Source organism: Oryx dammah, unplaced genomic scaffold, assembly GCF_014754425.2.
Source record: "Oryx dammah isolate SB20612 unplaced genomic scaffold, SCBI_Odam_1.1 HiC_scaffold_15, whole genome shotgun sequence".
Classification (NCBI taxonomy): Eukaryota; Metazoa; Chordata; class Mammalia; order Artiodactyla; family Bovidae; genus Oryx; species Oryx dammah.
In genome coordinates this window covers 26,268,352-26,340,440 of record NW_024070199.1, presented here as the reverse complement: position 1 = coordinate 26,340,440, position 72,089 = coordinate 26,268,352, and the positions used below count along the sequence as shown (strand labels likewise).

Below are 72,089 nucleotides of genomic sequence, written 5' to 3'. Positions count from 1 at the left end.
CATTGTGTATATGTAACTGGAAATAGAACTGCCTTATGACCCAGCAATCCCACTGCTGGGCATACACAATGAGGAAACCAGAATTGAAAGAGACACGTGAACCCGGATGTTCATCACAGCACTGTTTATAACAGCCAGGACATGGAAGCGACCTAGATGTCCATCAGCAGGTGAATGGATAAGAAAGCGGTGGTACATATACACAATGGAGTATTACTCAGCCGTTAAAATGGCATAGTATTTTTATTTCACTCAGAATATGTGAGTAGTGTGTGCTTTCTCTAGTAAATTAACATATAATTAATAAATATGAAAAGTTTATTAATTTCATATATTTTCTGTACTAGAATCATAACTCAAAATATCTGAAGGACTGGGCAACTATCTGTGTCATTTCACCTGAGGTCTACTTCTTTAATGTCCCAACGTCCTTCTCCCTGGACTATGACCCCAGGGAGCAGAAACATAACTGCATGGCAGACATCATCCTTATACCTCAATAGGTTTTCCAGACTCAAGAACCTTCCTCCTTTATGCTAATTTTGATAACTGGGAGTCAGAATATAATGACCTCAATATAGGTCATGTATTCCACCACTGTGACCAGGGGATCAGTGTACAAAGTTTAGTTCATGGAATTTGCACTTCATAGTTGATGGAAAAGATGAGAAAACTATAATCCCATTCCCTCCCTGCCCCCCACTAATATGAGAAGGATTTTTGAACACAAATACTAGGTCCTGTTTATTCTGGTCTTTTTTATTAATATAATCCTGTATTTTGCAGATGCTCTCTATGGAATTCAAGGATGATAGAGATGTGGATTAGTAGAGCACATGCAAAATACAATTAGAAATTTTAATTTAAACTCAGTATTTGTCAACTGTGGGATGTGTTCTTTGTTTAAAGACCAATTCACTTTTAGTTTACATTTGTATAGATAAGGAGTAGATTCTAGAAAATGGAAATTCATAATCTTACTTAAAACTCAAGCAATAGTTGGATTAATGTGTTCATTTAAGATGCAATATTTTATGTGATAGAGAAAAACTGGAAAACCAGTAAACTAGTAAAATGATCTAAACTCTGCCATATTAGAATGGTTAGAATAACTAAGGATGTATTTCTAGCAAAATTAAAACCCGTGTGACACCTGGCAGCTATAGTTCAACATGTTGGTTTGTTTAAGAGTTATTGGGCTCATTTTATATGTCACCAATAGAATGAAGTAAAAATAACTGCTTAAAACTATTGGAGAAATATTTGGTTTCACAACAAAACAAACACTCCAACTATCAAAATACCCAGGTCTTTCAGGCAAAATGTTGTTTTCATCTTAAATAACTAGTTACTTAGCAGGAATTATTAATAAGAGTAAGCATCTCATGCTTGGATTAAATAATCTTTAACATCTCAATTTCACTGTTTCATGATTTTATAATTCTTAAAAAATCTGCCTGCAATGCAGGAGACAGAGGAGAATCCCTCTGTCTCAAACCAGGAATCAAACCGGGAATCACAGGTTTGATCCCTGTGTCAGGAAGATCCCCCGGAGGAGGAAATGGCAACCCACTCCAGTATTATTGCCTGGACAATCCCATGGACAGAGGAGTCTGGTGGGCTATAGTCTATGAGGTCACAAAGAGTTGGACATGACTTAGTGACTAAACACTCACGCATAAGCCCTGGTAGCAAGTTAGAATTAGTGGATGAAAGCGTCCCTGAACTCCATACTTACCACAAGACCTTGAGATAATCAGATCTGCTCTCCAAATCTGAAAAAACAAAAATCTGCTTCATGTGAAAATTAAAATGATTCTCACAAGGAGCTTAGCCCAGTCCATGGCTCTTGGTAAGAAAATGTCAATGTTATTTTACTGTTAACCTATTCAGCTTCTCCCTATAATATGCTTCATTTGATCAACATTTTTTATTCTTTAATCATGGCCAGAATTTTAAGTTTTCTTATCCTTAGAACATCTTCTTGTTGCTCCTTTCTACATTAATACATATAGTAATTTAGAGATTTGAAATATTTTACTGAATATTAACTTCTTAAATTATGAATATTTTCTGTGGTCTCCAAATAAAGCCAAGCCAAATTATTTGTCACTCCTAGATTGACATCATCTGACAAGAAAGATTTTCTTTTTGAGGTTCCAACAGGTATCACAAGTTTTAATTATTTCACAAAAGAACATAATAGGCTCTCATTTTTGACTCATCAAATTCCTTTAGCTCGTCTCACTCTATGCCCTTTATCTTATAAGATGCATTTGATTTTGAAGATCCTTTAGTTATGGACTTTAACAGTAGAAGCCCCAGTTATTAAGAAAATTTTCTATGTGCCCATGAATATATTTTTATATTATACTTAGTACATAAATAAATCTGCATCAATTATTATGGCTTATTTATTGATTTTTCTTCAGCACTAGAGTGTTTTGTTTACTCAATACAATGTTTGGCATGGTGCCTTACATACAGCAAGCATCAATAAACATGAGCTTTTAATAAAAATCATTTGAAAGATGCTTAGCTACATGTTAATATAGACTCCACATAAGTGAAAAAAATTCTCACACTGTCTCTGTCCAAATGAGTAAAGAAGGAAGTGTTGGTCACAATTTTACTCAGCCAGGGACAGGAGAGTGTCCTTGCTCGTAAGGTAGTCTTTGCTCAATTGTTGTTGTTTAGTCACTCGGTCATGTCTGATTCTTTGCAAGGACTATAGCATGGACTGTACATGTTAGGCTTGTACAGTCCATAGACTGTAGCATGCTAGGCTTCCCTGTCCTTCGCCATCTCCCAGAGTTGCACAAACTCATGTCCATTGAATCAGTGATGCCATTCAACCATCTCATCCTCTCCTTGCTCATAATGTAGTATGAATATTAGAGTGAGGACAGATAGCTATTTAAAAAAGAAAGAAAGAAAAACTTTCTGCATTTGTAATTGTACTTGGAGGCAGCCACAGAGGGCTTCCTAGGTGGTGCAGGGGGTAAAGAACCTGCCTGCCCATGCAGGTAGATGTAAGAGATACAGGTTTTATCCCTGGGTTGGGAAAATCCCCTAGAGGAGGGCATGGAAACCCACTCCAGTATTCTTGTCTGGAGGATCCCATGGGCAGAGGAGCCAGGTGGGCTACAGTCCACGGGGTCACAAAAAATTGGACACAACTAAGTGATTTAGCACAGAGCCACAGCTGAAGATCTAAAATCATAAAAGTCAGGGCTGGGATTCAGACACACAGTCCTTGTTCCCTGAAATTTCAGAGTTATGTGTTTCTCCCCAGTTTCTCCGAAGTGGGGGGTAAAATATATGATGTTGCTGGTGGATAGCTCTGAATACTAACCTTGCTGGGCTGTTAGATGTTGAAGTGTCATAGCCTAATAGCCTCCATGATAATGATATGTCACTGGTCCTGACCTCTGATGAAAGTAACGGCTCTCGGTAAAGATTGGTTGATATGAGTGATAATTTTATACTCTGCATATTGATTCTTAGAGTCTAATTAGGAAAAATGAGAGTGAACTCCCATTAGATTCATATCCCATAAGTATCAACTCTTGGGAAAAGAATCAATTAGAATTTTGCTTTTCCCCCTTTGGTTATCACGTGTTTAATAGTGTCATGTAGCTGTGATTCAGTGTTCTTGTTGGATTCTGTATTCTAAACAAGGATGTGACAGACAGAGTTTGTTAGAGCTCCAGTGAATTTCATGTCCACTTATCGATAAAGTAATTTCCCACTAGGTGAAAATGAGAAAATCGAGGGAAACAAACTTTATAGGTAAGATGTGAAAGCTTTTTTTTTTTTTCATGTATAATACTAATTGTGCTTAAATATTGTGATGTACTCAAGAAACAAAAATACTTGTATTATTTTAGTATCCGTGAGGAACTGGAAGTGTACCTGATAATAGAGTGATCAGAAATGCATGGAGAATTAGAAAGGTGTGTAAGACTGAAAAAAGAGAATAGAGTCAAGAAGTCATTTCAGGATGGAAAAGCAGCATGCCAAGGTCATAGGGATGAACCCAGCAATGTTGAGATCTTACAGAACTACCTAGAACAACTTAAGAGCTTTGTAGTAGATACTAACAGTTATGAAAATAGTAGTATATTTTATTTATGCCCTACACATTTTATTTTAACCAATTTCATATTGTCTTCCTCCTCAGATGCACTGTTAAATTCAAATGTTGACTCTAGATGGAACAACATACAGTTGTTTAGGACTAAATGTAAATATTGAAAGAGTGTAGGAGATTGCTGGTTATTCCTAATTTTCATTCTCTCATTTTTCCTCAATAATAAATGCCTTGAATCTTATTTGGGTGCATGGCTATCTAGACACCTTGATATTTTCTTTTTTTAAAAAAATTAATTTATTTTAATTGGAGGCTAATTACTTTACAATATCGTGGTGGTTTTTGCCAAACATCGACATGAACCAGTCATGGGCACACATGTGTTCCCCATCCTGAACCCTCCCTCCCACCTCTCGCCCCATCCCATCCCTCTGGGTCATCCCAGTGCACCAGCCCTGAGCACCCTGTCTCATGCATTGAACCTGGACTGGTGATCTATTTCACATATGGTAATATACATGTTTCAATGCTATTCTCTCAAAACATCCCACCGTCGCTTTCTCCCACAGAGTCCAAAAGACTGTTTTTTATATCTGTGTCTCTTCTGTCTCGCATACAGGGTTATCGTTACCATCTTTCTAAATTCCATATATATATGTGTTCGTATACTGTATTGGTGTTTTCCTTTCTGACTTACTTCACTCTGTATAATAGGTATTTTCTTAGCCTCTCTTCCAGCTGAGTTTGATTGCCTGGCCAAATTTCACCAAAGGGAAATAGGAGGAGGTAAGGTCTGTCGCTTCAAGTGGTGATCTTCAAGTCAGGGGACAGTTCCTTTCCTTCCACATCTTTTCTTCTGATGGCAGAGGGATGAAGATGCAAGATCTGTCTGGAGCTATTGTCTGAGACCAAGAGATGGATGGAAGCTAGATGTTGTAGCAGATCACAATTTAAAAGAAGTTTATGTTCTGCAGTGAGCCACTGAACCAGTCCTGAAGATCTTTAAGGCATCATGGTGCATGTGTGTGTGGGGTGTGTGTGTGATGTACAGTGAAACCTAATTGCAACTATTTAATTGCAATTAATTTTGAAAATAAAAATAAATACAAACTAAAGATCCTGGAGCATGCTAATTGTACATCAGGAACAGGTTTTTTTTCTTATTTTTTTTTAAGAAATTAATATAGGGTTGAATCCAAGTTAATGAGAGTAAATTCTGTATGGAACATTGTTCAAGTCCATCAGAATGCCTACTTTAGAATACATTTATTCAGTCATGCTGTTTTCAACTACTAAAACATTTAAAAACATCTCCTGCTATAATAATGTTTAACAAATCTTACATATTCATTAAAATTTTTCTCATTTGTAGTAGATCTCCAAGTCCTTGATTTCTATTTTTTGTGTTTTGGAAAAACTCTGATATCTATTCTATTATGTTAACACTACATCTTCCATGAGTTCTCAGATTGAGATCCATAACCCTGCAGATCCATGGAGAATTCCTAAGGAGGCTTTAAATTTTTTCCTTTCTTAGTACTTTTAAAGTTTGTGTGTGTTAGGACTTCCCTGGTGACTCAGACAGTAAAGAATCTCCTGCAAAGCAGGAAACCCAGGTTCAATCCCTGGGTCAGGAACATCCATTGGAGAAGGAAATGGCAACCTACTCCAGTATTCTTGCCTGGAGAATTCCATGGACAGAAGACCTGGTGGGCTGCAGTCTATGGGGTCACAAAGAGTTGGACACGACTGAGCAACTAGCACACACACATTCACATTTTAAATTTTGTAACACTTTTTTAAGTTTTAAATATTTATAAATGCTTGAAAACACAAAAAATTTCATAGTCATTTTCATATATCAAACATCAATGTAAGAAATTTACTAGCTGTTTTTTGATTAATGTGTAGTGTACTAAAATAGAAATACATATGGGTGCTCTGGTTCAAAGAAATAACATACAGAATTCACATTCTCCCATGGATACAATGAATTTAGAACTACATAGAAAATAATTTCCTGTGGGGTGGTTTTTGAGGAGAGGAGGACTAGTTGATCAATTCTTACACATTGGGCAAACAAGAAAAGGCCACACTGAAGTGGATATGAGAGGCTGAGACGCAATCTTGTCATAAACCACAGCTCGCTGCAACAAACCACAGTCAGCATAACTCAGAACCCTGAGCTGCTTCTTGAGGAGCTAACAGCTTGAACCCCACATCTTGCACCACAGCTGTTAAGACCTGAACCAAATAGAGAAGTCCACAAAACATTTAGCAGGAAAGTCAGCAGGGTTTGTGATCATGAGACCCACAATGCTATAGGGAGACGAGAAACAGTTCTTAAAGAAAAACTTTTTTTTTTTTTTTTTTTTTGGTCTCCCGGGCCTTCGTTGTGGCCTGCAGGTTCAGTAGCTGTGCTGCACAGGTTTCTCTAGTTACAGCATTTGGGCTTTGTTGCCCTATGGCATGGAGAAGGCAATGGCAACCCACTCCAGTACTCCTGCCTGGAAAATCCCATGGACGGAGGAGCTGGTAGGCTGCAGTCCTTGGGGTTGCTAAGAGTCGGACACAACTCAGCAACTTCACTTTCACTTTTCACTTTCAGGCATTAGAGAAGGAAATGGCACCCCACTCCAATGTTCTTGCCTGGAGAATCCCAGGGACGGGGGAGCCTGGTGAGCTGGCATATATGGGGTCGCACAGGGTCGGACACGGCTGAAGCGACTTAGCAGCAGCAGGAGCCCTACGGCATGTGGGAATCTTAGTTCCCTGAGTAGGGATTGAATCCATGTCCCCTGCACTGGAAGGCAGATCCTGAACCACTGGACCACCAGGGACATCCCTGAGAAACCGTTCTTAAAACTCACATTCAGGTAGACTGACCCACCCCAGACCTCACCTCAAGGCAACTCCCTTTTAGAAAAGCACCTGGGCTTTGTGTGAAAGAGGATTTTTTGCTTATTTTTTTGCTTATTTTTAAGCATAGGCAAGAATAGGCATTTAAGGAGACACACATTGAGAGCTTATTGAAATACTTTCTGGGATACAGGCAACAGGGCAGCAGGTCTGCACTCTCCCTGTCCCTAACTCCAGCTTCCAGTTATCTCCTGGCAGGGAGATCATAGTCTTGTCTCGAACCCTGACTTTTGTGACTGCGGCTCAGAGGACTGTTCATTGGAAGGACTGACGTTGAAGCTGAAACTCCAATACTGTGGCCACCTGATGCAAAGAGCTGACTCATTGGAAAAAACCCTGATGCTGGGATTAAGGGCAGGAGGAGAATGGGACGACAGAGGATGAAATGGTTGGATGGCATCAGTGACTCAATGAACATGAGTTTGTGCTGCAGTTCATGGAGTTGCAAAGAGTCAGACATGTCTTAGCAACCGAATAATAACAGCTTAGAGGACACCGCTAGGTCACCTGGCTGTGGTCACCAACCAGGCTTGTACAGTTGAATCTCAGGATTAAACTGATAGAGAAAGAGCTCAGAAATGGGAAGAATTTAACCAAGTCTTTAATAAATAATTTTACAGCTATAAAAAATTACTAAGAGATCATAAGAGCCATTGTTTTAATTCTATCAGTGCATCTGTACCTGTTATATCAGATAAGATAGCACACTAGCCAAAGAACATCAGCCTGGCGAATAAGATGATTTGAATTGGGAAAAGACAGAAAACACTGAGTATTTAGAATATCATGCAAATTCATACATACAAGATGTTAAATGAAATACAATAAAACAACATAAGAGAAAAGATATTTCAAAGACACAACTGACATGAAATGGTGATTATTTATAAGTTATAGGAGGAAAGAGCATGAACCATATATATGATAGTGATACAGCTTAGCTGGGATGTTGGCTTTCATGAGCATCTGTTTTCATAAATAGCAATTTCTTATCTAAAGATAAGACAATATTGTTGAGGCTGTGTTATAAAATTATTGCTACATATTGCTTTATTATATCAAGTATAACAATTCAACCTCTGCTCAGTTGCTCAGTCGTGTCTAACTCTTTGCAGCCCCAAGGACTGTAACCTGCCAGACTCCTCTCTCCATGAAATTTTTCAAGCAAGAATACTGGAGTGGGTTGACATTTCCTACTCCAGGGGATCTTCCCCGACCAGGGATCAAAACTTTATATCTTGTGTCTCCTGCATTGGCAGGCATATTCTTTACCAATAGCATCACCTGGAAAGCCCCAAGTCTCTGAGACTCAAATAACTCTTTCTTTTGTTTTGATGAAGTCAGATTTGAATGTTTTTCATTATTTTCATGATATCAGAAGAAATAAATAGGAAAAAAGTATGAAAGAGATCTGGAGGAAAGAAACAGTCTTATAGGGAACTGAGGTTGCTTTATGTATAGAAGAAAATTCCTATGGAGGCTTTAGATCTGCTCACAATTACCTGGGGCCAAAATATAACTGAGTAAAATCATGGATTCTGGAGCCAAACCCCCCACATCCTATCATTTGTTACGTTTGGGACCATGACATTTACTCATGGTCCCAAACTAAATGCCTTCCAATTTCATTTCCCTCCTAAGAGAAACAATACTACGATGTGCTTATATAATACTGTGAATATAAAATAAAGTTATTCACTTAAATGCCGGACATTGTGTCTTATACAAAATTATATAGATTACCATGATTGACGTCAAAATCTTCATCATCTTCCTCAATATTTTTTTCTGGTTTGGATTATCACTAAAAATAAAACTAAGACCACTTTATCTTCTGGAGTTTTTTACTTTATTCATAATCACAGCCTATGACTTTACATATAAATATTACAATATAGGCTCAAGAAGTGGCCTGGATAAAATCTTGGAGATGTGTTATACAGGCAAGTATGATTGCTTTTTTCATATCCAATAAGCTTAATACATAATATACCTTAGTGAATCAAATGACTGATATGACATCATTATATTGTTTCTATTCATATACACTTTCCACTCTCTACAATTTTTTTCAGGGCGAATTTGACATCCCTATTTCGTAGACTATAGATCAGAGGGTTTAGCATGGGCACGATGATAGTATAAAACACAGAGGACACTTTCCCTCGGTCCATGGAGCTCACAGATGAAGGCTGCAGGTACATGAATGCTGCAGATCCATAGAAAACAGCAACAGCTGAGATGTGGGAACTGCAGGTGCTGAAGGCTTTGGACCTGCCCTCAGTGGAACGAATATGTAGGATGCTGGAGATGATGAAGATATATGAAGTGAGAATAGCTAAGGCGGGAGTCAAAATGTTAAATGCACTCAAGAATATAACCAATAATTCATTGATATAGATGCTGGAGCAGGATAGCTCCAACAGTGGAAAGAGATCACAGAAATAATGGTTAACCACCTTGTTTTTGCAGAAAAAGAGTCTCAACAAAAATCCTGTGTGGATTGTGGATCCAATGATTCCTAAAATATAAACTCCCATTGTGAGGAAGAAGCAGATGTGATAAGACATGGTGATGTTGTAAAGCAAGGGATTGCAGATTGCAACATAGCGGTCATATGCCATTACAGCCAACATGTGACACTCTGCAATAGCAAAAATGAGGAAGAAATAGAGCTGTGTCATACATTCAGGGTAGGAAATGATGTTCTTCTCTGTCACAAAGTTCATCAGCATTTTGGGGGTAATGACAGTGGAATGACAGAGATCGATAAAGGACAAATGGATGAGGAAATAGTACATGGGGGTGTGCAGGTGAGAACTGAGCCCAATCAGTGTGACCATGCCCAGGTTCCCCACCACCGTGACCACATAGATTCCTAGGAAGAGGAGGAAAAGGGGCAGCTGGAGTTGTGGCTGTTCTGTGAGCCCAGCAAGGATAAACTCAGTCACTGAGGAGTGATTTCCAGGGTCCATTATCCTCTCCAAGGTTCTGAGTTTAAAAATGAGAAAATGAGTGTACATGTGTGAGAAGACGTGGTCATGTGAGTGTATTCTATGAGGGGGAGGGACGAATTCTGTGGAGCTCATATTTGATCCCTCATCAGACGACATACATAAAGCAGAAATCTCTTGTGTCTCTCCTGCTACTTGGGGACAAACGATGATTCTGGTTGAACCAGAGAAGGAAATATAAATGTCACAACACTTAGAATTCAAACACTTCCTCACTTTTGAAGAGAAAACACCCATTTATGGATTTTTAAAATCAGTTCAAATGAACATTGCTATTTTTATTTCTGAGGACCTTTTCTTTCTTCCCATATTTTATATGTATATGTTATTCTGCTGCTGCTAAGTCCCTTCAGTCATGTCCGACTCTGTGGGACCCCATAGATGGCAGCCCACCAGGCTCCCCCATCCCTGGGATTCTCCAGGCAAGAACACTGGAGTGGGGTGCCATTTCCTTCTCCAATGCATGAAAGTGAAAAATGAAAGTGAAGTCATTCAGTCATGTCAGACTCTTCACGACCCCATAGACTGCAGCCTACCAGGCTCCTCTGTCCATGAGATTTTCCAGGCAAGAGAACTGGAGCGGGTTGCCATTGCCTTCTCCATATGCATATGTTATTCATAATCAACAGTTAGAACTGGACATGGAACAACAGACTGGTTCCAAATAGGAAAAGGAGTACATCAACGCTGTATATTGTCACCCTGCTTATTTAACTTCTATGCAGAGTACATCATGAGAAACGCTGGACTGGAAGAAACACAAGCTGGAATCAAGATTGCTGGGAGAAATATCAATAACCTCAGATATGCAGATGACACAACCCTTATGGCAGAAAGTGAAGAGGAGCTAAAAACTCTCTTGATGAAAGTGAAAGTGGAGAGTGAAAAAGTTGGCTTAAAGCTCAACATTCAGAAAACAAAGATCATGGCATGTGGTCCCATCACTTCATGGCAAATAGATGGGGAAACAGTGGAAACAGTGTCAGACTTTATTTTGGGGGGCTCCAAAATCACTGCAGATGGTGACTGCAGCCATGAAATTAAAAGACGCTTACTCCTTGGAAGAAAAGTTATGACCAACCTAGATAGCATATTCAAAAGCAGAGACATTACTTTGCCGACTAAGGTCCGTCTAGTGAAGGCTATGGTTTTTCCTGTGGTCATGTATGGATGTGAGAGTTGGGCTGTGAAGAAGGCTGAGCGCCGTGTGAAAATTAAGTTAAAAGATTCCCACAGGGAGTTTAGTGCAGTTACTTGCTCTTTGTAAGGAAATGTCATTTTTTTTTAACCTATTGAGTTTGTCTCTGTTATATTCATTTGACCGATATTTTCATTTCTAAATGATGACCACAGTTTTAAATTTTCTTTTCCTTAGCACATCTTCGTATTGCTCCCTTCTACATACATTAACATGTACAGTAAAAATGGAGATTTTAATTATTTTATTTGCTATTAGCTTTCTATATTTCTATATTTCTATTTATCAATTAACAGTATTTTCCATGGCCTCTAAATAAATTCAAGTCAATTTGTTTGTTATTTAAAGATGTATATCATCTGACGATAAACTTTTTTTTAAGGTCACAATAGCTGTCACGTGACTTAATTATCTAACAAAGAAACATGGTTCACTGTCACTTTGACACATTAGATTCCTTCAGTTTTTTTCTCTTTATCCCCTTTATCCTGGAACTAAGTCAATATCCTTAAGTGGAGGACTTAAATGGTGGAAGCCCCAGTTAATAAAACCATGTTCTATGTGCCCAGAAATACATTTTTTATCTGGTAAAGAATTGACTTACCAATGCAGGAGACACGAGTTCGGTCACTGAGTTGGGAAGATCCCCAGGAGAAGGAAATGGCAACCCACTTCAGTATTCTTGCCTGGGAAATCCCAAGGACAGAGGAGCCTGGAGGGCTATAGCCCATTGAATTACAGAGTCGGACACAACTGAGTGACTAGATAACAACAAGATGTTACATTTAATGTATACAAATCTGTATTAATTATTGAGAGTTATTTACTGGTTATTCTTCTGTACTAGATAATATTTGGCACCATGACTTACATACAGAGAGTATCAACAAATATGATATGTTAATAAAATTATTGAAAGAAGTTTAGTGAGAGGTTAACATAGACTCCCTGGAGAAGGAAATGGCAACCCACTCCAGTATTCTTGCCTGGAGAAACCCATGGACAGGAGTCTGGCAGGCTACAGTCCATGGGGTCACAAAAGTCAGACATGACTAAATGACGAAACCACCACCACCACCACATAAGTGAACAAGGTTCTCACAATGCCTGAGCTGAAGTGACTAAAGAAATGTTGGCCATAATTTTATCCAGCAGGGACAGGTAGATGATAAGGGAAACTTTGCTGCTCTGGGAGTGTGACTATTAGACTGAGGACAGATAGAGACAGGAAGATAACTACCTACATCTGTTGGTGCCCTGGGGGAGTGCTGTGGTAAAAGACCTACAATTTTTAAATTCAAGACTGGGATAAATCCTCCCCAGGCCTTCCCTGGTGGTTCAGTTGGCAAAGAATCCACCTGCAATGCAGGAGACTAAGGTTCAGTTCCTGGGTGGGGAACACCTCCTAGAGAAGGGAAATGGCAGCCCACTCCAGTATTCTTGCCTGGAGAATCCCATGGACAGAGGAAGCTGGCATGCTGCTGTCCATCAGTTACAAAAAGTTGGACATGATAGCGACTAACCAGCACCACCCCCTCCCTAAAACTTTAGAGCTATGGGTTTCTCCCCCAACTCTGAAGGTAAAAATGATTCTGATGATGGTGGTGGATAGTTCTGAGTACTAACCTTTCAGGATTTCTTAGTGTTGAGGGTCATAATCTAAAAGTCTCTGTTTTTGTGATTTTGTGTCACTGGTCCTGACCTCTGGTGAAGCTGATGATCCTTAGCAAAGATGGTTGATATTAACGGTGATTTTATATTCTCAGTATTGATGCCAAGAGTCTGATGTGGAATAAATAATGATTCTTACTTCCCTTTGGAACCTTATCCCACAAGTATCAACTCTTGGGAAAATTAGACAATTAGAATTTCTCTCTTTTCTCCATTGCATCTCAGGTGTTTAATATGGTCACATGGATGTGGTTCATTGCTCTTGTTAGATTATACATTGTAAGCAAGGATGTGATAGAGTTTTTAGAGTTCCAGTGAATTTCATGTCAAGTTAATTGAAAGTTCAAAATTTCAGGAAATTACAAAGACATACACTAAAGGAGTTTTCTAAAGTGATTTTCTACAAGGGGAATAATAGATAATCAGAGAGCAACATTTACCTGTAAGCTTTAAAAGTTTCTGTTTTCATTTTCTCTATTAACTGTATTTATCTATCATGATACACCCATTAAAAAAATGCTTTTAACATTTTAACTTGGGGACTGAATGAAAACATCTGTTAGATAGTGCCATAATCCCATGAGTCTTAACAAGTCTAACAAGAAAAAATAATGACTTATTTTCCTCTAATATTATAAGAAGTATGTTGAGAAACAATATAGAGACACATGTGTTATCGAGATTATTTTAGTTCTCCATAAATTCTGAATTGCATTTGCTAGGAAATAAAAATTGTATTTAATGTCTTTATTCAAAATATGTGTTAAATGTTATATCATTTTGAGGAAAAATTTACTATGGAATGTGTTGATAAAGTTTGCTTTTTTCAGTTTTGAGATATAATTGACATATAACATTGTATAAGCTTACTATATACAGTTGATTTGATACAGTTGATTTGATACAATTTAATACTACAAATTGGTTTCCACTATGGTTTTAGCTAACAACTCCATCATGTCACATAGTTACCATTTCCTTTCTATGGTAAAAATATTTAAGATTTACTCTACTAGAAACATATAAAATGGACTTCCCTGGTGATCCAGTGGTTAAGACTGCACTTCCACTTCAAGGGGCTCAGGTTCAATCCCTAGTTAGGGAACTAAGATCCCACATGCTATGTGGCCAAAAAAATTTTAAAAGAAGAATTAAATGAAAAAAAAAAAGAAACACATAATACAATATTATTAACTGTAGTCATTATTCTGTATATTAGATCCCCAGAGCTATTTATCTTACAACTGAAAGTTTGTGCTCTTTGACCTGCATCTTCTTATACTTCAATTAACCATCTTGTAAAAACCATTTTACTTTCGGTTTCTATGAGATCAGATTTGTTAGATTCCACATATAAGTGATATTATACAATATTTGTCTTTCTTTGTTTAACTTATTTCACTTAAACTAATGTCTCTAGGTCATTCTATGTTGTTCAAATGACAGAATAATATTCCATTGTGTATATATCCCACAAACCTTAGGCTGTTTCTGTATATTGGCTAATCAAAGTTTGAAAGGCTTTAAATTACTGTTGGGTATCAGATTTTAAGGTATTGTTGCAAATTTCTGTGAAAAAAAAGGTAGCATAAACATAGGATAGAATAATCCATAAACACATACAAAAATGTTGCTCATCAATAATTATCAGACCTTAGAACAATAAATATGGTACAATGTAACACAAAAAATTGTTCTCAACTTTCTGATAACTTTTATAGAATACCCACAAGCATTGTTTAATGATAAGGAGTACCATAAAAGACATCATTATTGCAGTATGTCTGAGGAACCAGAAATGTGCTTGATAGTAGTGTGAAGTGGTCAGAAATACATGGAGAATTAAAAACTTGCATTTGTTCTTGAAAGGTGTTTATAACTGAAAGGTGTGAAAAACTGGAAAACGACAATGGATTTAAGAAGCTATGTCAGGATTGGAAAGCAGCAAGAATGAAGTGACAGGAATAAACTGCATTGTTAAGATATTATAGGAACTATTCCATCCAGCAGGACAAACAGTTTTCTGGCGGATTCTAATAGCTATGAAATATTAATATATTTTGCATGGTATGCATATCATTTTAATCATAGTTTACATTATTATTCTTTTAGGCTTCCCTGGTGGCTCAGAGGTTAAAGCGTCTGCCTCCAATGCGGGAGACCTGGGTTTGATCCCTGGGTCGGAAAGATCCCCTGGAGAAGGCAATGGCACCCCACTCCAGTATTCTTGCCTGGAGAATCCCATGGACGGAGGAGCCTGGTAGGCTACAGTCCACGGGGTCGCAAAGAGTCGGACACGACTGAGCGACTTCACCACCACCACCACCACCAGATACAAAGTCAAATTCAAATGTTAACTCTAGAGAGAACAACACACAGCTGTCTAGGACTAAATACAAATACTCAAAAGAGTGGATGACAGTTAGTTATTCCTAATTTTCTCTTTTTTCCTCAATAATAAATGCCTTGATTTTGGGGGAGGCAGGTGGCTACATAGATACCATGGTATTTCTTAGCCCTGCTTATAGCCAACTCAGACTATATGACTGGGTCACACTGAAGGGAAATAGGAGGAGGTGAGGTCTGTCATTCCAGGCAGTTGTCTTCAAGTTGGGGGACATTTTCTCTCCTTCCTTGTCTTTGGTTCTGATGGCTGAGGGTTAGAGATGAAGGATGAATCTGGAACTATTGTCTGAGACCAAAAGATGGATGGAAGCTAGATGTTGTAGCAGAGTAACAACTGATATGCAGCTTATGTCCCCAGTGAGCCACTGAACCTGTCCTGAGTCACCTGTAGGTTTATCTACCAGAGAATGTGTGTGATGAACAGTTATGCCTAACTGTGACTAAAACAGAAAATATAAAGTAATTTTCTGAAATCCACTCCTGTGACATCCTTGAAAATGCTAATTGTACATGAGGAATTGGACATTTTTTAGAAATTAATATATGCTTGTATGAGAATTAATGAAAGACAAACTCTGTATGAGACCTTGAACCAAGCTTATCATAGTGCCTAGTGTTAGAATATATTTTTTGTATCATGTTCTTTTCCATTATTAAAACAGTGTGCCCATCTGTACAGTATCTAAAAAATCCTATATATTTGTTAATTTTTGTCTCATTTGTAGTAGTTCTTCTTCAAATCCTTTACCTCTCATTTTTGTGGTAAAGTTTCATTTCCACTTGGAATCTGTCTGCAATCTACTCCAATATTTTAATAGCATATCTTCTACCAGTTCTCATATCACTAGAGTCAGTGCAGACATATTTGATCTTTCTTTAATCTTTTGATAGCTTTAATGCACAAATAGAGCTTCCCAGGTGGCAGTAATGGTAGAGAATCTGCCTGCCAATGCAGGAGATGTACGAGACACAGGTTTGATCCCTAAGTTGGAAAGATCCTTTGGAGGAGGAAATGGCAACCCACTCCAGTATTCTTGCCTGGAGAATCCCATGGACAGAGGTCACAGAGACGTAGCCTAACGGTCTACAGTCCATGGGGTCACAGAGAGTCAGACACGACTGAGCACTGAGCAGCAGAAATACACAAATGCATGCTCAGAAACAAGCAAACAGAAGTTCTCAGAAATATTCCTTCCTATCTTTCAGCCATCCATGTGAAAAAAATGTATTCAGTGTTGTTTGTTTAATGCATAGAGTAATAAAATAATTATTACACACATAAGCCTTATAAAACATATCCTAGCAATAAAAATGGAGATTGGTTTATAATATATAAAATTCATATAAGTTACACATAAACATAGACATATATACATACACATATGTACACATATGGATAGATATACATGTATACAGAGAGTTTTTATAGGATCAAAGAGTGGAGTATGAACTTGAGGAATGATTGGTATATAGAAAGTCAAGGGGGAATTTTTTCTCTAATTCTCAAAAAGAGGAATAAGCTTGCCTTGCACATTATGAATTTAGGTTTTATGAGGTAAGATAAATGGTGCTATCTCAAGTGTTACTATTACATGTCTGAAGAAAACACTACCTTAGAATTTGTAGATGGGACTCATGATGTTTAAAACACAGTTTGAAAAGAAAAGTGAAAGTGTTAGTCACTCAGTCGTGCCTGAGTCTTTGTGACTCCAAGGACTGTAGCCCACTTTGCTTCTCTGTCCGTGGACTTTTCCAGGCAAGAATACTAGAGTGGGTTGCCATTTCCACCTCCAGGGGATCTTCCGGGCCCAAGGACTGAATCCGTGTCTCCTGCACTGGCAGGCAGACTCTTTACCATCTGAGCCACCAGGGATTTTTACCAAGTGTAACAGCTCATGCTGAGTCGAAGGGGTAAAGAGGGTATTTATTGTTTACATATACCTTTTTCCTCTTCAAAATAACTCAGCTTCTTTTCTATCAGATACTTTGGGGATAAGATGGGTACTTACCATTAAACAGAAAATAATTTTTCAATTTTAAATGCCTATGTGAATGAATGATCCATATGGTTATAATAATAAAAGAATACCACTTCTAAATCTAAGATTCTATAATGTGAATGGCAACAAAAGGATATATTTTTTAGAGACAAGAGAAAATAAGTACAACATTATCAGGGTAATGGAGGTGGTAGAATTATCTCAGAAGTATGGAGTAAGGAAAGCTGCACAAAGATATAAGTAAAAATATACATAATTCTTCAGGGCCACTTATAGCTGTCAATCTCTTCCACAATAGTGTGGACCATATGTGTGTCCTATGACATAGAAATTATGTCTTATCACCCATCATATGCCCTTGTACTTCCTAATACATTTTTTGCACAAACAAAGAATTAAAGATTGAGTTTTGTAGGTTGTAAATGGTTAAACCTTGTTTACTTTAGAGATCTCATTTTTGGAGATATTTGCCTTATTAGTAAACAGCACCAGGGATACAAGATATTGAGAAAGTCAAAAGATATATATCAGATGGATTTATTCCTTGAATTAAGATAAATAAATTTTGGAATTTCCCTGGCAGTCCAGTGATTAGGACTCAGCACTTTCACTGCAGTGAACCTGAGTTTAGTTCTTGGTTGGGGGAACTAAGATCCTGCAAGTCACACATTGCATCCAAAAAATAAAAATTTAAACTTAAAAAAATAATTTTTAAAAAATGAATAATCTTGACTAAAAAAGTTTCATATTCCATGCATATAATAATCCACATGAAGGCCTTTGGATATTGTTTTAATGTTTAGAGGTAATACAGAATTTTATGGACATGTGGATGCTGGCACATCCTTAAATGGTGCTGTTCTCTATATGATAACACTATGAGTCCAGCCCTTTCCCTGCCACTTCCCCCCAAATAATCAAGTCTTAATAGTAGCAATGATCTCATTAATTGTGGACATACATTCCTGTGTCTGGACTATTTCCTTACCAAACTTTCTCGGGAAATCATAAATTTCTTCCAAGGCAAATTACTCTTTTTCATAGGAAACTTATTTTTTCAAGGATTTTATTAAAGGCAATTTAGACATCGTTATTCTTCAGGCTGTAGATCAGAGGATTCAGCATGGGCACAATAACGGTTTAAAACACAGAAGACACTTTCCCTTGTTCCATGGAGCTGACTGATGATGGCTGCAGGTGCATGAATGCTGAAGATCCATAGAAAATAGTGACAGCTGAGATGTGGGAGCTGCATGTGCTGAAGGCTTTGGACCTGCCCTCCGTGGGACGAATGTGGAGGATGCTGGAGACGATGAAGATGTAGGAGCTGAGGATGGTCAGGATTCAAGTGAGGATATTAAATGCACTGAAACACAAAACAACCACCTCATTTATGTAAGTACTGGAGCAGGAGAGCTCCAGTAGAGGAAAAAGGTCATGGAGGTAATGGTTGATCACATCAGCCTTGCAGAAAAGCACTCTTAGCATGCAGCCTGTGTGAGCTGTGGCACCAGTCAAGCCCATGATATAAACCCCAACTACCATGCAAGAGCAGAGCTGATAAGACATGGTGACATTGTAAAGCAAGGGGTTGCAGATGGCAACATAGCGATCATATGCCATTACAGCCAACATATGACATTCTGATATAACAAAAACAAGGAAGAAGAGAGTTGAGTCATACATGCTGGGTAGGAGATAGTATTCTTCTCTGTCACAAAGGTCACCAGCATTTTCGGGGTAATGACAGTGGACTGACAGAGGTCAATGAAGGACAAGCTGCAGAGGAAATAGTACATGGTGGTGTGCAGGTGAGAACCGAGCCCAATCAGTGTGACCATGCCCAGGTTCCCCACCACCGTGACCACATAGATTCCTAGAAAGAGGAGGAAAAGGGGCAGCTGGAGTCCTGGATGCTCTGTTAGCCCAGCAAGGATGAACTCAGTCACTGAGGAGTGATTTCCTGCTGCCATTTTCCTCTGGGAATTTATGGAAGAAATGAAGAATTGAAGTGGATATTTATAGTCTTATAACACAATGATGTGTAATATAAAAACCAGACTTTTCAAGCAGATAGCTCCAGTTCTCTGTGTGTTCCTGATCTATGTTAGTGGTCAAAGTGCATCTCAGTAACATAGAAGATGTAAATATTAACAAATATAAGATAGAATGTTCCTTTGTTTGTTCTATGTTATCAAACCAAAGAATTCTCCCAATGGGTCTCAGTATTGCCCAGTGCCTAGACAGCAAAAGAAATTTTCTGTTAACTTTATTATAAGAACCTTCCATGATTTGTTTTCATTCCTCTCAACTCTTCTACAGAGCAAATACTAGTATGCCTATTTTACATGCTGGATAACTAATACAGTGGTTGGATATTTTCTCACAGTTAGTTATATAAGAAGTACATGGTCAAGCCTTTCTGTCTCACTTTCCATCTCCTCTTTTAGCTACTCATATCTGCCCTTCTATCTCTTTGTCATATGAGAGCAACCATTCACAGCAATTAAAGTAAGTGGAAAAATTAATATAAAGTACTGACTAAGCTAAGTCACTTCAGTTGTGTCTGACTCTGTGCAACCCCACAGATGGCAGGCCACCAGACTTCCCCGTCCCTGGGATTCTTTAGGCAAGAACACTGGAGTTGGTTGCCATTTACTTCTCCAATGTATGAAAGTGAAAAGTGAAAGTGAAGTCGCTCAGTCTTGTCCAACTCTTAGCGACCCCATAGACTGCAGCCTACCAGGCTCCGCCATCCATGGGATTTTCCAGGCAAGAGTACTGGAGTGGGGTGCCATTGCGTTCTCCAGTAGTGTATAAATAACTGATCCTTTGCAGTGAATACCGTCACTATAGTCACCTTTTCAAAATTAATGAGGAAAATTCAGAAATGTGAAATATTAAAGCCTAAATTCATTCATCCTAAAATCTCTTATGAAATATTACCATATGCTAAGTACTTTGTATGACCTGTTATTGTCCTGGGCTTAGGTTCTGGGAAACCAGGGCTGCAGAATGTCAATCTTGCATGATCCTTAGGCTATAACAACAGTATGGGTGTGGTCTTGGTGTCTTTGTACTCAGCTTCAAATTCACCTTCAAACCAAAACACTCCCCCATAGGCACAAGAGAACAAAGCAGAAAGAATATTTGCATCGTTCTATCTCTGGGATATGGGGGAAGAAGGCTGATGATTCCATGCACAGCACAGTGTGATGACTTCAAAAGAAAGAGACCCAAGAGGTATCAACAGAGGTTATTGGTGTATCAAAACTGATTACTATTTATTCAGTGCATACTATGTGTTGTGCAAGGCCTTTTAAAAATAGTGTCCCAGCAATCTTTTTTTAAAATTTTTTAATTTTTTCCAGCAATCTTATGAGTGTATTATTCCCATTATATAGATGAAGATGCCATTAATAAATTCAGAGACTTAAGTGATTTTTTAGCCATGACTAGTTTTTCAATATAAATGTGGATAATGAGAGATCAAATTGCCAACATCTGCTGGATCATCAAAAAAGCAAGAGAATTCCAGAAAAATATCTATTTCTGCTTTATTGACTATGCCAAAGCCTTTGACTGTGTGGATCACAATAAACTGTAGAAAATTCCAAAAGAGATGGGAATACCAGACCACCTGACCTGCCTCTTGAGAAACGTATATGCAGGTCAGGAAGCAACAGTTAGAACTGGACATGGAACAACAGACTGTTTCCAAACAGGAAAAGGAGTACATCAAGGCTGTATATTGTCACCCTGCTTATTTAACTTATATGCAGAGTACATCATGAGAAATGCTGGGCTGGAAGAAGCATGAGCTGGAATCAAGATTGCCGGGAGAAATATCAATAACCTCAGAGATGCAGATGACACCACCCTTATGGCAGAAAGTGAAGAGGAACTAAAAAGCCTCTTGATGAAAGAGAAAGTGGAGAGTGAAAAAAGTTGGCTTAAAGCTCAACATTCAGAAAATGAAGATCATGGCATCTGGTCCCATCACTTCATGTGAAATAGATGGGGAAACAGTGTCAGACTTTATTTTGAGGGGCTCCAAAATCACTGTTAATGGTGATTGCAGCCATTAAATTAGGGGGAAAAAAAGAAATGTGTTCTGGGGTTAATGCCTGGAAAAAAAAAAAAGACTCTTTGGAAATAAAGTTATGACCAACCTAGATAGCATATTCAAAAGCAGAGACATTACTTTGCCAACAAAGGTCCATCTAGTCAAGGTTATGGTTTTTCCAGTGGTCATGTATGGATGTGAAAGTTGGACTGTGAAGAAAGCTCAGCGCAGAAGAATTGATGCTTTTGAACTGTGGTGTTGGAGAAGACTCTTGAGAGTCCCTTGGACTGCAAGGAAATCCAATCAGTCCATTCTAAAGGGGATCAGTCCTGGGTGTTCCCTGGAAGGACTGATGCTAAAGCTAAAACTCCAATATTTTGGCCACCTCATGTGAAGAGTTGACTCATTGGAAAAGATTCTGATGCTGGGAGGGATTGGGGGCAGGAGGAAAAGGGGACGACAGAGGATGAGATGGCTGGATGGCATCACTGCCTCACTGGACATGAGTCTGTGTGAACTCTAGGAGTTCGTGATGGACAGGGAGGCCTGGCGTGCTGTGATTCATAGGGTCACAAAGAGTCGGACACGGCTGAACAACTGAACTGAACTGAACTGATTTCATCATCCATAGAACAGTCTCCTATCTTCAGAGAGAAAATCATTGGAAATGATAAAGAAAAAAACCCAGAGATAATGCCTTTCTTCTTACTAGTATTAGTGGGAAAAGAGGAAAGCAAATTGTGCAAACAGTGAGGAAAGAGAGAAGACCTACTCTCCAAAAACTGAAAATAAGAGAAGATTCAAATTTTCTTTAACATGGTGAGAAAGCAAAAAAAAAAAAAAAGTCAATAAAGTTATTTTAAACACAGAAAATTCCTGCCCTGTGACTAATTGTACAGAGAGATGGTTTCTAATTAAATTTATCTCCTCCTCAGAGTTTTTCTCAAAGCAGTTTTCACATCTTTATTTCTCAAGCTGTAGACTAATGGATTCATCATGGCAACCACATTGATGTAAAAGAGAGAAGAGAACTTTCTCTCATCCATAGACCCAGCAGAAGATGATCTGAGATACATAAATATGCATGATCCAAAGAACAGAGAAACAGCAGTGATTAGGGAACTGCAGGTATTGAAGGCTTTGGACCTGCCCTCTATGGAGCGTATGAGGAGGATGTTGGTGAGGATGAGCCATAAGAGACAACATGGTGAGATTAGGTACAATGATGTTGATATCTACCACAATGAAAAGTTCCATCTCACTGATGTAGGGACTTGTGCAGGAGAGCTGGAAGAGAGAGTGGATGTCACAAAAATAATGGTTGATGGTGTTTGCATCACAGAAGGTCAGTCTCAGCATGCATCCAGTGTGAGCCATGGCACAAGAAAATGCCACCAACTAGGAACCAAGTATAAGGCTAGAACACACTTTAGGAGACATAACAACATTATACAATAGTGGGTTACAGATGGCCACATAGCAATCATAGCCCATTGATGTCAGCACATAGATCTCAGGAAAAAAAAAAAAAACAAACAGAAAAAATAAAGCTGAGTCATGCACCCCATGTAAGAAATAATATTCTTCTTTGATGTGAAGTTACTCAGCATTTTGGGTGTAAACACAGAAGAATAACAGAGATTTATGAAGGACAAGTTAAAGAGGAAAAAGTGCTCAGGGGTGTGTAGGTGTGAATTTAGCCCAATTAGAATTATCAATACCAAATTCCCCCATCACAGTGGTCATATGCATTATTACAAATAAACAGGAAAAACACGGGGAGTTGGAGATATGGTTGGTCTGTTAACCTTAACAGAACAAATTCAGTCACAAAAGAATCATTTATAGGAGCCATTCTTTTCTAAAGGAATCTCTGGACTCAGGAGAAAAGTATAACATTAGAAAACACCTCAGTTCTTGCCATAATATTTCATCCTACAATAGAGTATACACTGGCAATGCATGAACTTAGACCCTACCTAGACCCTTGGAGTTTATCTTTACCATTATCATGATACAGAGTGAAATGGACTTTCATTTTGTCAGAGCTTTTATAAGCTAATATAGCAAAGACATCACAAACTTAGCCTATAGTGGGAAGACCATAGGCAATGATGACGCTGGAAAAATCAAGGGAGAAGAACTGTTGACCAGGACAGGATTGTACTACTTCCTCTCAACGTTTCCTCATTCACCTGAACTCTTCCCTCACGAGGAAAATTGGAGGCAGTGTTCCTAGCAAGCTGGCGCTAGCTTCTAATGCAGATTAGTCTTCATTGGTAGGAACCAAGAACCTTGTTTCTAATACAAAATGAAGGCACCAGAATCCTCATGCTGTTATTTCCCCTGCCAGAGAGTAAAAGCTACAAAGTAGAAGACTGAGAGTGCTACCTACTTAGGGGAGACTTCCTGATTGATATACTCTTTGAGCCCCTGAATGACTCTGAATATTCTCTGACCAACCCCCTGAAGAGATTTTCCCACAAGCTTCACTTCATTTAGGTCCCTGGATTTTTTTTCTCAAAACAAGGATTATATATTGTAATTGGAATTCAAAAACTTATCCCCCTTAGTTCAGAAAACTTCAGAGCTGGCTCTCTTATCAGTGGTCTCTACCCAGTTGATACTGGAAATGCATTTTCAGATTCTTGAGGCTTAATTCCTTTGATTCTAAGGGAGACAGCCTAGACTTAAATTGACATATTGCTTGGAAATTTTTCTTAACTAATATAATATCTAATTATTTTCAGTCCTTTCGAGCAGCAGAGAAATAAAAAAGGTTTTTATTATTACACTTGCTACCTGATTAGACACAGAAGATTTAATGTGTGTGTAATCATGGGATGCATTTGCTTAAAAATAGGCTAGAAGCTTGTTCAGTCTTTTCCCCAGTGTATAGGTTATACGTATACATGGGAATAAGGCAATTATATATCTTGGATCATGACCTGTCTTTTGTTTCTTGTGGGCTCACTGCTTTACTCCTTTTCATTTTAGGTATTGTACATCCCTCAGTGTAGATCTGAAGTAACTTCTCATCTCCTCATTACCTTCACCTCTAAGGAAAAACTAATACATTATTTCATTCCTTCTTATTCCCATTTCCCCAATGGACATATTCTCTGTAAGGCTCCTATTTCCAGATTTCCTTATTTCTTTATCTGAAAATTTTCAAGTGTTGCAGCAACTCATTTCAGTTCTCTCTCCAGAATATCTCTGAAATAATTTGCAATGTTGCATACTCCTTCTATGGGGCTTCCCCAGTGGCTCAGTGGAAAAGAAACTGCCTGCCAATGCAACAGACACGGGTTTGATCCCTGGGTCGGGAAGATCTCCTGGAGAAGGAAATGGCAATCTCTTCCAGTATTCTTACCTGGAAATCCCATGAACAGAGGAGCCTGGTGGTTTACAGTCCATGGTGTCACAGAGTCAGACAAGACTTAGCAACTCAACAACAACATTCCTCTATACCTGTGGAGGATTCATGTCAATTAATGTATGGCAAAACCAATACAGAATTGTAAAGTAAAAAAAAACAAAAAACAAAAAACTTATTTGAAATTTCTACTTGATTCTCCCACTGGGTCATTTTCTGTTACATTTCAGTAACTGAGGTTACCAATTTCTTCTCATCACAGAAAAGAATAGGGACTATGGAGTTGGAGATAGTGTTGTGAACCTTAATTTCCTACTTACAAACTATAATTCTTTGGGCAAGTGATTTCTCTTTCTGTTCCATCCTGTAAAATAGTGATGGTAGAAACAGCTTCTGTTTGATTGAACTACTGTGTTGATTTAATGGAAAAAGCTTAAGTGAACTGGCTAAGAAAATACCTGGAATATGGTAAATAGTCAATAAACAACAGCTGTCATTATCCATGCTTATAAATTTCACTAGGTTCTCCACCACAGCACTCATCAGACTTTTTTGCCACCTGATTATCTGTGCTCCTCTAGAAACTGTAAATTCTATAAAGAAAAATACTTCTTCTACTTTGTTTACTATATGGCTCCCAGATCTAAGACAATGCAGAGTACCTAGAAGAAAATCAATAAATATTTCTGAAAATCATGTTATTTTTCTCTAAGAGCCATCAGAACATATTCAACATTTCTCTTATACCAAATCACAACATCTGCAACCACAATTACCTCCACCCATGTTCCTTAGCCACCACACAATTTCTGACTTTGGATGTTTAAATTGAACTACTGTAATACTGAACTTTAGTGGCTTCTAATGATTATTTGAGCATTTTTGAAAATACTCACTCTTATTTAGCCATAAACACTGAAGTCAGAAATCGTTGGTGTATCTGTCTCTAGTTCAAGTACCTCTGATGGTTCTCCATTACCCACTTGGAAATTCAAGCAATGTAATAAAAATATATTTCTCAAAATTATTAAATATTGGTTAAAACCAAATAAGAAATTGAGTAAGAGTTATCTTTGATGAGAAGCCATGAAAAGACCAATTTGATTTATGAAGTCTTTTGCACAAATTAACTATTGTAAAAAATTTAACCTTCTTAAAACCATATTAAAGAAAATTAGAGAATGTTTACTTTTCTGAGACAAAGCAATTGCTTTGGTAAGTTCAACTTATTTTAGAAATATATATGTGTTTCCATGTGAAAAATAAACATTTATATGTCTATATTTATACACACATTGCTTACATTTAGTGGAAGGAAGGGGAAGATAATCATTTTGAAATATAAGAGCCTTCTCTTATTAACAGAAAAGCATCAAACTCTCAAAAGAATGTCTTCAGTTTGCTCAAAAAGTAGTTCCTCACACACAAAACAGTGACTTGTGCTACCAAAATTAAGTGATTTATTTATTTTCATAACAACTCCTGAGAGAGAGAGAGATGGGCAAGACCAATAGGCACTGAATTTCTAATGAATAAAAATTAAGAGTGTGCCATCTAAAATTTTTTGGTTTTTTGAAATTTTTTCATAGCTCCCTACCTGTTGTTTACAATCTTTGAAATACATTGTATAGTATTTAATTCTACTAGTCTAGCTAAATTAGGTAAGAGAAGGTATGACACATGATATAGCATTTTGAAAAATAATCCAATGTATAGAAAAAATTACTAATTATATAAACAGAGGTTAGAAATACCCCAGGAAACTTCACAAATGCTTATGATATTAATTTTAAATAAGAGACAATAGACTCTCTTCTGGGAAATCCTTGTACCAGTCCTGGCTCTCCATCTCAAAGAATGTCTGATTATATATAGTAAAGATCCCAGTGGAAGTTATGATGTATTAAAAGCTGACTAAGCTGACTGTGTTTTTCAGACCCTAAGTGAAGATAATCAAGCAGAAAAAGGACCTGTCATTCCATGTGGTCAGTGCTCAGTTTTCATGTCCTCTTCAGAACCAAGTGGCCATATCTGAGTGCCCCTTCATTTCCTCAAAAAAGTCCATAGCCAGAAATTTCTGAACCAATGAAAGAATGAAAAATAGCATGCAAAAATGTGTCTTAACAAATCCCAGAGTGTAACAGTACATGCATTATTTGAAGAGAAGTGCAATAATCAGGGTTATCTATGTAGGGTATCAACTAGCTATCAATGATCAACACAGGAAAAATATCTTGCCTCTGAGATTCGTTAGATCATAAATTCTCCAAACAGTGTACAACATAATAGATAATAGATGAGGAAAAAGAGCATTGGGTCTAAAGATTTTTTTTTTTCCTAAATGGGAAAAGAAAGCCTTCTTACAAATAGCATCTGTCCTGAAAGTAACAATATTCTTCATAATCAAAACTATCAGAGTGTGAAAAATCGATCTCTGATAATTCTCCCTGTGAATTAAGTGAAAGTGAAAGTCACTCAGTCGTGTCAGACTCTTTGCAACCCCTAGGTTATACAATCCATGGAATTCTCTAGGCCAGAATGGTAAAGAATCCACCTGCAGTGTGGGAGACCTGGGTTCAATCCCTGGGTTAGGAAGATCCCTTGGAGAAGGGAAAGTCTACCCACTGCAGCATTCTGGCCTGTGAATTAAGGAAGAATATTATTTGTCTCTGAGTAGGTCCTTGTCAGAGAATGAGGATTTTATCATTGGGAAATGTTTTGGAAATATTTTTAAATGTTTTCAAGATATCCTAAGTAACCAGCTCCCATTGGTGGGAAATTTTGACTTGGATAAGATTCGAATTAATTAAAAAAATTGCTTTAGTGAATTTCCCAAATGAGAGCTCTTAAGAAAAATTTTAAAAATCAGATTAAGATCCTTGAAATGTATGCCTAAATTTTTAATTGCAGAAAAATTTATAATACTACGGGAGAACAAATTGGTAATTATTTTGCAATCTAATTTCACCTCCTCTTATCTCACTCTAAGAAGACTTTGAGTTCTTCAGAGGAATGTTAATAAGTAAGGAAAGCAGTTCTTTTTTTTTAATTTAAAGTTTTAATTTCTATTGGAGAAATAGAATAGAAATATTGTGATAGTTTCAGTTGACAGTGAAAAGACTCAGCCGTATACATATATTTTTCCATTCTTCCCCAAACTCCTCTCCCATTCAAGCTGTCACATAACATTAGGTAGAGTTCCCTATGGTATACCAGAGGTCCTTGTGGCTTATCCATTTTTAAATATAGCAGTGTGCACAAATCCATTCCAAACTCCCCATCTCTTCTTCCCATCCTTCCCCTGGCAACCATTAGTTCATCCTCTAACTCTGTGAATCACTTTCTGTTCTGTAAGTTCATTTACATTATTTCTTGTTGGATTTCAAATATAAGGGATTTCATATGATATTTCCCCTTCTGTGTCTATGTACTTTGTTCAGTATAACAATCTCTAGGTCCATCCATGTTGCTGCAAATGGCATTATTTCATTCGTTTTTAATGGCTGAGTAGAATTCCATTGTATATATGCACCATGACTTCTTTATCCATCCCTCTATTAATGGATATTTAGATTGCTTCCATGTCTTGGCTATTGCAAATAGTGATGCAATGAACATTGGGGTGCATGTTTATCTGTTCAGTTGATGCTTTTCTCCAATATGCCCAGGGGTGGGATTGCACTGTCATATGGTAGTTCTATTTTTTTTTTTTAAGGAACTGCCATACTGTTCTTCATAGTGGCTATACAAATTTACATTCCCACCAGCAGTGTAGAAGGGTTCCCTTCTCTCCACACCTTTTCCAGCGTTTATTCTTTGTGGATTTTTTTGATGATAGCCATTTTGGCAGGTGTGAGGTAATACTCAACCTAAAGCAAATCAAATCAGGTTAAGGCCAAAATAAAGCACTTCTAGACATAAAAAGAAAAAAATAAAGCTAGTGGAAGTAAAGAAATCCTAAAGATAAGAGCAGAAATAAATGCAGTAGGTAAAGAAAACAGTTGCAAAGATCAATGAAATGAAAACATGGTTCTTTGAAAAGATAAAAAAAATTGATAAACCTTTAGCAAAACTCAAAAAGGGAGGGGACTCAAATCAATAAAATTAAAAATGAAAAGTAAAAAGTTACAAATGACTCCACAGAGATACAAAGAATCATAAGACTATGATGAGCAACTGTATGCCAATAATATGGACAACCAGGAAGAAATGGACAAATTCTTAGAAAAGCACAGTCTCCAAAGACTGAGCCAGGAAGAAATAGAAGATATGAACAGACCAATCTCAAGCACTAAATTTGAAACTGTTATTAAAATACTCCCAGCAAACAAAAGCCCAGGACCTGATGGTTTCAAAGGGAATTGTACCAAACATTTACAGAAGAATTAACACATATGCTCCTGAAATTGTTCCCAAAAAATTGCAGAGGAAGGAAAAGGTTCAAACTCATTCTATGAGGCCACTAAGACCTGAAACCAAAGCCAGAAAAAGAGCACAAAAAAGAAAATTATAGGCCAATAGCATTGGTGAAAATAGATGCAAAACTCCTCAACGAAATTCTAACAATCTGAATCCAACAATACTTTTGAAAGATCACACACCAGGATCAATTGGAATTCATCCCAGGGATGCAAGGATTTTTCAAATTCTGCAAATCAATCAATGTGATATACCACATCAACCAATCAAAGAATAAAAACAATATGATCATCAACAATATGATCATACAATAAATTTTTGACAAAATTCAGCATCAATTTATGATAAAAACTCTCCAGAAAGTCATAGAGGGTACATGTGCATGAGTGCTAAATCCCTTCAATTTTGTCCAACTCTTTGTGACACTATGAACTGTAGCCCACCAGGCTCCTCAGTCCATGGGATTCTTCAGGCAAGCGTACTGGAGTGGGTTGCCGTTTCTTTCTCCAGGGGATCTTCCTAACCCGGGGATCGAACCTGGGTCTCTTGCTTTGCAGGCAGATTCTTTATCACTGAGCCATAGAAATTAGGGAGTAGCAGAGATCCTTAGGTTTCTGAAAGTCTGTTTCTGCCCTGTTTCAAACCAGGGATCTTTGACATGTGAGGCAAACATGATAACTACTACACTACAGATACAAAGCCTAGAGGGTACCTTAACATAATAAAGGCCATATACAAAAAAACTATGGCAACCCACTCCCAGTATTCTTGCCTGGAAAATTCCATGGGCAGAGGAGTCTGGAGGGCTACAGTCTATGGGGTCACAAACAGTGGGACACAACTGAAAGACTGTGCACAGAATCGTTTAAGTATTTTAGAGTAACCATTTCCCCGTATTTTCTCCAAATAAAAGTAATCCAACATCCTATTTGAGAAAAGTCATAGCTTGAATTAGTCATCAAATATTTCTTTCAGATTGTTATTTTCTAACAGCATTTTGAGTATTTTATACCCTAAAATCCATGAGGAAGTAGCCAACAAAACAGAAGTGATAAAGTTTTGCCCAGGTCACATACAGTGTTGGAGGTTGATGAGTTTAATTTTTTAATTATCAAATAACTTTTCATTCTATCCATAGAAATCCTGTGATCTCCTTCATATTTCTAGGTCTTCTAGAAAAGGAAGGGAATCATAAAATGAGTCTTTTATTTTCAAAATTTTATTTCCTAGATTCCTTATCCCTAATTTGAGTTTAAATCACTAATAGTTATTTTATCTTTGGGGGGATAAAATGTCCTATAACTTTTTCCTCACAGGTAGTTACAACATTTCTACCTTCATCTCAAAAGACCCTACTATAGTACGATCACTGTGTATCATAAGTTTATTAAAGCTTTATGGACTAAACATTTAATGTATTAGATGGAATAGGTTAAAAACCCATATTTAAATGCAGTTCCTGACCCTCATGAGAAACCCCCACAAAGACCTCTTATTTATTGGCAATGTGGCTTGTTGACCTTGGCCTCATGACAGGATTCTGAACTCTTTAATCTACCAAATCCTGTTCCTTGAATTACAAACACTTAAAAATTTTCCTTTTTTTTTTCTTAATTTTTTGGAAAAAAATAGTGTCCTTACTTAAGCCAGTCATTTCCCCAGTATTCAGGTCCATAGGCTTCCTATTTCCCAACAACAAGCACAAAATAAATTATTTTCATAAGCAAACAAAACAACAACAACAAAAAAACTGAAAAAAAAATACCCATCCTGAGAAAAATTCATGTGACCCAGGGACAAAGCATAGTCAAATTTCAAATTAGAATATTTTCCTTTGTGCCGTGTTTAATTAAACAAGAATAATGAGATAAAGCAGAAGCAAAGTATACTGAGATTAGTAGACTTTAAAACACAAAATTAAATTTATTCTAGCTGTCTTCATTAAGAAATATACAACTGTAAATAAAGCAATTACTACTTTGAGTTATACTTTCCCATCCAGGAGTATATGTTAATAACCTGTTATGTGCAGGACTGGCTGTGTAAAAGTAAGAAACTTCTTGTCAAAAAAGCAAAATGTGCATTGGCAACAAAAACAAAAATTTTTATACTTAGCCATTATGTAACTTTATATCTCAGGGATTAAATGAAATATATTCTTGCTCAAGGAAGACTGGAAGGAAAAGAAGAGAAAACATTCTCTGATTCATGCTTCCAATGGCAGATGTCAGATAAGACAACCGTAAAGACACAACATCAAACTAATGTTCCCCGATTTAATCATCAGTAGACAAGTCTTCTATTTCAACAGGGGAAAAGTTCAAACTGATAGAAAAGACAGATTTAATAAATTTTTCTGGAGTATTAATAAACAGGAGAAAGTGAGGAAAGGAAATTGTGCTAGTGGTAAGAAAAGAGAGACCAATTCTAAAAAGTGGAAATAAATTGTGAGATGACTCAGCTCTCCTTCCACATGGTGAAAAAAAAATAAGATAGTCAACAAAGTTACTATGATTAAACACAGAAACTTTCTGCCCTTGACCAACTTCACAGAGAGAGAGATACTCTATTCAAAATTATTTCCTACTCAGGATTTTTCTCAGAGCAGTTTTCACATCTTTGTTTCTCAAACTATAGATTAAGGGGTTCATCATAGCAACCACATTGGTGTAAAAGACAGAAGAGATTTTTTCCTCACCAATAGAACCAGCAGAAGATGGTTTGAGATACATGAATGACATTGATCCAAAGAACAGAGAAACAGCAATTATGTGGGAAGTACAAGTGCTGAATGCTTTGGACCTGCCCTCTGTGGACTTGATTTGGAGGATATTGGTGAGGATGAGACAATAAGAGACAAAGATAGTGAAACTGGGCACAATGATGTTGATGCCCACCACAATGAAAACTACAAGCTCATTGACATAGGTACTTGTGCAAGAGAGCTGGAGCAAAGGGTGGACATCACAGAAATAATGGTTGATGGTGTTTGCATCACAGAAGGTCAGTCTCAGCATGCATCCAGTGTGAGCCATGGCACCAGAAAATGCCATCAAGTAGGAAGCAAGCACAAGGCTGGAACACACTTTAGGGGACATGGCAACATTATACAAAAGTGGGTTACAGATGGCCACATAGCGATCATAGGCCATTGATGTCAGCACATAGCATTCAGAAATGACAAAAAAACAGAAGTAGAGCTGGGTCATGCACCCCATGTAAGAAATAATATTCTTCTTTGATGTGAAGTTAATCAGCATTTTGGGTGTAAACACAGAAGAATAACAGAGATCTATGAAGGACAAGTTAAAGAGGAAAAAGTACATGGGGGTATGCAGATTTGAATTCAGTGTGATTAGGATTATCAACCCCAAATTTCCCAGAACAGTGATCATATACATTCCTAGGAACAGTAAGAACAGAGGGAGTTGGAGATCAGGTCGGTCTGTTAATCCCAACAGAATGAATTCAGTCACAAAAGAATCATTTCCAGGAGCCATTCTTCTCTGAGGGAATCTGTGGATACAGGACAAAAGGGTTCCATTAGAGAACAACCCAGCTCTTCCATAGTGTCTCATCCTACGAAAGAGCTCAGTTTTTTTCTTGTTTAGTCAGTAAGTTGCATCCAACTCTTTTGTGACCCCATGGGTTGTAGCCCTCATGGTTCTTGTGTCTATGGAATTTCCCAGGCAAGAATACTGGAGTGAATTGACATTTCCTTTACCAGAGGTTCTTCCCAACCCAGGGATCAAACCTCATCTCTTGCATTAGCAGGAGGGTTCTTTACCACTGAGCCCCAGGGAAGCCCAGCACAAAAGAGTATACACACTGGGAATGCCTGACACTATCCCAACCTGGTCCCATAGAATCTGACTTTACCATTATTACAATACAGAGTGATGTGGACTTGCCCTTTATTAGAGCTGTTACAAGCTAAATATAGCAAAGTACATCACAAACAGCCTACAGAGGGAAGGTCAGTCCTGCCATATGCAAGCATACCTGCTGGATAATCCAAGGGGAAGACAGATGGATTGGGATACAATTGTTCTCCTCTCATTTCAACATTTCCTTATTTTCTTCAACTCTTCCCTCACCACTATAACTGGAGGAAGTAATCCTAGCAACCTGGCCCTGGCTTCTAATGCAGATTAGCTGTGACATGGTCTAAATCAAAAATATGCTTTCGAATCCAAGATGAGGGGACCAGAATCTATAAGAGTTGCTACTCTACTTGTCACAGAGTTAAAAGCCATAAAGTTAGAAGAGTGAGAGTTACACATATTTAGAGGAAACTTCCTGACTGATATGTCCTTTGAGCCCCCTCAGACAGATTTATCCACTAGCTTCACTTGACTCCCAGAACTACACAAAATGAGAAACAATGGACCCTGAATTTTCATCTCAGAACAAGGAATAAGTTTGCAAATTGAACTCAGCATGTAAGATGAATTCAGAAACTCACCCTCCTTAGGGCAGAAAACCTTGGGGCTGGCTCCATTATCATTAGTCTTCACCTTGCTGGTACTGGAAATGCAATGTCACATTCTTGAGGCTTGATTCCTTTGACTCTAAAATGAGACAGCATTGGCATATGCCCTCAAAAACTTTATGAACTACCATAATTTCTGGTTATTTTCAGTCCCCTCAAGAGGTAGAGGAAAATAAAGCATTTTATTACCACACTCGCAACTTGATTAAACACAGATTTAATATGAGTGTAATGATGTAAGGCACATGGTTAAAAACAGACTAGAGGTTTACTCCAACAATTCCCCAGGGAGTCGATCATATATTAAACAAAAAAAAAAAAAAAAACAAAAAAAAAGAAGGAAACTATATACATGGTTCATGATCTGTCTTTAGTTCCTTAGGGACTCACTCTTTTAACCATTTTCACCTTACTCTAGGGATTGAACATCCTCAGGTGGATCAAAGTAAATTCCTGTCTCCTCATTATCTACACATCTGAAGAGAAAGCTAGTGCATTCCCTCTTTATGTCCATTTCTTAAATGAATGTGTTTTCTCGAAGGGTCCCATTTTCAAGTTTCTTTATTTCTTTATCTCAATGTTTTCAAATGTTGAAATAACTCATTTCAGTTGTTCTGTCTGCGGGAAATCGCTGAAATAATTTGCAATACTCTATGTCCCTTTGATGAGGGCTTCCCTCATAGCTCAGTTGGTAGAGTCTGCCTGCAATGCAGGAGACCCTGGAGAAGGGCATGGCAACTCACTCCAGTATTCTTGCCTGGAAATTCCCATGGACAGAGGAGCCTGGCAGGCTACAGCCTAAGGGATCACAAGAGTTGGACACGACTAAGCATACAGCACAGATGTCCCTTCTATATTTTATACACTTACAGTTTATAACTCTAACACACACCTGAAATTTCTTCCTGATTCTCCTGTTGGGTAACTTTCTGTAAAAATTCAGTAACTGAAGTTATCAGTTTCTTCTTGTTATAGAAAACACTAGGGACTACAGAGTTAGATGGTTGTGAATCTTGCCTTCCTTCCTCCAACATTCAACTGTAACAGTTGCACAGTTTAGTTGCTCAGTCATATTTTCTACAATATTCTGACAGAATAAAAACTAATATGAAAGAACATTTACCTTATCTAAAAATGAAACAAATTTAACTTCCATTTTGAGGCTTCTCAAATGGCAGAGTGTGACCAGCTTTAAAACTACTAGACCATTCAGGAATGACCTAAGTCAAATCCTTTATGATTATACAGTGGAAGTGAGAAATAGATTCAAGGGATTAGATCTGATAGACAGAGTGCCTGATGAACTATGGATGGAGGTTCGTGACACTGTACAAGAGACAGGGAGAAGACCATCCCCATGAAAAAGAAATGTAAAAAAGCAAAATGACTATCTGATGAGGCCTTACAAATAGCTGAGAAAAGAAGAGAAGCAAAAAGCAAAGGAGAAAAGGAAAGATATACCCATTTGAATGCAGAGTTCCAAAGAATATCAAGGAGAGATAAGAAAGGCTTCCTCAGCGATCAATGCAAAGAAATAGTGGAAAACAACAGAATGGGAAAGACTAGAGATCTCTTCAAGAAAATTAGAGATACCAGGGGAACATTTCATGCAAAGATGGGTTCAATAAAGGACAGAAGTGGTATGGGTCTAAGAGAAGCAGAAGATATTAAGAAGAGGTGGCAAGAATACACAGAACTGTACAAAAAAGATCTTCATGACCCAGATAATCATGATGGTGTGATCACTCACCTAGAGCCAGACATCCTGGAATGCAAAGTCAAGTGGGCTTTAGGAAGCATCACTACGAACAAAGCTAGTGGAAGTGATGGAATTCCAGTTGAGCTATTTCAAATCCTAAAAGATGATGCAGTGAAAGTGCTGCACTCAAAATGCCAGCAAATTTGGAAAACTCAGCAGCGGCCACAGGACTGGAAAAGTCAGTTTTCATTTCAATCCCAAAGAAGGGCAATGCCAAAGAACACTCAAACTACCACACAAATGCACTCGTCTCACACTCTCATAAAGTAATGGTCAAAATTCTCCAAGCCAGACTTCAACTGTATGTGAACCATGAACTTCCACATGTTCAAGCTGGTTTTAGAAAAGGCAGAAGAACCAGAGATTAAACTGCCAACATCCACTGGATTATCAAAAAAGCAAGAGAGTTCCAGAAAAACATCTATTTCTGCTTTATTGACTATGCCAAAGCCTTTGACTGTGTGGATCATAATAAACTGTGGAAAATTCTGAAAGAGATGGGAATACCAGACCACCTGACCTGCCTCTTGAGAAACCTATATGCAGGTCAGGAAGCAACAGTTAGAACTGGACATGGAACAACAGACTGGTTCCAAATAGGAAAAGGAGTATGTCAAGGCTATATATTGTCACCCTGCTTATTGAACTTCTATGCAGAGTACATCATGAGAAACGCTGGGCTGATGAATGAAGCACAAGCTGGAATCAAGATTGCTGGGAGAAATATCAATAACCTTAGACATGCAGATGACACCACCCTTATGGCAGAAAGTGAAGAATAACTAAAGAGCCTCTTGAGGAAAGTGAAATAGGTGAGTGAAAAAGTTGGCTTGAGGCTCAACGTTCAGAAAAGTAAGATCTTGGCATCCAGTCCCATCACTTCATGGCAGATAGATGGGGAAACAATGGAAACAGTGAGAGACTTTATTTTGGGGGGCTCCAAAGTCACTTCAGAAGGTGATTGTAGACATGAAATTAAAAGATGCTTACTCCTTGGAAGAAAAGTTATGACCAACTTAGATAGCATATTCAAAAGCAGAGATATATCTTTGCCAACAAAGGTCCATCTAGTTAAGTCTCTGGTGTTTCCAGTAGTCATGTAAGGATGTGAGAGTTGGACTGTAAAGAAAGCTGAGTGCCAAAGAATTGATGGTTTTCAATGGTGGTGTTGGAGAAGACTCTTGAGGGTCCCTTAGACTGCAAGGAGATCCAACCAGCCCATCCTAAAGGAAATCAGTCCTGGATAGTCATTGGAAGGACTGTTGTTGAAGCTGAAACTCCAGTATTTTGGCCACCTGATGCGAAGAACTGACTCACTAGTAAAGACCCTGATGCTGGGAAGGATTGAAGGAGGGAGGGGAGAAGGGGATGACAGAGGATGGAGATGGTTGGATAGCATCACCGACTCAATGGACATGAGTTTGAGTAAACTCTGTGGGTTGGTGATGAACAGGGAGGCGTGGCATGCTTCAGTCCATGGTGTCGCAAAGAGTCAGACATGACTGAGCAACTGAACTGAACTGATGGAGAACATATTGGTAATTGTTTTTCCTTCTACTTTCACTTCCTGTTATCTCCTTGGAAGAAGGCTTTTAGTTCTATGGAGGAATATTAATAGGTAAGGGAAGCAGCTTTTCTAGGAACAAGTTCAAGAGAGAAAAAGTATAAAAGTTCTTACCTTTACCTCTCTATCCTCTGTCTTACTGTTCACGATGGTCACAAATGATGAAAATTGTAGTTTAAAAATATTATAACACCATGCCCACCTCTGTTTTTGACCAATGGAAATAAAACTTTTATTTTATTTTTTAATACAAATTTATTTATTTTAATTGGAGGTTACATTTAGAGCACAGATATGAATTCACTGCATTTACATACACACATGTGAGGGAAAAAAAAAATATATATATATATATATATCTCAGGGAGTCTGAAAATAAGCCACTCCATTTATGTTCACTTGACTTTCAACAGGGATGCCAAGATTATGTGGTAGAGAGAAAAGTCTTTTCAACAAAACCTACTAAAATAATTAAGTCTGTTTTAAAGGAATGAATTTGGAGCACTGCACAAAGTAAGAAAGTTAATTCATAATAAACCTTATATCTAATTATGAAAGGTAATATTATTAAACTCAGAAGAAAACATCAGAGTAAATCTTTTTGACTTTGGGATGGACAATGGTTCTTAGATATGACTGCTGCTGCTGATGGTAAGTCGCTTCAGTCGTGTCCGACTCTATGCAACCCCATAGATGGCAGCCCACCAGGCTCCCCTGTCCCTGGGATTCTCCAGGCAAGAACATTGAAATGGGTTGCCATTTCTTTCTCCAATGCATGAAAGTAAGAAGTGAAAGTGAAGTCGCTCAGTCGTGTCTGACTCTTGGCGACCCCATGGACTGCAGCCCACCAGGCTCTTCTGTCCATGGGATTTCTCAGGCAAGTGTACTGGAGTGGGGTGCCATTGCCTTATCCATAGATATGACTAATAAAGGACAAATGAAAAACAAAACAAAACAAAAAGTGGATGCTGAAAATTATGAAATTAAAAACTTTTGAGGTTTCAAAGATATCATCAAGAGAATGGAGGACTAACACAATGGAAGAAATGCTTATAAATGATATATCTGATAAGTACATAGTATCCAAGATATATTCAAATCCAAACACATGGAATTTTTTTCCATTTTATTCATTTCTTCTGGGTTTTGAAATATAATCTGCTTCCTTGATGGCTTAGATGCTGAAAAATCTGCCTGCAATTTAGGAGACTTGGATTCAATCCCTGGGATGGAAAGATCCCCTGGATAAGGGAATGGCTACCTACTGCAATATTCTTATCTGGAGAATTCCATGGAGTTTCTGGGCTACAGTCTGTGGGATCACAAAGAGTAGGACATTACTGATAAACTAACACTTTCAGTTTTTTTATACAGCATTGTGTAAGTTTAAGGTGTACAGTATAATGATTTGATTTACATGCATCATGAAGCAATAACTACAATAAGAACATCCATCATCTGATATGGATACCAAATAAAAGGTAAAAAAGTATCCTTTTTCAGTATCATGCATCGAACCTGGGATGGTACGGGGAGGGAAGAGGGAGCAGTGTTCAGGATGGGGAACACGTGTATACCTGTGGTGGATTCATGTTGATGTGTGGCAAAACCAATACAATACTGTAAAGTAATTAACCTCTAATTAAAATAAATAAATTTATATATTTTTTAAAAAGTATCCTTTTTCTTTGTAATGAGAACTCTAAGGATTTCCTCTCTTAACAACTTTCACACAAAACATTTAGCAGTGTTATTTGTATTTATCATATTGTATATTACATCTAGTATTTATTTATCTTAGAACTGGATATTTGTCCTATCTTTATCCACTTGCTCTTCTCTCCAGATCCCTGCCTTTGGTAACCATAAATCTGATCAATTTTTCTATACATTTCTTTGTTTTCTTTTAAGGTATAACTTACCAACAATATTATATTAGTTCCTAATGGGTAATTACTTAGCCAACAAAGGTCCTTCTAGTCAAAGCTATGGTTTTTTCAGTGGTCATGTATGGATGTGAGGGTTGGACTGTGAAGAAAGCTGAGTGCTGAAGAATTGATGCTTTTGAACTGTGGTGTTGGAGAAGACTCTTGAGAGTACCTTGGACTGCAAGGAGGTCCAACCAGTCCATCCTAAAGGAGATCAGTCCTGGGTGTTCATTGGAAGGGCTGATGCTAAAGCTGAAACTCCTGTGCTTTGGCCACCTCATGCGAAGAGTTGACTCATTGGAAAAGATTCTGATGCTGGGAGGGACTGGGGGCAGGTGGAGAAGGGGACGACAGAGGATGAGATGGCTGGATGGCATCACTGACTCGATGGACGTGAGTTTAAGTAAACTCCGGAAGTTGGTGATGGACAGGGAGGCCTGGCATGCTGCGTTCATGGGGTCGTGAAGAGTTGGACATGACTGAGTGACTGAACTGAACTGAATGAGTAATAAGCTGATTTGCTATTTCTATACACTTTGAAATTAACATCAATATGTCTTGTTACCAACTTTAACCATTCAAAGATACTACATAATAATCAGCTATATTCCCCACACTGTTCATGCTTATCACTTGTTTATTTTGCAACTGGAAGATTATATCTCTTAAAGTCTCTCACCAACTTCTCTCCTGCCCCCTCTTCCTTCCCTCTGGCAACAGTCTGTTTATTCTCTGTATCTGTAACAATTTCTGCTTGCCTACATTGTTTATTTTTTCTGTTTTGTAGATTCCAAATATAAGTGAAATCATACAGTATTTGTCTTTTTCTATCTGACTTATTTCACTTAACATTCTCTAAGTTCATTTATGTTGTCTCAAATAGCAAGATTTCATTCTTTTTTATGTATGAGAAGTATTCCATTGTATAAATATATACCACGTCTCCTTTATCCAATCATCCGTAATATCCCTGTGACTTTAGGCATACATATCTTGGCCAATAATACTTCAATGAACTTCAGGGTGTACATATATTTTTGAATTAGTGATTTTGTTTCCTTTAGGTAAATACTCAGGAGTGGAGTGTCTGGACTGTATAGTAGTTCTATTTTTAATTTTTGAGAAACTTTCATACTGTTTTCTGTTGTGTTTACATGCCACCAACAGTGCATGAGGATTCCCTTTTCTGTACATCTTTACCAACAATTTTTGCTTATTGCCTTTTTGTTTGCCATTCTGACAGTAATGAGGTATCTCCTTGGATTTGATTTGCATTTCTCTGAAGATAAGTGAAGCTGAACATCATGTCATGGGTCTGGTAGTCATCCATATGTCTTTGAAAAAGTACACTTCTGCCCATTTTTTAATTGGGTTCTTTGTTTTCTAGATGCTGAGTAATACAGGTTATTTTTATATTTTGGATATTATTAGCCTGTTTTCAGACATAATGTTTTCAAATATCTTCTCCCATTCAGTAGACTGAGTTTGTGTTTTGCTAAGTTTCTTGTGCTCTACAATGTCTTTTCAATTTGATGCAGTCCCTTCTGCTTAATTTTGCTTTTATTTCTTAGGCTGAGGAGACATATCCAAAAAACTTTTTGATACTGCTGTAAACTTTTCTGATACTCACCTTGAGAAAAAGCCATATACAACCCAAAGACAAAGTTTGAAAGTCAACTTTCAAATTAGAGTATTTTCTCCTTTCCATGTTTACTGAAACAAAAACAATGACATAAAGTAGAAGCAAATTACTACTCTGAACTTAGCTCTCACATCCAGGTAATATATTTTAACAATATGTTATGTGCAGGACTAGATGTGCAAACTAATAAAAAATTTTTCCAGGAAAATATAATGTGTAATGTTTAGAGAAGTAAAGTGGTTTATACTTAGCAGTCATTATGGAACCTTTCATCTCAGGCATTTAAGGAGATGCAGTCTTTCTCAAGGAAGATTGAAAAGACAGGAAGAGAAAAAATCATCTAATTCATACTTCCAATGGCAAGTAGCAGATAAGACATCCTCAATGACACTATGTCACCCTAATATTCCATGTTTCATCATCTATAGAGCAGTTTTCTATTTCCAGAGGGGAAATATATTCAAACTGAGAAAAAAAAAGCAAGAGGTAATATTTTTTTTCTAATTAGTGTTAATAAATGGGAGACTGTGAGAAATTCAGCAAATGGTTAGGTAAGAGAGAAGTATGGCTCTACACAGAGTGGAAATAAATTGAGAGATGACTCAGATTTCCTTCTACCTGGTTAAAAAGAAACAAAAAGATTGTCAACAAAATTATTAAATACAGAACCTTTCTGCCTTGTGACCAACTGCACAGAGAGATATTCTATCAATTCAAAATTCTCTCCTACTCAGAGATTTTCTCAGAGCAGCTTTCTCAAGCTGTAGATTAAAGGGTTCATCATGGCAACACATTGGTGTAAAGAGAGAAGAGACTTCTTTCATCCATAGACCCAGCAGATGAAGGTTTGAGATACATAAATGTATATGATCCTAAGAAAAGAGAAACAGCAATGATTGGGGATAGCAGGTACTGAAGGTTTTGGACCTGCCCTCTATGGAGCTGATGTGGAAGATGTTGGTGAGGATGAGACCATAAGAGACAAAGATGGTGAAACTGGGCACAATGATGTTGATGCCCACCACAATGAAAATTACCAGCTCATTGATGTGGCTCCCTGTGCAGGAGAGCTTGAGCAAAGGAAAGACATCACAGAAATAATGGTTGATGTTGTTTGCATCACAGAAGGTCAGTCTCAGTATGCATTCAGTGTGAACCATGACACCAGAAAATGCCATTAAGTAGGAAACAAGCATAAGGGTGGAACACACTCCTAAAGTGTAGGGACATGACAACATTATAGAAGAGTGGTTTACAGATGGCTACATAACAGTCGTAGGCCATTGGTGTCAGCAGATAGCATTCAGTAATGATTAAAAAATGGAAAAAGTAGAGCTGAGTCTTGCATCCCATATAAGAAATAATATCCATCTTTGATAAGAAGTTAATCAGCAGTTTGGGTGTAAATACATAAGAATAACAGAGGTATATGAAGGACAAGTTAAAGAGGAAAAAGTCCATGGGGGTGTATAGGTGTGAATTCAATGCAATTAGCATTATAAGTCCCAAATTTCCCAGTACAGTGACCATGTACATTCCTAGAAACAGGAAGAACAGAGGGAGTTGGAGATCATGTCAGTCTGTTAATCCCAACAGATTGAATTCAGTCACAAAGGAGACATTTCCAGGAGCCATTCTTCTCTAAGGGAATCTGTGGATACAGGACAAAATTGTTCCATTAGAGAACAACTCAGCTCTTCCCATAGTGTCTCATCCTACGAAAGAGTATTTTTGCTGTTGTTGAGTTTCTAAGTCATGTCCGAGCCTTTTGTGACTCCGTGGACTGGTTCCATGTCCATGGGATTTCCCAGGCAAGAATACTAGAGTGGGTTGCCATTTCCTTCTCTGGGCGATCTTCCTGACCCAGGGATTGAACCTGCATCTCCTACATTAGAAGATGGATTCTTACCACTGAGCCACTAGGAAAGTTCAGCACTAAAGAGTACAAACACTGTGGATGCCTGACACTATCCCAACCTACTCCCATAGAATCTGCCTTTACCTTTATCACTATACAGTGCTGTGTATTTAGCTTTTATAAGCTAAATATAGCAAAGGATATCACAAACAGCTTACAGAGGAAAGGCCAGTGCTACCATATGCAAACATACCAGCTGAAAAAACCAAGAGAGAAGAGGGGTGGCTTAGGACACTATCATTCTACTCTCATCTCAACATTTCCTCATTCACTTGAGGTCTTCCCTCATCAGTAGAACTGCAAGCAGGGGCCCTAGCAACTAGGTGCTGGCTTCTAATACACCTCAGACTTCATGTGGTCAGAACCAAGAATTCTGTTTGTAATTCAAGAAAAGAGTCTATGAGAATTAAGTAACTTCCCTTGTCACAAAGCAAAAGCCATAAATGTAAAAGAGTGAGAGCTTTATCCTCTTAGAGGAAACTTCCTGACTGATATGATTTGAGCCCACTCATGTTTTGGAACATTCTCTGATCCTCTCCAACAGATCCCCTGGGATCACTTGAGTCTCAGAACTACACAAAATGAGAAAGACTAGGCATACATTAGGTTCCCAATTTTCATCTCAAAACAAGGAATGAGTATTGTAAATTAAATTAGGTATGTAAGTTGAATTCAGAAATTCACCCTTCTTAGTTCAGAAAACCACAGAGCTGATTCCCTTATCATTGATTGTCGCTCTGTTGGTACTGGAAATGTAATTTCAGGTTCTTGAGGCTTGATTTCCTTGATTCTAAGAGGAGACGACCTAGACATATTCTTAGGAAATGTTTATGATCTAGTGTAATTTCTAATTATGTTGTCCTTTCAAGCAGTGGGAAAAGTCAAAGCCTTTAATTATCACACTTGCTAGTAATTAGACACAGAAAGAGTTAATGTGAGTATAATGATGTAATGCTGTTGGTTAAAAACTGGGTAGAAGCTTTCTAAGTCTCTTCTCTGAGGTGTAGATCATATATATATATATATATATATATATATATATATGGAATAAGGAAATTAAGATTCCTGTGTGTGATCTGTCTTTAATTCTTATGGACCTATTGTTTTAATCATTTTTGCTTTACTCTGGGGACTGTGCCTCCCTCAGGTAGATCCAAAGTGAATTCCCATCTCTTCATTATCTTCAACTCTGAAGGGAAATATAGGACACTGCTTCATTCCCTCTCTATGCCCATTTCCTAAATGGACATATTTCTGTAAGAGTCTTACTTCCAGCTCTCTTTATTTCTTTATCTGAAAATTTTCAAATGAAGCAATTTTCAAGTTTTGCAGCAATATGTTCCATATTATACATGTAAGCATCCTAACTCGATTCCCCTCCTTTTAGTGAGGTCCAAACAGACACAAAGAGCTTCAGTTGCTACAAGAAATGATAATTAAATTGATTCCTTAATCTATTGCCAAATGTAAACTTTAGAAGTGTTATTTAAACTTCTATATTATTTTATCCACAATATTCTGATAGAATGAAATCTAATTTGACAGAAATTTTATTTTTTCTAAAAATGAAACAAATTGCATTTTGAGGCTTCTCAAATGGAAATCTTGTGACCAACTTTAACATATTTTTTGCACATCAAATAATGGTAAAATACAAAACAGAGTGGCTGCACTTCTGTATGCCTTTAAGGGTTCCCAAGTAGTTTAATTATTATTTACTTTTTTAGATACACATTTTTCTCAATAAGGAAGAGAAATTTATAAAACGGGGTAAAATATAAATGAAAAAAAGTTCCAACTGGGTCAACTATTTTTTAAATATAGGCCTTGATATGTGAAAATAATATATGTTGATACTAAGATCAAGGGATATGGTATGAGTGCCATTGAAAATGATAAAGGATATAGCAAGGAGTTAAAAACTGTAAGTCAATGTTGAACATCAAAAAATACAAAAAAAGCAAGCATATAAATGTTGCTAAATTCATAACATGTAACCCTTCAGAGGATATTCAGTTCAGTTCAGCTTAGTTGATCAGTCGTGTCCGACTCTCTGCGACCCCGTGAGCTGCAGCAAGCCAGGCCTCCTGTCCAACACTAACTTCCAGAGCTTATCCAAACTCATGTCTGTTGAGTCGGTGATGCCATCCAACCATCTCATCCTCTGTCGTCCCCTTCTCCTCCTGCCTTCAATCTTTCCCAGCATCAGAGTCTTTTTAAATGAAGCAGCTCTTCGCATCAGGTGGCCAAAGTATTGGAGTTTCATCTTCAACATCAGACCTTCCAATGAACACCCAGGACTGATCTTCTTTAGGATGGACTGGTTGGATCTCCTTGCTGTCCAAGGGACTCTCAAGAGTCTTCTCCAACACCACGGTTGAAAAGCATCAATTCTCTGTGCTGAGCCCTCTTTATAGTCCAACTTTCACATCCATAGATGACTACTGAAAAAACCATAGCCTTGACTAGATGGGCCTTTGATGGCAAAGTAATGTCTCTGCTTTTCAATATGCTGTCTTGGTTGGTCATAACTTTCCTTCCAAGGAGCAAGCGTCTTTTAATTTCATGGCTGTAATCACCATCTTCAGTGATTTTGGAGCCCCCCAAAACAAAGTCTCTCACTGTTTCCAGTGAGAAGAACACTCATCTATTCCTCATCTATTTGCCATGAAGTGATGGGACCTGATGCCATTATCTTAGTTTTCTGAATGTTGGGCTTTAAGCCAACTTTTTCACTCTCCTCTTTCACTTTCATCAAGAGGCTCTTTAGTTCTTCACTTTCTGCCATAAGGTTGGTGTCATCTGCATAGCTGAGGTTATTGATATTTCTCCCAGCAATCTTGATTCTAGCTTGTGCTTCTTCCAGCCTGGCATTTTGCATGATGTACTCTGCATGTAAGCTAAATAAGCAGGGTGACAATATACAGCCTTGACGTACTCCTTTTCCTATTTGGAACCAGTCTGTTGTTCCATGTCCAGTTCTAACTGTTGCTTCCTGACCTGCATATAGGTTTCTCAAGAGGCAGGTCAAGTGGTCTGGTATTCCCATCTCTTTCAGAATTTTCCACAGTTTTTTGTGATCCACACAGTCAAAGGCTTTGGCATAGTCAATAAAGCAGAAATAGAAGTTTTCCTGGAACTCTCTTGCTTTTTCAATGATCCAGCAGATGTTGGCAATTTGATCTCTGGTTGCTCTGCCTTTTCTAAAACCGGTTTGAACATCTGGAAGTTCACTGTTCACGTATTGCTGAAGCCTGGCTTGGAGAATTTTGAGCATTACTTTACTGCGTGTGAGATGAGTGTGATTGAGAGGGAGTTTGAGCATTCTTTGACATTTCCAAAGAATTTACCAAAATTATCATCAATATATGTACCACATCTTTATCTAGTCATCTGTAAATAAACATTTATATTGTTTTCATGTCATGTCTATTGTGAATATTGCTGCTTTGAATATAGGAGTATATGTATCTTTTGGAATTGTAGTTTTGACTAGATATATGCCTAAGAGTGGGGTTGCTGGATATAAGGTGATACTTTTGGCATGTATGAATAAAAGCATAGCAGTTTTATTTATTGACAAGAGTGAGGGAAAGAAATGATGATAAGCACTGAGATGTAACATATTGCTTTCTGCAGGCCATTATAAAACTTGGTACTTTGAGTGAAATTGAATACAGGAATTTATAACACAGTGACATGCTTTATTTATTTATTGACATACTTTAAAAAGATGATCTTGGTTGCTGTGTTGGGAATAGACTGTATGAGGCAATGGATGAATCAAGGATTTAGTTAGGAGGACTTTGTAGTAATAAAAGTAAGAATTAACATTTTCTCAAATTTAGATAGTTGTATCAGATCTGTGTTATATAGTGTAATTATGAATGTATTAAAAGTAGTCATATTTTATTGTATGATGTTTAAAAACTTTTGTTGGGGAAGAAATACCTTAAGCAAACCAGGAGACTAATAATAGATCAGTGAAATATGTAGTTTAATGATGGTGACAAATATTAGACTAATATCTATTATTGACAAATTATAATAATATAAAATGTATTGAATATATTCAGTCTCCTACCCCATTTGTGGCACAGAGCTCCTAAAACCCTTGGAATTCAAGGGATGACAAAGATAAAGGTATGCTTGGTAATGTTAATGAGGTGACTTTGGGGCCTCATCTAAGGATGCTGACTGGTTGCCAGAAGAACCAACCTTGTTATTAGGGGGTTGGAGCTTCCAGTCTCTTCCTAGAACTTCTAGAATTCCATGGAGGGGAGAGGGGCTGAAGATTGGTTTCAATCACCAATGGCCAATGATTTAATCAATCATGCCTGTGCAATGAAGCTTCCATTAAACCTCAAATTGATGGGATTCCAAGAGCTTCTGGGTTGGTGAAAGTGTAGAGATGCTGGAGAGCTGTGTACCTGAGAAGGGCGTGGAAGCTCCATACTCTTTCTGTAGACCTTGCCCTATTCATCTCTTCTATCCAGATGTTCATCTGTATCCTATATCAGATCATTTTATAATAAGCTGGTAACTATTAGTAAACTTTTCTTCTGTTCTGTGAGCCACTCTAGCTGATGAATCAAACTTGAGGAGGGGGTCCATGGGATACATGCTGGAAATTTATCCCATTAAAATAAAAGTACTGGAATATCAAGTGTATGTACAATATTGAATATTTTAGCATTGCTGTTGGATAGAAATTATGGATCTCTATCAATGGGGACTGGTTTGATGTATTAGAATATATCCACAACATAGACTTTTATAGACATTTTAGTATAATTCTGTTAGATGAAAAGAGCAAAGGGTCAAAAATATGAAGTTTGTAATCAATTGTAAAGTCTTTATAGTGGTAATTATTTTTTATATCAGTGAGTAGGAAGATATAGAAAGGTGTTTTTGGTTATAAACATAGATAATTGAGAGTGACTGATGGATGGGAGATCATATAGGAAGGAGAGTGCTAAGGAAAAGGAAATGATATGCTTTAAATATATAAAGTATGCATCATTTGGTCACTTATGCCATAAGGTTAAAAACATGTATGTGTGGGAAGATGTGCATGTTATATTTTCATTTTTTTAAATATAAATTTATTTATATTAATTGGAGGGTAATTACTTTACAATATTGTATTGGTTTTGCCATACATCAACATGAATCTGCCACGGGTGTACACGTGTTCCCCATTCTGAACCCCCTTCCCACCTACCTCCCCATATCATCCCTCTGGGTCATCCCAGTGCACCAGCCCCAAGCATCCTGTATCATACATTGAACCTGGACTGATGATTCACTTCATATATGATATTATACATGTTTCAATGCCATTCTCCCAAATCATCCCACCCTTGCCCTCTCACACAGACTCCAAAAGACTGTTCTATACATCTGTGTCTCTTTTGATGTCTTGCATCTAGGGTTATCGTTACCATCTTTCTAAATTCCATATATATGCCTTAGTATACTGCATTGGTGTTTTTCTTTCTGGCTTACTTCACTCTGTATAATAGGCTCCAGTTTCATCCATCTCATCAGAAATAATTCAAATGTATTCTTTTTAATGGCTGAGTAATACTCCATTGTATATATATATATACCATAGCTTTCTTATCCATTCATCTGCTGATGGACATCTAGGTTGCTTCCATGTCCTGGCTATTATAAACAGAGCTGTGATGAACATTGGGGTACACGTGTCTCTTTCAATTCTGGTTTCCTCAGTGTGTATGCCCAGTAGTGGGATTGCTGGGTCATAAGGCAGTTTTACTTCCAGTTTTTTAAGGAATCTCCACACTGTTCTCCACAGTGGCCGTACTAGTTTGCATTCCCACCAGCAGTGTAAGAGGGTTCCCTTTTCTCCACACCCTCTCCAGCATTTATTGCTTGTACACTTTTGGATCACAGCCATTCTGACTGGCGTGAAATGGTACCTCATTGTGGTTTTGATTTGCATTTTTCTGATCATGACTGATGTTGAGCATCTTTTCATGTGTTTGTTAGCTGTCTGTATGTTCTCATTGGATAAATGTCTGTTTAGTTCTTTGGCCCATTTTTTAATTGGGTCATTTAATTTTCTGGAATTGAGCTGCAGGAGTTGTTTGTATATTTTTGAGATTAGTTGCTTGTCAATTGCTTCATTTGCTACTATTTTCTCCCATTCTGAAGGCTGTCTTTTCACCTTGCTTATAGTTTCCTTTGTTGTGCAGAAGCTTTTAATTTTAATTAGATCCCATTGTTTATTTTTACTTTTATTTCCAATATTCTGGAAGGTGGGTCATAGACGATCCTGCTGTGATTTATGTCGGAGAGTGTTTTGCTTATGTTCTCCTCTAGGAGTTTTATAGTTTCTGGTCTTACATTTAGATCTTTAATCCATTTTGAGTTTATTTTTGTCTGTGGTGGTAGAAAGTGTTCTAGTTTCATTCTTTTACAAGTGGTTGACCAGTTTTCCCAGCACCACTTGTTAAAGAGATTGTCTTTAATCCATTGTATATTTTTGCCTCCTTTGTCAAAGATAAGGTGTCCATAGGTGTGTGGATTTATCTCTGGGCTTTCTATTTTGTTCCATTGATTTATATTTCTGTCTTTGTGCCAGTACTATACTCTCTTGATGATTGTGGCTTTGTAGTAGAGCCTGAAGTCAGGCAGGATGATTCCTCCAGTTCCATTCTTCTTTCTCAAGATTGCTTTGGCTATTTGAGGTTTTTTGAATTTCCATACAAATTATGAAATTATTAGTTCTAGCTCTGTGAAAAATACCGTTGGTAGCTTGATAGGGATTGCATTGAATCTATAGATTGCTTTGGGTAGTATACTCATTTTCACTATATTGATTCTTCCGATTCATGAACATGGTATATTTCTCCCATCTATTAGTGTCCTCTTTCGTTTCTTTCACCAGTGTTTTCTAGTTTTGTATATATAGGTCTTTTGTTTCTTTAGGTAGATATATTCCTAAGTATTTTATTCTTTTCATTGCAATGGTGAATGTAATTTTTTCCTTAATTTCTCTTTCTATTTTCTCATTATTAGTGTATAGGAATGCAAGGGATTTCTGTGTGTTGATTTTATATCCTGCAACTTTACTATATTCATTGATTAGCTCTTATAATTTTCTGGTGGAGTCTTTAGGGTTTTCTATGTAAGGATCTTTCCATTTGCAAACAGTGAGAGTTTTACTTCTTCTTTTCCAATTTGTATTCCTTTTATTTCTTTTTCTGCTGATTGCTGTGGCCAAAACTTCCAAAACTATGTTTTATAGTAGTGGTGAAAGTGGGCGCCCTGTCTTGTTCCTGACTTTAGGGGAAATGCTTTCAATTTTTCACCATTGAGGATAATGTTTGCTGTGGGTTTGTCATATATAGCTTTTATTATGTTGAGGTATGTTCCTTCTATTCCTGCTTTCTGGATAGTTTTTATTTCTATAGGATTAAAAATGTCATTAGCTATGTATTAGCAATAGTACCCAAAAGTCAAAGAAACAGTAGAAGAAAGACAAAGGAAGAGAAAATCCCTAATATGAAATTTTGAGTAAAATATTGAGCTTCCAAAGACACCAGGGTTAAATTATCTTCATACTGTGTAAACAATTTCCTAAGTCTATATTTCCTCGAGGATTTGCATGCAGAGGCTCCTGAGAAAATCTCTTTTTCAAATCCCTGAGACCTTGAAACTCGGAATAAAATACATATGATTATGTCGAAAATCAAGAGTGCTGTTTGGATTCCTTTTTGTGATTTAATGATCACCTCTGGGCAAAACGGTAATTAAAAATCATGATCTTCATCTGACTGACTCTCAGAACAAAAGAAATGCTGAGACTTATAAATATTCTGAGCCCCTCCACAGGGTTGGAGGAGACGAGGTGAATTCAGTTCTGCTGTCTCTTGCAGCAGAAGATCTCTTCCTCTTTGGAGAGGCTTGGTGGAGGGGAAACCACAAAGACAGTTCTGATGCCAGTAGGCAAAGAAGAGTGAGTATTGAATCCTTTTTGTTTTTACATCTTCCCCCAGTTCTGGCCCTGAGATAGAGACAACTAATGGGTCTGTGGGAGAGGAAACTAGAAATTAATGGTATGGCTTAGATTAGTGGTTTGCAGTGTTTCTAAGCTTTATACCCTCTAGGGAATTTCTTATGAAGGAGACCCTGGGCCTGACTTAATGACTTCCTTGTTGTGTATGCTTGGGAAGCCAAAGGTTCTCTCTGAGTCTCTGTTTCCCCAACTCTGCTGTGGACTTGTGATTATGGTCACCCCCTACACAGTGTCCAGTTTGGACTGGTAGCTAGCACAGGGTAGATGAAGTGTGGTGAGTAAACATTAACAAATGCATACTTAAGTAGGTGAAGGAAGAAAAACTGTTAGCAACAAATTGAGGGAAGAAAGGGTGGCAATGCATGCTCTTTTTATATTCTCTTGCACTCTTACATTCTCCTAGTATTACTATGCTGATGCCCTCCAGGCACTTGCTTTTCTCGGTATGAGCAGAGCAGATCCATTTATTTATTTATTTCTGTAAAATAGTTAAGCCTCAGCAGAGTCTTTGGGCTTCTTGGCTCCTGAATGGACTGGGCATGAGATTGCATGGGGAGTCTGAGTCCTGCCTCAAATATGACTCTATTCTCCTGTCTTTCAGATCCCACTGGAAGAGAATGGATATTGGAAACACCTCATTGGTCACTGAGTTTATCCTTGTAGGTTTAACTAAACATCCGGAGATCCAGGTACCCCTGTTCTTTCTCTTCTTGGGAATTTACATAATTACCGTGGCAGGAAACCTGGGCTTGGTCACTCTAATTAGATTGACTTCTCACCTCCATACTCCAATGTACTACTTCCTCTTTAATTTATCCTGTATTGATCTCTGTTACTCTTCTGTCATCACCCCCAAACTGTTAGTAAACTTTGTGTCAAAGAGGAACACCATCTCCTATGCAGGATGCATGACTCAGCTGTTTTTCTATTGCTTCTTTGTCAATGCAGAGTGCTATGTACTGACAGTGATGGCCTATGATCGCTATGTGGCCATCTGCAAGCCCCTGCTGTACAAGGTCACCATGTCCCCTCAGGTCTGCTCTCTAATGGCTGTGGTTGTATACTTGGGGGCCTTTATTGCTGCCTGGGCCCACACAGGATGCATGTTGAGGCTGACCTTCTGTGATGCCAACACCATCAACCACTACATGTGTGACATCCTCCCCCTCCTGGAGCTCTCCTGCACCAGCACTCACATCAATGAACTGGTGGTTCTCATCATCGTTGGCTTTGATGTTGGTGTGCCTGGCCTCACCGTCACTGTCTCATATGTTTTTATCCTTTCCAGTATCCTTCACATCAGTTCCACAGAAGGACGGTCCAAAGCATTCAGTACTTGTAGCTCACATATAATTGTTGTTTCTGTTTTCTTTGGGTCAGGGGCATTCATGTATCTTCATCCTTCTTCTGTTTTGTCCATGAACCAAAAGAAAGTGTCCACCGTATTCTATACCATTTTGGTGCCTATGCTTAATCCTCTGATCTATAGCTTCAGAAATAAGGAGGTTAAGGTTGTCCTGAAAAAAACCTTCAGTAGAAAAATATTTCTCTGAACTGGAACAGTATTAATTATGATAATACAATACACCTTTCTTTCAAAATCATTTTTTTTTCCTATATTGAGTTCTTTCACACAGGATGAAGTGAGGTATAATAGAAAGACTTTGATTTAGAAGGTTGGGTTGAACACTCTGCAAAGTATGGGTATACTGTTACTTTAGTTTTATTGGGAAGAAATTGATGCAACTTAATATTTGTAGCAAAGAATTGGGGGTCTCATAGTTGTGAAAGATAGTTCTTCCTTCTTTCACTTCTTCCTCTATCTTCCTTCACAGTGTCTTCCTCTTAAAAATCAGAAAGAATATTCACACCTTTTTAAAGTAAGTTGACTAGTTCATAGCAGATAAGAATGTTCTGATTACACAGAAAACAAAAATAGGACTCACATTTGAACTTCAAACCTATGTTTAACTGACAAATATCTCTCTTTGAATGCTCTACAGGCACCTGAACTTATAAGAATCAGCTTAATCACAGAAACATCACAGAGCCTACCAAACTCTCTTCTTTTTTTTTGGTCTCTGTCATTGTGAATGGCACCATCTACTTAATTGCTCAAATCCCAAGTTGGTATCTTCTTTGAGCCCCCTCTCTGTACCTGTCTTCCACACCCAATTTATCAATTGCTAACAATTCTTGTCTTATGAACATTTCTCATCATTTCTCATCCAGACACCAGCCTTCCAACTGGCTTCTCCCTTTCTTATCGTTCCCCTTAAAATCTATTCTCCACACTGCAACCAGAATGCTCTTTCCATACTTCAAATAAGATCATATTTACCTTGGTTTACTATGTTCACTGGAATTTCTTTCAAGGTAAAACAAAATTTCCGCAGTAGGCCAAGCAAGACTTGTTCACCTCTCCAGCCTGAGGTTCTGTCACTGTAACTCCTTCCTCCCTGTTTCTTAACAGTGCCGGGGTCCAGCCCCCGTGGATCCAGGGTGATTCGAAGGTGGGGACGGAGTCGGCGTCCTTGGAAATAACTTATTTAATTACAGATAGAGAGAGATTAAAAATGGATAGTGTAGTAGGAAAATTAGTGGAGAAAGGAGGCTGAATAACCTGGTTTACATGGAATACCAATCACCACCTATGTAGGCCACGGGAGTCTTTCCGTTCTCCTGAAGAAGAGGAGGCACTGAGGCCTCCCCAGTCCAATCTTAGAAGCCCAGGAAAAATAAGCAGGCATGGTGAGTACCGCATTCCAGATGGAAATTCAGCCAGAAAAACGGGGAGTAAGAAAGCTGGACGAACCTATACTGGCAGGCTAGATAACCTTCAGAGGAGTCCGTAAATTGAAACACTCTTGTCACACCCAGGAATTTTTATCGACTTGGAGCTGCACATTTACTCCTTCTCCAAGAGAACTGGTGGGGAACAGCTCCCCATAAAGTCAGAGGTGTAGGCTAGAGCATGAAACAGTATAGACTCTGGTTTTGGGGGTAGATGCTCGGGAACAGGGGGTTTCCTGAGGCTTGATCATGCCTTTGCGTATGCTAAGCCTCCTTCCTCATGACCTTTGCCATGGGCGGAGTTCCTCAGGCTGGTCCCCGGCACCAGTACCCTGCTAAAGATTTATTGAACTTTCCCAAATTAAGTAAACTCTTGTTCCTTTGCGTTACTTTTCTACAAGCTCTTCTCTTAGTCTGGAACACTTTCATGTACAAAGAAACAGTCCTTTTCTTACTCAACCTGTTTATCCTTCAGGTATTAGGTTATCCAGAACTCCAGGAAGTCTTTCCTGGACAAAAACATGGGTAGATGACCTTCAGGGTATATGCTTACCCTCTCCTGGCACATTCCACTGTACTGGAAGTTCTTTCCTTCTTAAATATTCAATCTCATTTTATGTATTTAATGATAAGAACATTTTAAGTTATTTATTTGCAGGAAAAAGTTTAGTTCAATACAAGGGAATATGTTACAGAAGACATATGTTTATTCAACTTGGATTTTCAAAAGTGGGATGAGAATCACATGATAACTTATGGAGTACAGAGAGGGTTTCTCTTGTTTTCGTTTTTCTACCTTTCCATGAAAACTCATTTTGCTCACTGAACAATGAGGCTTCCTCCCTGGTTATATTCTATTTGCTTTCCTTTTTCTAGCATGCTCTTATTACCTATTTATAACCTACTTTGTTTTCTGTTGATGTTTTAGGTATCAGTTGAATGGAAACCTGTCTAATCCACCTTGCAAAGTTTAGGTGCTCTTTTTTGTATTACCCAAAGTGTAGCAGTCAGGACTGACATGAAGTAATAAGAGCAATTTTCACAAGCTTTTCTAGTCATCTGATTATCTGTCTTCCCTGTGAGGGAAGGCACCTTGGGTATCTTCTTGGTTATATCTCTAGGGCTTAACATAGTGTTGGGTGTTTAGTAAAGGCTCAGTAATTATGTCTGGAATAAGAGAATGCTTCAATTTGATTTTAAACTTTGAGTCATAGAGAATAGATATTTAGGGAGAAGGTGAGTCATTCTAAGAATTATTACCACTTCTCCCTCCTAGAATGGCTTTTGTAACAGTTTACTTCCACAGTGCATTTCTCAATGCACAGGGATGGAAAACAAAGATGGATTTATTTTTATGTAGGTTATTGTGTGTATTTAAGAGTCAGGAAATGAAGGTATGAATTGGACAGACTCTTAGAAGCCCATTAGGGTGAACAAGCTCACAGTTTCTGGTTTAGATTTTTACTACCTGGGTTTAAATTTCAATTTTGCCATTTGCTCAATACATGACTCTGAAAATGTTACTTAACATTTCAGAATATCTATTTCCTCATTTCCAAAATTAGAAAAATAATAGTACCAATTTAAAAGGATTTTTGTGAAGGTTGTTATTTATTTACTTGGGATTCAAGCTACAGTAAATGAGGTATAGTCCTGGATTTGACCCTACATAGTAGTATCATTTCACTTTTAGAGCCTCAGTTTAATAATATGAAAAATAAGATGCTAGACTGGATGATAACATGTGTTCTATTCATTAAAAAAATCTTGCAATCACTGTGTCTCAGTTTCTTGACTTATATGCTAAAAGAACTGAATTGAATTAATCATTCTTTTTTATATAAAAAATCAGATTTATCAGTACTGTGAGTCATATAAGTTATGAAGTTTGAATTCTTAATCTCTGAATTAATCATTCTTAACTTGGGTATGTGTTAGAATCATTCAGGATAATAATTAATATTATTATCTTCTTTTCCATTTTAAGACCTACTGTGTTGGAATACATGTGACATCAGGGCTCAAGAATATGCCCTTTTAAAATTCTTTTCAAATGATTATATTACTGTTTGGTTAGTTGGTAATTTGGAGCTTTCCACTTCTAATGTTCTATGATTCTAAAATTGTCTCTGGACAAGGATTTATGTGGGCACATATAAACTTTAATAATAAGCAATTTCCTGGTATCAAGAAAATTAATTAGTTATCTAAAGAAGGAAAGAGGAGTCAGTAGTATTCAGTGCTGTAGAGAGTTTAGATGGCCTTTGCACTGGGGATCTATAAACTCTGGAAGATAATATTATGGAAATGATAGAAGCAAAAGTCTGATTGTAGTTGATTAACTAGTAAAGGGAGGGAGGGAGTAAAACATATTCATAGATTACTCATGTGAGTATTCTAATCTCAGGGTGAGTGCAGAAAAAGAAACTATAAGAAAAACTTTTTCAAAAACTTAGTGAAAACTTCTGTAAATATAAAAATAGAGAATAAAAGATAACAACTTTCACCTTTTGCAATACGCTGAATTAGATACTCTGGTGGACCCCATTTCTACAAAATAGCTAGATCTTGCATCAGATATTATATAAAAATTGTGCAATAAAATATACAGGAAATTGCCAAGGGGAACAGGAACTCACACTCCTTGTATGGCGAGACCGAACTTCCATGATGCCAATATTGTCAACCACCATCTTTGCAATATACTTATTCTGCTTCAGCTTTCCTGCACCAGTACCTGCAACAATGAGCTTGTGGTTTGTCTTCTAATAAGATGATCATTTTGGTTCACACCAACACTACTTTCACCTATACTTTTATCATCTCCAGTATTGTATCCATCAGCGCCACAGAGAGCAGAGCTAAAGCTCTAATTCAGTACCTCAGTATCCGAGCTTCCCATATAAGACTCTTTCACTTTTCTTCTGGGCAATAGCATTCATGTACCTCTCAGCTTCTAATGTAGTCTATGAGCTGGGGAAATGTGATCTCAGTCTTTCATACAAATGTTGGGCCCTTCTTGAACTCCATTACCTATAGTCTAAGCAATAATGATGTCAATTATCTGTGAAGAAAACTAAGAAGACCATATTTTCTTGGCAGCAACAGAATTTGTGTGAGGAATTTTGAGGACTGGATTGTTCTGCTGATTTTGTTTGGGTTTCTTCATGGCTGGATCGTCACCTTAAATGGAAATGGGATATATTTTCCACTGTAATTCAGTCTCTTCCTTCCTTTCATCCTTGTTTCTTTCCTTTTTTTGCTTTCTTTTCTTTCTTCCTTCTCTCTTCCTGAGGTTTCTCAGAATTTCTTCTCCTTTCTCCTCTTAGCTTTTACAATTGTAATTATGTACTAGCAACATGAAGGAAAATAAAGAAATTATTATTACTCTGTTTTTGCTAAGCGGAAGGATATCTACCTCTGGCACAAATATTGCAGATTCTGTAATAAATTAATAGAATAATATAAAAAATATCTATCTGCACACTAAAGCAGTATGTCTAGTATGTTGAGGACTTAGTTTTAAGTATATCTTTGGTGTCAGTAATAGAATTCATACGACACAGACACAGTTTCAAATTTGCTCATAAAAACAAAAGCAGTGAACAAGAGCTTTTGTGATTTGCTACTTTCATTCTTTCCTGGTTTTATTAACATTTGCAAAATTTTTGTCGACTTCTATTAGTCTTTAGAAATTATTAGATGAAAAAATATAACATGGCAGTTAGTGTAGATGTGTGTTGAAAATAGGTACTATGGTGAATGCTGCCCTTCACAGTTTGGTTTATATCAACTTATCCAGCATTGGTCTGTTCTTCATAGTTTTAAGTATTCTTTGTTAACCCTGTTATACTACTTGACACAGTTAATCTTGAAAAAGAATTACTTCTTTGCTACCCCTAATAGATTATGAAATCCTATAAAACTCAGACTCTTTTTTTTTAATCTTTGTATTCCTGGTGTTCGACACAGTTTTTCTTTGGAAATCATTCAGTGTTTTATACTCTTAATATTGCAATGTAAAATAAATTACACTTTTTGCTTCCAAAACATAAAAGCTGGTGTTTCAACCATTCAGTATGAAGAAGATATTGCTTAATATAAAATTTTAAGAGATCATTAAAATGCTTCAAAATTCTGCAGTGTCTCTCTTTGCATCTAATCTTAGTGACTTTTTATTTAAAAATTTCAGAAAGTCAATATAAATCATACATATGTATTTTATGTCTGTAGTTTTAGAGAATGAATTCATTAAAATCATTTTTAAAGTGGCTGCAGTCTCATATTTTAAGGCATAAATAAGATATATGAAAGTATTTGTTAATTTCTGACAACAAATAATTCCACTTTGCTTTGACAATGAATTAGGTGAATATTTGTCTTAGAGATTGTTTTGAAATAAAAAGTCAATTTTCAACTGTTAACACATGGCAAGCATATTGATTTTCTCATTCCCAAGATAAATTGTGCAGTAGAATAGAAAGCAAGGAATTTTATTAAGGGTAAATGAAAAAGCTGAAAGAAATTAAAGAGTGTTAGAAAGGTAAGAAATATTTTATTAAAATTGGTAGCAATTTATGACAACATATCTCTAGGGCTAAGGTAGGTGGTTGATTTAAAAATTTGCTGTTGATGTATTCCACTGGGTAAAAGAAAATTATTTTGAAAACCTATCTCAGAAGTCCCAATACTTCTAAATTTGTCAATTCACAATATTTCTATTTATTTTTACTAAATCTGTCATATCTGTTCCAAAGCAGATTAACTAGTGTACCATGTAGAGATTTGTAGGCTACATTAAATCATCAGAATAAGACAATATGGAAAAGATAAAAAAATAGCCACTGTGTATGTATATTCAAAGTAAATACCATAACGATACTGCCTTTCATAATTTGGCTTCTATCAAAGCTCCAGATTTTCTCTTGGTATACTGCCTCCTTCTAGCCCCTCTCCGCAAAAAACCCACTTTCCCCCCTAATATTCCAACTATCTCTTAACTTTGTATATTTGCTTTATGTCTTCCCCTTCTTTGAATTCAGTTGTTGCTTCATTTTGGGTAATAATACTGGGATGCCTGAAAAATATGCAAAACTTTTCTGGGTGGAAATTTCTCATATGTTAGCCTGCAGGGGATTTGCTCATGTAAAATTAAGTGCTTAAACAGAAAAGGGAATGATCCAGTATGAGTGGGAAGTAAAACATACAAAATATAGACACATTAGCACCTCAGCAATTTTTATTAGTGGAATATTAACCTGTAAAAATTACTGTGGAGTATAGAGGGGCTACTTGCCTTCCAAGAGCAGAAGATTAAAGGGATAGTCATACTCTGCTCTTGGAGTTTCCCTCCATATGGAGGAGGAGCTTTAGTGCAATCACCTTGCCTTTCTCTAGCCATTACCTGATTGGGAAGAATATTTACCTTTTTCTCCTTTTTCATTTTTTGTTCAGTCACTCAGTCATATCTGACTATTTGCAACCCCATTGATTGCAGTATGCCAGGTTCCCTGTCCTTGACCATCTCAAGGAAATTGCTCAAACTAATTTCCATTGAGTCAATGATACCATCCAACCATCTCATCCTCTGTTATTCCCTTTTGCCCCCACCTTCGATCTTTCCCAGCATCAGGGACTTTTCTAGTGAGTTGGCTCCTTGCAACAGGTGGCCAAAGTATTGGAACTTCAGCTTTAGCATCAATCTTTCTAATAAATATTCAGGATTGATTTCCTTTAGGATAGACAGGTTGATCTCCTTGCAATCCAAGGGACTCTCAAGAGTCTTCTGCAACACCACAGTTCAAAAGCATCAGTTCTTTGGTGTTCATGTGCTCTGCTGTGATACTGTTTCCCTAACATAAAGCCTTCCCACTGCAGGGAGAAGTAAGCCTGGTGAATAGATTAACAACTATATAATCATGTATTTGAAAGTGTTATGAACTTAAAATGTTAGATACAATTTAAAAAATACTGAAAATATGAATCAGTTCAGTTCAGTGGCTGAGTCGTGTCCGACTGTTTGTGACCCCATGAATAACAGCACGCCAGGCCTCCCTGTCCATCACCAACACCAGGAGTTCACCCAAACTCATGTGCATTGAGTCGGAGATGCCATCCAGCCATCTCATCCTCTGTCATCCCCTTCTTCGCCTGCCCCCAATCCCGCCCAGCATCAGGGTCTTTTCCAATGAGTCAACACTTCGCATGAGGTGGCCGAAGTATTGGAGTTGCAGCCTCAGCATCAGTCCTTCCAATGAATACTCGGGACTGGTCTCCTTTAGGATGGACTGGTTGGACCTCCTTGCAGTCCAAAGGACTCTCAAGAGTCTTCTCCAACACCACAGTTCAAAAGCATCAATTCTTTGGCACTCAGCTTTCTTCACAGTCCAACTCTCACATTCATATGTGACCACTGGAAAAACCAGAGGCTTGACTAGATGGACCTTTGTTGACAAAGTAATGTCTCTGCTTTTGAATATGCTATCTAGGTTGGTCATAACTTTCCTTCCAAGGAGTAAGCGTCTTTTAATATCATGGCTGCAATCACCATCTGCAGTGACTTTGGAGCCCCCAAAAATAAAGTCTGCCACTGTTTCCACTGTTTCTGCATCTATTTCCCATGAAGTGATAGGACCAGATGCCATGATCTTAGTTTTCTGAATACTGGGCTTTAAGGCAACTTTATCACTCTCCTCTTTCACTTTCATCAAGAGGCTTTTTAGTTCCTCTTCACTTTCTGCCATAAGGGTGGTGTCATCTGCATATCTGAGGTTATTGAGATTTCTCCCAGCAATCTTGATTCCAGCTTGTGCTTCTTCCAGCCCAGCATTTCTCATAAGTTACTCTGCATATAAGTTAAATAAGCAGGGTGACAATATACAGCCTTGACATACTCCTTTCCCTATTTGGAACCAGTCTGTTGTTCCATGTCCAGTTCTAACTGTTGCTTCCTGACGTGCATATACGTTTCTCAAGAGGCAGGTCAGGTGGTCTTGTATTCCCATCTCTTTCAGAATTTTCCACAGTTTATTGTGATTCACATGATAATAGGCTTTGGCATAGTCAATAAAGCAGAAATAGATGTTTTTTCTGGAACTCTCTTGCTTTTTAGATGATCCAGTGGATGTTGGCAATTTGACCTCTGGTTCCTCTGCCTTTTCTAAAACCAGCTTGAACCTCTGGAATTTCATGGTTCACGTACTGCTGAAGCCTGGCTTGGAGAATTTTGAGCATTACTTTACTAGCATGTGAGATGAGTGCAACTGTGAGGTACTTTGAGCATTTTTGGCATTGCCTTTCTTTGGGATTGAAATGAAAACTGACCTTTTCCAGTCCTGTGGCTACTGCTGAGTTTCCCAAGGTTATTGCAAGAGGGCATTAGAGAGCAGACACACTGAAACCATAATCACAGAAAACTATAGTCAATCTAACCACATGGACCACAACCTTGTCTATATGAAACGAAACCATGCCCTGTGGGGCCAACCAAGATGGGCGGGTCATGGAGGAGAGGTCTGGCAGAATGTGGTCCACTGGAGAAGGGAATGGCAAACCACTTCAGTATTCTTACCTTGAGAACCTCATGAACAGTATGAAAATGCAAAATGATAGGATACTGAAAGAGGAACTCCCCAGGTCAGTAGGTGCCCAATCTGCTACTGGAGATCAGTAGAGAAATAACTCCAGAAAGAGTGAAGGGATGGAGCCAAAGCAAAAACAATACCCAAATTGTGGATGTGACTGGTGATAGAAGCAAGGTCCGATGCTGTAAAGAGCAATATTGCATAGGAACCTGGAATATTAGGTCCATGAATCAAGGCAAATTGGAAGTGGTCAAACAGGAGTTGGCAAGAGTGAACATCGACATTCTAGGAATCAGAGAACTAAAATGGACTGGAATGGGTGAATTTAACTCAGATGACCATTATATCTACTACTGTGGGCAGGAATCCCTCAGAAGAAATGGAGTAGCCATCATGGTCAACAAGAGTCTGAAATGCAGTACTTGGATGCAATCTCAAAAATGACAAAATGATCTCTTTTCGTCTCCAAACCATTCAATATCACAGTAATTCAAGTCTATGCCCCAACCAGTAACGCTGAAGAAGCTGAAGTTGAATGGTTCTATGAAGACCTTTTAGAACTAACACCCAAAAAAGATGTGCTTTTCATTACAGGGCACTGGAATGCAAAAGTAGGAAGTCAAGAAACACCTGGAGTAACAGGCAAATTTGGCCTTGGAATATGGAATGAAGCAGGGCAAATGCTAATAGAATATTGTCAAGAGAATGCACTGGTCATAGCAAACACCCTCTTCCAACAACACAAGAGAAGACTCTACACATGGGCATCACCAGATGGTCAACACCGAAATCAGACTGATTATATTCTTTGCAGTCAAAGATGGAGAAGCTCTATAGTCAGCAAAACAAGACAGGGAGCTGACTGTGGCTCAGATCATGAACTCCTTATTACCAAATTCAGACTTAAATTGAAGAAAGCAAGGAAAACCACTAGACCATTCAGGTGTGACCTAAATCAAATCCCTTATGATTATACAGTGGAAGTGAGAAATAGATTTAAGGTCCTAGATCTGATAGATAGAGTGCCCGATAAACTATGGAATGAGGTTCGTGACATTGTACAGGAGACAGGGATCAAGACCATCCCCATGGGAAAGAAATGCAAAAAAGCAAAATGGCTGTCTGGGGAGGCCCTACAAATAGCTGTGAAAAGACGAGAAGTGAAAAACAAAGGAGAAAAGGAAAGATATAAGCATCTGAATGCAGAGTTCCAAAGAATAGCAAGAGATAAGAAAGCCTTCCTTAACTATCAATACAAAGAAATAAAGGAGAATTACAGAATGGGGAAGACTAGAGATCTCTTCAAGAAAATTAGAGATACCAAGGGAACATTTCATGCAAAGATGGGCTCGATAAAGGACAGTAATGGTATGGACCTAACAGAAGCAGAAGATACTAAGAAGAGGTGGCAAGAACACACAGAAGAACTGTACAAAAAAGATCTTCACGACCAAGATAATCACAATGGTGTGATCACTCACCTAGAGCCAGACATCCTGGAATGTGAAGTTAAGTGGGCCTTAGAAAGCATCACTACGAACAAAGCTAGTGGAGGTGATGGAATTCCAGTGGAGCTATTTCAAATCCTGAAAGCTGATGCTGTGAAAGTGTTGCACTCAATATGCCAGCAAATTTGGAAAACTCAGCAGTGGCCAGAGGAGTGGAAAAGTCAGTTTTCATTCCAATCCCAAAGAAAGGCAATGCCAACGTATCAGGATATGTGCCCAGTTTTATTCATGGCAGTTGTATCCAATCTACTAAAGGACGGTTGGTGATTAGCAATGCTGCTATCCATGTGCAATGTTTGTGCTTTATCCAGAAGGAGACTTGCCCTACTGTTCTTTCCACTTGGTTATGTCCACTCTTCTCCTCTCTTATTAATCTCATCTTGTCACTTCCTCATACCTTGGGTTACAACATTCTGTAGGAGTGTTTCCAATCTGAATTCACCTATCTCTAGTGCAGAAAGCATCAATGGGATTTCCATATGACTTTGAGCTTTCACTTCCTTGGAGTGCTTATGCTGGTGCTGCTAAGTCACTTCAGTTGTGTCTGACTCTGTGTGACCCCCATAGACTGCAGCCCACCAGGCTCCCCTGTCCCCGGGATTCTCCAAGCAAGACCACTGGAGTGGGTTGCCATTTCCTTCTCCAATGCATGAAAGTGAAAAGTGAAAGTGAAGTCGTTCAGTCGTGTCCACCTCTTAGCAACCCATGGACTTCACCCTGCCAGGCTCCTCTGCCCATGGTATTTTCCAGGCAAGAGTACTACAGTGGGGTGCCATTGCCTTCTCTGGGAGTGCTTCTAATTGATATATTTATTACTTGTCCTTATCTTCTTGTACACCAGCCCACATAAGTCTCCACTAGATAAAAAATAAGAGCTTAGATACAAACCCAGGTACCATATTAAATATTGGAAAGAATATCAGACAAAAAATCCTACTTCTCTTTTGTCTTGGAACATTGTTCTCAGGTCAGTGGGAGATAAAGAATAGTCCTTTCACCCCCTTAGCCCTGCTTTGTTTCCTTTTGGTCTCAGAAGCACTTGCCAAAGATACACGTTTTGGAATAAAGAGCCTTCAATGCCGATAATGCTCAATACTTCCAATGACTGTCAGAATATACAAATCTGGAGACACAAGTGTTTAAAAACCTAAGCCCCTCAAACACTTAAAATAATTTTATCACTCACAGCAAGATGAAAAATCTAGAATGAATAAGAAACACACACCTGTTTTTTCTTCCTATAAAGGTAATGTATACCCATTATTGTGTGTACTGTGTTCCTTTTGGAAAAAAAAAAATAATTGTATTGGGCTAAAGCTGAAACTCCAATACTTTGGCCACCTCATGCGAAGAGTTGACTCATTGGAAAAGACTCTGATTCTGGGAAGGATTGGGGGCAGGAGGAGAAGAGACGACAGAGGATGAGATGGCTGGATGGCATCACTGACTTGATGGACATGAGTTTGAGTGAACTCCAGGAGTTGGTGATGGACAGGGAGGACAGGTGTGCTGTGATTCATGGGGTCGCAAAGAGTCGGACACGACTGAGCCACTGAACTGAACTGATAATGACTTTACAATGTTGTGTTAGTTTCTACTGTTCAGCATATATATATATGCTGCATGTATATATATATATACAGATATTCCCTCTTTTTTGGATTTCTGTCCCATTTAGGTCACTACAGAGCACTGAGTAGAGTTCCCTAAGCTACACAGTAGATTCTTATTACTTACTTATTTTATACATATTAATAGTACCAGTCAGTCAGTTTAGTTGCTCAGTCATGTCCGACTCTGTGAAACTCTTTGCAACACCATGGACTGCAGCAAACCAAGCCTCCCTGTCCATAATTAGAAAAGACCGTGATGCTGGAAAAGACTGAAGGCAGGAGGAAAAGGGGATGACAGAGGATGAGACAGATGGTTGGACAGCATCAACGAGTCTTTATATTTAAAAAGAAGAGAGCTAACAGCTCTCCTTTATAAAGTAACAGAAGCTAACCTTTATAAAGTAACTAGAAAAAGAACAACTGAGGCCCCAAATTAGAAGGCAGGAAATAGTAAAGATTAGATCACAAATATATCAGTTAGTGAATAAAAAATAATAAATCAATGAAACTAAGATCTTTTTGAAAATTGACAACCCTTCAGCAATAAGGAAATAAGAGGACTCAGATAAAATCAGAAATGAAAGGCAAAAATAAAACTGATGCACAGAAATAAAAGTTTAGTAAACATATGAACAGTTGCCCACCAAAAAAATGAATAGTCTATAAGAAATGAATAAATTCTTATAAACATGCAATCCATTCCATGCAGCCAGCATTACTGTGATATTAAAGCCAGACAAAGCTACTACAAGATTTATAGGCCCAACCCCTGAGGAATTCTGAATTTGTATTCATCTGAAGAATACATAGCATTTATTTGTTGTTCTTCAGTGACTAAGTCATGTCCAGTTCTATGCGACCCCATGGACTGTAGCCCAGCAGGCTCCTTGATCCATGGAATTCTCTAGGCAAGAAAACAGGAGCCAGTTGCCATGCCCTTCTCCAGGTGACCTTCCTGACCCAGGGATAGAATCTCATTCTTTTGCATTGAAGGTAGATTCTTTACCAAATGAGCCGCCAGGGAAGCTCCAAACACATAATATATGCTTGAATTGTGAGTTTCATGGGATTAAGAATGATCTGAGCTATGTCCGCACCACATATACAAATGGAAAGAATGAACCTGTATCTGGTTAATTAAGATAAATGTATCGCCTGATTTGATAAATTTAGCCCTCTACATTCTCTCTTGAAATTCATTGTGAGTCTCAAATAGTTTACCCTGACATGTTGCTTGGGTGAACTTGTTTAAGAATTCCACCTTTCATTATGTACAGGGCAAAGTCTGGGACTGCCCGACAGAATGTGATTTGCAGATTTCACTGTTTTGTTTTTTTTTTTTTTGCCAGTGGATTACATATCCAGAACATGCAGCCGTTTGAAGCCCTGGCATCAAGCAACACTTTTTCACTGTTGCATCTTGTTAGAATCAATAACAGCAACTTGAAACGTGTGTAAGGCATATTTATTAATAACACAATGAGAAAGATTGATGCTACAAGATTTTGCTGTTCCCTTTTAATGCAGTAACTTAAGAGGAATCAGCTTCGTTTGAGAAGTGCTGGAGAAATCAGTCTAAATGGCATCTGTGTGTGTAGTCATTAAATGTGTATGTGTTGCACTGCTGCTCAGTTTTGCCTTGGAATATCACAAGAGAGAATTCAGCACATCATCATTTCAACAAAATTTCTAAATTGCTTCATTTAGTTCCCAAGGTGATCAATCGACTTTGCCTCGTTAGACAATTCTTAGTTGAGGAAAGGGAGATAAAATAATCAGATATTATAATGAGGGCAGGGAATCTGATCTCTACATGACTAGTGAATGAGGACCTTTGAGATTAATTAACTGAAAATTCTTTTCTAAGAGATTTCTTAATTCAAAGAGTTCTTGTAGGATGATGTAAATGGTAACAAAAGTTACCTTAAATTTCTCACTAAAGGTCATCATGGTGGTAATTGTAAGAAATAAGGACATTTTCCTGAGTTTTCTTACTGAAATGATGTTGATCTGCTTCTTCTCAAGTTGAATACACATTTTCATAAGATACAACAGTATATTTACCCTCAAAAATGAAAACACGTCTCAACAAATATGTACATGCACATGCATGACAGTTTCATTTAGAACAGTAGAAAACTGGAAACAAGTGAAATAGTCATCAATAAGTGAGTAAATAAATTGCATTATTTCCATGAGATAGCATATTTCAACAATAAAAAAGGCATGAATTCAAATACACATCAGAACAGGGATGAATATCAAAAGCATTATGTTAAGTGAAAAAGTCTAGACACCAAAGAGTTTACATTATAGATCCCATTCATATAAAACTATCGAAAATGCAAAACAAATGTATAGTGAGAAAAAAGATTAATTCTTACCTGGGATGGAGTGTTTGGGGGTTGACTACAAAGGGATGTGAGCAAATTTTTGTCCTTAATAATGGTAGTTACATCTTTAAATTTCAGAATCTTCTTATGGTTACTAATACATTATTTCACATAAAATTTAGAAACAGCAAAATATTATTGGCCAATATCTCCACCCACTGCCATACACATCTGTACTTTGTGGGATGGTTGTTATATACACAGAACTGAAACTTTGTTAAATTTGCTTTTTATTTATTTTTTTAATGTTTATTTTTACTTTATTTTGCTTTACAATACTGTATTGGTTTTGCCATACATTGACATGAATCAGCCATGCCTTTTTATTTTTAGTAGTTTCTTGGTAGATTCCCTAGGATTTATCACAAAAATGCTCATATAGTCAGCAAATACTGAACATTATATTCCTCGTTTCAAGATGGATGCTTTTATTTCTTTTCCTTTTTGCTCTGGGTGGCATCCTTAACTAAATACTGCATAAAAATGGTCAGAACAAACATCTTTGCTTTGTTGTTGACATTAGGTGGAAAATGTATTAGTCAAGAGATAGAAACCACACAATGATTTGAATAGAGAAATTTTAATACAAACATTTTAAATTGAGGATTAGAGTAACAGGAATTTGGCTCATGACAATTCTAAAGAAAACAAAAGACAATTCTAAAGAATATAGGAATAGTAGATATAAAGAGGAATATTCTATCTAGAATGTTACAGAGACTCGAGGAAGGGCACGCCTGCCTGGCATGAGATACAAACCTCTATGGAGACAGTGTGTCTTTAGAACTTGGGCTTAGGTGATCTTTTTCATCATCCATATTTCTCATGATGCTTATGAGTTCTTTTATCTTTTGAACATATGATATGTATTTAAAAGAATTTCTTTTATGTCCTTGTCTACTAATTCCAGCACTTGCAACTTTTCTGGGTCTTTGTATATTAACTTATTTTTACCTTAATTATGGGCCTATGTTTCAACTTCTTTATGTGTTTGGATATTTTTGATTCTGTGATGCAGTTATTTGGGAAATCTTGCTTCTTTCAAGGCTTGCTATTAAGTTTTATTTGATCTGATCAGCCTTTAATCAACTGATAGTTTTACTCCACTGCTGAGACAAAATCTTCATACCCTACTCAATGCTCTTTGTGACACAAAGGTTTTCTACTTTGGATGGTGGAACTATAAAACAGTTCTTAGCTCTAGGGCCCTCATGAGAGTGCTGCATTTTGGTATGCTTCTTTAGGGGGTTGGAGCTTGTTCTGACAGGTAAGCTATGTAACTTTTGGATCATCTTGATTAATCAAAGCCTTGGTTTCAAGCTTCTTCATTATGTGTCTGAAGTAGTTTTTCTTGGGGGCTAATTCAGCCCCAATTCTGAATGTTGACCACTCTTGGATCTCTATCAAACTTCCCATATCATCCCTATTGGGAAGGTCAGAACTCGAACAATTTCAGCTCTGAGTACTTGAAATATTTTTGTTTATAGCTTATTACTGTTAATGATTGCTCCAACATTTTACTTTGCCTTATCTTGGGGAATTTCACAAATTAGTAGTTAGTCATTTATTCAAGAGGACCCTCATGCTGATTTCTGGAGCACTTTCTCTGAATACCTCCTCCCTCTCTATGTTCCACCCCACAAACCATAGCCATTCTAATATCTCTGAAATCTGAATTCTGTATCATTAGTTTAGCAAGACTTCTATGCAAGTTTTTAAATCACCTTTCCTGTGCCCATGTCCAAATATTCCACGAAAGGAAATAGCCAAGGGTGATCACAAGGCTAATTTGCTCATCTAGTTGGTTATTATTTTTCTTGTATTTGTCATAAACTTGTGATTCCTATTAGTATATCAAAAGTGTAGTTTTCACCTTTCTAGCAGTTTAAAGAGGTTGAGCAAGTGCTGCACGTTCTGTAGCAGTTATTCATTCATAAATGGATACATCTTTTTTCCTTTGATTCTGTGTAACATCACTGACATTATGGTCACTAAAGTGCTGTATGATGTCATTGATGCCATTTTTAATTATTACATTTTTTTTGTATTTTATTTTACTATTCATGTCTTCTAAATATAACCTTTGTCTTTAATAATAAACATATGACATCCTTTTTTTGTTATATGTCTTTTTTTTTAATTGAAGGATAATTGATTTACAGAACTTTGTTGTTTTCTTTCAAACCTCAACAAGAATCAGCCATCAGTTCAGTTCAGTTCAGTTGCTCAGTCGTGTCAGACTCTTTGCGACTCCATGAATCGCAGCATACCAGGCCTCCCTGTCCATCACCAACTCCCAGAGTTCACTCAGACTCATGTCCATCGAGTCAGTGATGCCATCCAGCCATCTCATCCTCTGTTGTCCCCTTCTCCTCCTGTCCCCAATCCCTCCCAGCATCAAAGTCTTTTCCAATGAATCAGCTCTTCACATGAGGTGGCCAAAGTACTGGAGTTTCAGCTTTAGCATCATTCCTTCCAAAGAAATCCCAGGGCTGATCTCTTTCAGAATGGACTGGTTGGATCTCCTTGCAGGCCAAGGGACTCTCAAGAGCCTTCTCCAACACCACATTTCAAAAACATCAATCCTTTGGTGCTCAGCTTTCTTCATAGTCCAACTCTCACATCCATACATGACCATTGGAAAAACCATAGATGTACATAAAGCCCTTCCCTTTTGAACCTCTCTTCCATCTCCCTCCCCACCCCACCAATCTAGGTTGATACAGAGCTCCTGTTTGAGTTTCCTGAGTCATAGAGCGAATTTCCGTTGGCTATCTATTTTACATATGGTAATATGTTTCCATATTACTCTTTCCATATAGCTTACCCTCTCCTCCCATCTGCCCATGTCAATAAGTCTATTCTCTGTCTGTTTCTCCATTGCTGCCATGTAAACAAATTCTTCAGTACTATTTTTTCTAGATTCCATATATATGTGTTAGAATATGATATATTTATATTTCTTTCTGACTTACATCACTCTGAATAATAGGTTCTAGATTCATCCACCTCATTAGAACTGACTCAAAGACATTCCTTTTTATGGCTGAGTAATATTCCATTGTGTATATGTACCACAACTTCTTTATTCACTAATCTGTTGATGGACATCTAGGTTCCTTCCATGTTCTAGCTATTGTAAATAGTGCTGCAATGAACAATGGGATACATATGTCTGTTTCAATTTTGGTTTCCTCAGGGTATATGCCTAGCAGTGGGAGTGCTGGGTCATATGATTGTTTTATTCCTAGTTTTTTAAGGAAAGCCATACCATCTTTCACAGTAGCTGTTATCAGTTTCCATTCCCACCAACAGTGCAAGAGTGTTCCCTTTTCTCTACACCCTCTCCAGCATTTATTGTTTGTAGACTTTTTGATGATGGTCATTCTGACCAGTGTGAGGTGATATCTCATTGTAGTTTTGATTTGTATTTCTCAATAAAGAACAATGCTTAGCATCTTTTCATGTGTTTGTTAGCCATCTGCATGTCTTCTAATAAGAAATGTCTGTTTAGGTCTTTCTCCCACTTTTTGATTGGGTTGTTTGTTTTTCTGATATTGAGTATTTTGGAAATTAATCCTTCGTCAGTAGGTTCATTTGCTTTTATATTCTCCCATTCTGAGGGTTGTCTTTTTACCTTGCTTATAGTTTTCTTTGCCATGCAAAAGCTTTTAAGTTTAATCAGGTCCCACTTGCTTACTTTTGTTTTTATTTCCATTACTCTAGGAGCTGGGTCATAGAGGACCTGGTTTTGACTGATGTCATCAAGTGTTCTGCCCATGTTTTCCTCTAAGAGTTTTATATTTTCTAGTCTTACATTAGGTCTGTAACCCATTTTGAGTTTAACTTTGTGTATGTGTTCTAATTTCATTCTTTACACGTAGCTGTCCAGTTTTCTTAGCACCATTTACTGAAGAAGCTGTGTTTGCTCCATTGTAAAGTCTTGCCTCTTTTGTCAAAAATAAGGTACCCATAAGTGCATGATTTTTTGTCTTTTTTTTTCTGGATTTTCTATCTTGTTCCACTGGTCTATATTTCTGTTTTTCTGCCAGTACCATCCTGTCTTGATGACTGTAGCTTTGTAGTATAATCTGAAGTCAGGAAGGTTGATTCTTCCAGCTTTATTCTTCTTTCTCCAGATTGCTTTGGCTATTGTGTGTCTTTTGTGTTTCAATATAAATTGTGAAACTTTTTTTTTCTAGTTCTGTGAAAAATGTCATTGGTAATTTGATAAAAGTATTGCATTGAATCTGTAGATTGCATTTGGTAATATAGTCATTTTCACAATATTGATTCTTCCTACCCAGGAACATGGATTATCTCTCCATCTGTTTATGTCATCTTTGATTTCTTTCATTACTCTTTTTTAATTTTCTGTGTACAGCTCTTTTGTCTCCTTAAGTAAGTGTATTCCTAGATATTTTATTCTTTTTGTTGCAATGGTGAATGGGATTGATTCCCTAATTTCTCTTTCTGATTTTTCATTGTTAGTACGTGGAAATGGAAGTGATTTCTGTGTATTGATTTTGTATCCTGCAACTTTGCTAAATTCACTGATTAGCTAAAGCAATTTTCTGAAACTATCTTTAGGGTTTTCTATATACAGTATCATGTCATCTGCAAACAGTGAGAGCTTTACTTCTTTTCCAATCTGAATTCCTTTTATTTCTTTTTCTTCTCTGATTTCTTTAGCTAGGACTTCCAGAACTATGTTGAATAAGAGTGGTGAAAGTGGGCACCCTTGTCTTGTTCCTGATCTTAAGTGAAATGCTTTCAGTTTTTTACCATTGAGAATAATACTTGGTGTAGGCTTATCATATATGGCCTTTCCTATGTTGAGGTAGGTTCCTTCTATGCCCATTTTATAATGAGTTTGAATCATAAATGGTGCTGTACATTGTCAAAGGCTTTTTCTGAATCTATCAAGATTATCATATGGTTTTATCTTTCAATTTGTTAATATGGTATATTACATTGATTTATTTGCACATATTGAAGAATCATTGAATCCCTGAAATAAGCCCAACCTGATCATGGTGTATGAGCTTTTTGATGTGTTGCTGAATTCTGCTTGCTAGATTTTTTTTTTTTTTTTGAGGATTTTTGCATCTATGTTCATCAGTGACATTGGCCTGTAGTTCTCTATTATTTATTGTCCTTGTCTGGTTTTGGTGTCAGGGTGATGGTGGCCTCATAGAAGAGTTTTAGAAGAATAGGTATTAGCTCTACTCTAAATGTTTGCTAGAATTCTCCTGTGAAACCATCTGGTACTGGGCTTTTGTTTTTTGGGAGATTTTTGATCACAGCTTCAATTTCAGTGCTTGTAATAGGTTGGTAATAATTTCTATTTCTTCCTGGTTCAGTCTCTGAATATTGAACTTTTCTAAGAATCTGTTCATTTCTTCCAGGCTATCCTTTTTTTTTTTTTGGTCATATAGTTGTTCATAATAGTCTCTTATAATCCTTTGTATTTCTGCATTGTCTCTTGTAACCTCTCCTTTTTAATTTCTAATTTTGTTGATTTGATTCTTCTCTCTTCTTGATGAATCTGGTTAAAGATTTGTCAATTTTAACTTCTCAAAGAACCAGCTTTTAATTTTATTGATCTTTAATATTCTTTCTTTCATTTCTTATTCATTTATTTCTCTTTTGATCTTTATGATTTCTATCCTTCTACTAATTATGGT

General features: G+C 37.5%; 3 protein-coding genes and 3 pseudogenes across 5 annotated transcripts; 1 reads left to right on the top strand and 5 right to left on the bottom strand.

Annotated features, from left to right (window-relative positions):
* Nucleotides 1-5,487: 5,487 nt before the first annotated feature.
* Nucleotides 5,488-9,996, bottom strand: LOC120874371 (putative olfactory receptor 8G2). 2 transcript variants are annotated; one of them, XM_040255745.1, is made up of 2 exons: nt 9,062-9,987; nt 5,488-5,512 (listed from the first exon to the last, which is right to left on the bottom strand). In XM_040255745.1, the coding sequence occupies exons 1-2, from the start codon at nt 9,985-9,987 to the stop codon at nt 5,488-5,490; spliced, it is 951 nt and encodes a 316-aa protein (XP_040111679.1). The 2 variants fall into 2 exon arrangements, with proteins under 2 accessions (XP_040111679.1, XP_040111680.1); XM_040255746.1 differs by lacking the exon at nt 5,488-5,512 and having other exon boundaries at nt 9,052-9,996.
* Nucleotides 9,997-18,381: 8,385 nt separating this feature from the next.
* LOC120874386 lies at nt 18,382-19,274 on the bottom strand (annotated as a pseudogene).
* Nucleotides 19,275-22,287: 3,013 nt separating this feature from the next.
* Nucleotides 22,288-23,077, bottom strand: LOC120874883 (annotated as a pseudogene).
* Nucleotides 23,078-31,738: 8,661 nt separating this feature from the next.
* Nucleotides 31,739-32,665, bottom strand: LOC120874406 (olfactory receptor 147-like). Its single transcript, XM_040255777.1, has one exon. The coding sequence runs from the start codon at nt 32,660-32,662 to the stop codon at nt 31,739-31,741; it is 924 nt and encodes a 307-aa protein (XP_040111711.1). The 5' UTR covers nt 32,663-32,665.
* An 8,595-nt stretch (nt 32,666-41,260) lies between these two features.
* On the bottom strand, nt 41,261-42,182 carry LOC120874383 (annotated as a pseudogene).
* An 8,941-nt stretch (nt 42,183-51,123) lies between these two features.
* Nucleotides 51,124-58,925, top strand: LOC120874347 (olfactory receptor 145-like). 2 transcript variants are annotated; one of them, XM_040255721.1, is made up of 2 exons: nt 51,130-52,051; nt 58,753-58,925. In XM_040255721.1, the coding sequence occupies exons 1-2, from the start codon at nt 51,130-51,132 to the stop codon at nt 58,794-58,796; spliced, it is 966 nt and encodes a 321-aa protein (XP_040111655.1). In that variant the 3' UTR covers nt 58,797-58,925. The 2 variants fall into 2 exon arrangements, with proteins under 2 accessions (XP_040111656.1, XP_040111655.1); XM_040255722.1 differs by lacking the exon at nt 58,753-58,925 and having other exon boundaries at nt 51,124-52,065.
* The last annotated feature ends 13,164 nt before the right edge of the window (nt 58,926-72,089 follow it).

Coding starts and splice junctions, on each gene's coding strand:
- LOC120874371 (XM_040255745.1), bottom strand. CDS start 9,987: ATGGACCCTGGAAATCACTCCTCAGTGACTGAGTTTATCCTTGCTGGG. Junction 5,513..9,061: donor AAAATTGTAGAGAGTGGAAA/GTGTATATGAAT, acceptor AATAGATATCAG/AGTTTTTCCAAAACACAAAA.
- LOC120874406 (XM_040255777.1), bottom strand. CDS start 32,662: ATGGCTCCTGGAAATGATTCTTTTGTGACTGAATTCATTCTGTTGGGA.
- LOC120874347 (XM_040255721.1), top strand. CDS start 51,130: ATGGATATTGGAAACACCTCATTGGTCACTGAGTTTATCCTTGTAGGT. Junction 52,052..58,752: donor GAAAAAAACCTTCAGTAGAA/AAATATTTCTCT, acceptor TTTTTCATTTTT/TGTTCAGTCACTCAGTCATA.